The 63,680-nt window shown below is 38.8% G+C and overlaps 1 long non-coding RNA gene across 1 annotated transcript; it reads left to right on the top strand.

Annotated features, from left to right (window-relative positions):
* Positions 1-3,916: 3,916 nt before the first annotated feature.
* On the top strand, positions 3,917-41,007 carry LOC129205212 (uncharacterized). Its single transcript, XR_008576653.1, has 3 exons — positions 3,917-3,984; positions 6,248-7,010; positions 40,901-41,007. It is a non-coding gene; the product is annotated as an uncharacterized LOC129205212 (long non-coding RNA).
* The last annotated feature ends 22,673 nt before the right edge of the window (positions 41,008-63,680 follow it).

The raw sequence follows: 63,680 nt of genomic DNA, 5'->3' as shown, positions 1-63,680 counted from the left end.
AAATTTCCACATAATTTTTAAAGAAAGGCTTCTGCCGTACTCCTGAGGCTCAATAGGAAATGACTGTGCTCAAGTAAAGGTAATCAGACATTTTTGCCTGGAAACTCCTCTCATTGCCTCCATGATGGGTTTTAGCCTTTTCTGCCACAGCGTTCTGCCTCCCTTCAGCAGCTGAGGGATGGATCAGGATATTCTCTGTAGGTAGTGCCTCTGATTTCAATTAGACCATCTGAAACTGTGTATAGATTTTGCATGACAGAGTATTTGTTTAAAAAAGTTGTCGTATAAATGTATATTTAAAAAAGGCCCCAGTTGCAAACCCTTAACAGCTGATAGATCCTATAAATAGTAAAGGAGGGGAAGTGAAGCCAAGATGACTGTCTATGATGAATCTTCCACTTAACATTACACCTCTCTCGTTTCCAACTAGAAACACAGAGGCCACCAATAGCTTCCTAACCCATCATTTATCTTAGCTTTGTAGGTGTCCACCTGGAAAACAACATTTTAACCCCTGCTTCTCCTGTTCTGGTGCTCCAGGACGTCGGTGCCTGAGTGACCTTTTCCAGATTTGCAGCGCAAAGGTGTTAGTGGCTGGTGGTATGTGTCTTTGCTTGATGTTTTCTTTTGTTTTAATTGATTCCCACCCAATATCTACAACTGGCAGAGGAGCCTGCCTTTCCCTCTGCACAAGGTCATCTCCAGTGACTGCCCCACATTAAGCTGCTCTCCAAATAGTAAAATTGCATGTTTACAATTTACCAGCTATCTGCAAAGCCTCTATTAACCTGTAGAAACAGGCGGAGATATTTTGCAAATAGAAGAGGGAATTTTATGCCACTGGTCTTGACCAAGAACTATGATTTTATTTAAATTAGTGCCCATCCTCTGTCTGTCTCCCAACTTCTCTCCTGTTCTTTGTTCAGACTGCATCTCCTTTATAGCTGGTTCTTATGCCTGAAAACAACGCTGGCAAAGTGTATCATGTTAGCTGCACCACTAAATAAAACAAACTTTAATATTTTATGGTTTTAGTCAAAGTTTAGTGGTTGAAATGTCAACCTTGTAGCTCGTTAAGCTCTTCAAGGGTTCAGAGTTATAGTAAAAAGATGATGACTTTCTTCTTGATTAAAAATGAACTATTTCAGCCTTGGAAACTGGTCCTTAATTAAAGTATATCATATTAGATGTTCACTGTGATGAACTGATAATAATTGGAAATTATTATTTTATTACCTTACATATTAATAAAATGGCATAGTATTTGTGAGTGGGAAAACAAAAAGAACCTTAAAATTCTGTCTTGGTGATAGGCTCTTTAATGTGTATAAGCACAGACTTTTGTGTCTATTGTGCCTTAATGCTTTTATTATCTTGAATGTCATATAGAAACAGAAAATTATTTTCCATCACATTTTAAATATTATTCTGTAATAAACCTTGACTGTGCCATTAAATCTTCAGGAGCTATTAACTGCTTTTACAGTAACAGAATTTACATTTGGGCATACTGTAGCTGTTAGCTCAAGTACAGGACATTTGGGGGTTAGTCTTAACTCCATAATGAAAGAAATTTATCTTTTTTTCTCAGTATTAGATATTTTCCAGCCTGCAAATGAAGTGACAGTGTGGAGTTGTATCAGTGCAATGCGTACAGGTGTGGTAGGACTGCGAGTGTTTCACCAGTTACTCATTCCAAAGCAATTTTGAGGGCTGTTAAAAAGAATTTGGTGTCTGAGCTTGTGGGTCAGGTTCGTATGAAAGCAAGAAGACTTACACCAATATGGAGATGTGTTATACAGTCAAGTTGGAGAATATTGTTCTGTAACATTTTGAAAGTAGGTATGCACGCAGAAGCAGCTACTTCTTTAACAGTGAGAACCCGGACCTGAGTGTGGAGTAGAACTACCTATCTACTCAAATAGCGCAGGGATATGGAATTTATTCAGCTAAATGAGGTTTCCGAATCAGGGGACTTTTCAGTGCAAATGATGCACGTCGAGGGAGATGACCCAATTTTGCGTAGTAAGAGGTTTGGATAATACAAATCCAGATAAACAAGTCCCCAGTGCACTATATATTGTATTTAAATACAAACCTGTGTCTCAACCACATTTTTTAAATAACTGCTGCTTGTACTAATTACCAAAATGACAAGGTTTCTGTATAGGAAAAAAAGCATTTCCTTCTATGCTCCCTTCTGTGTTCTGTTGTGAAGTCATTGTGATCAAAACTTACAAGATTACAGGTGGTTTTGGGAGTGAGAGTGAAGTCCTGAACCCTATATCCTAATTTCATTGCAGAATAAAGAACAAAGTAAAACCTGGTCTAGGAGAGACAAGTTGTTGCTCATAAAACTTTCCATAATTAGCAAACACAACAGGGATAAAGGAAACTGGGCACAGTAAATTGCTTTTTGTTTAAACTTTCTCTTTATTCAAGGTTGCCCCTGCATGGTATCCATTGTTCCAGGGTGAATTTTCATTAGTGATGCCAAGAGATTTCAACAGAAGTAAATGGTAACTTTTAGTGTCTCTCAAGCTCAAACCAATTTCTCAGTCTTCTGAATTTAGTCAAAATAATCCCTTTCAGGGGCTCCCTGTGGCTTGGGGCGGGGGGGCAATCTGATCCCTGACCTATGAGTCATTATGATTTCTCTGATGGCAAGCCTGCTGAAACATACTCAGAAGCCAAAAACTGAACTCACAGGTAGTAATGTCAGATGCAGTGTTGTGCTTGTATAAACTTATGTAGGTAAAATCATCTGAAAAGTGATGTATTTCAACTTGAGTTCTGTTATCTAAAAAGGATTTTTTTCCTATTTGAAAGAAGTTGGCTTCTTATTTTTTTTTCTATTTTCCTTTTATAGCAGAGTAAGGAGAAAGCTTGCATCTGTGATGCAAGATAGTCATGGTATATAGTAAACAGCTGCTGAAGCTGCACAGCGTTTTAGTAAATCTGTGTTCCAGCCAAGGGATATTTGAAGTAGAATCTTGGTCACGGTGGCCTTAGGAAAAAACGAGTGTCAGATGCAATTAGGCTATTTTCCATTTAGTATAGAATTATTACCTCACTTTTACTGCAGCTTAATATTCCAAGCATCCTTGGTGACTGCACATTGTATGTGGGGGGTGGGATAAAGCTAATAGAGGAGTACAAATGGGAATACACTGACCCTGTTCAGCCTTTCCCAAAGCACTTCTCATGCTTGGGAGTTTGATCAAGGACAGCTCTGCAGGACCTTTCCTTCCGCCTGTCACCTCAAGCTGGACCATGCCACTTCAGAGAGATAAACTGGTCTTCTGAGATTCTCTCATCTGCACACAGGTGTAGGGTTTTCCCTGGGGACAGAAAGGGTGGAGAAGCAGGGAGCTGGATGGTTTGGTTGTGCAGAATCTGACACAGAGCACTCCATAACACTAATACTGTGTCTGTACCAAAAGTCACGTGTGTTGGGTGTTGATCACAGAAATACCATCCAAAGCCAACACCATTTCTCTTATTTTCCAACTTGTCAGAACCTAGTGCTGTCTATTCTGCAGTGTCCCCAATGTCCTAACTGAGTTGCTCCCCTATGACTTTTGAATAGTGTTGAAATCCAGTATTTTGGTTTGGAAACTGAATAGCTGAAAATTTAAAGAATATTGAACTCTACTCATCTGTCAGCTTTTACATAATTCCAACTTTTATATAAGTTGACATTATATATATTAAATAAAACTCCAGAGTGCCTGTATGATCTAAATGACATTAAATTATACTTCTTTTGTATTGATGAAAGGAATCTCAGCATTTGTTTTATGTATGTTTATTACCCATTCAGATGCTATTGAGTGTTTTGTAGCTTAGGAATGGCTGTATTAAGCTCAGTTGGGCATGCTGTGTTTTCTGTTTCATAGTATGTGTCAGCAAATGGAGTAAATCTCAAACTGACTTCATTATGAACAAGACTCACAACTTGGCATTTATCTGCTTGTTACTCAGGTAAGCTTACTGCAGAATTTGTGGTCTAGTTGCTATTTTTAATGTGCTTCCTTGTTTTTTTAGTAAGACACTTTCATCAAATTTGAGCGCTCATTCAGATTATATATTGATGGGTTTAGGTACTAATGATAAAGAGTGTGCTTTGATCTCCTCATTTGAATAGTCACAAGTCTTTTAATACTTGGAGTTCTAATCACTGGTCAATCGTGGCATAGTTGGTAATTGATGATTAAGAATGCAGACAATTCTACATTAAAATTCATTTCTACATACATACTTTTAAAATAATCCCTGTAAACTATTGGGTTTGTCATTACTTGCAAAGAGACCCAGAGTGATTGTAGGGTAACTTATTTGTGCACTCTGTTCTCTTCATACAGAAAATCTCCAAGCAATAGAGGCAAATCTTACGACAGCTGTAGTTATTTAAGAGTGAAGGGTTTCTTACATAAAACATACATTTTGTTTGTTTGTTTTAAATGCTGAGCGGCTTTATGTGGTTTATTTGTGGATTTTTTTTTTACTAGCTAAAAATGTAAGCTACTACATAAATATTTGTTCAGGCTTAGTTTCAGAGTGACAGAGCAATGTTTCATGTACAGTACTTTATTGATGGATCAATTTGATTGAAGTCTATAGGGAAACTCTGACGATGGAAGGAATTATTTCAATGCTAGCATCATTTCCAAGGGGATTTCAAGCATCTTTTCAGCCATAATTATATAACATGGCATATACATAACAGTTAACGATGGAGACATGTTATCTTTCCGTTTTGGTATTCTCGATGGTATTTCTGCCCTCTTGTAAGATGTTCAGGAATGTGTGAAATTTCCAGATTCTTTTTTGAACAGATCTAGAAGTCTGGGAAATCCATGTGTGTTTCAGTGTAATGAGTAAAAGTTTAATCTCTGACACGAGCTTTCTGCTTCATTTATCACTTTCACATTTCAGTCTCCCATACACAGTGGATCTGTGTCTGATATTTAAAAACAAAACATCTCACTGGGAGACATAAATGGAATAAATGAAATGTCTTGTTATTGCTCTGTACAAACTATGCTTGTGACAGGCTGTAGATAACTCACTCTCTTTAGCTGTTCCCTTAAAGAGTGCTTCATAAATGTGGAAACTGCAAAACAAGGGAAAGGGTAATCTTTTCTGGTGTGAAGCTAGTGTGCAGGGATCCAGCATTTCAAGTGTTCTCTGCCTAGTTCTGCTACAAATTATTATCTGATTTTGCTCAAATAATTGCAACTATATTTAATTTCATATGAATAGTTGAGACTGTTATATGAATATAATAATTTGACAGTCCAACTGTGACAATCTGTGCTTGAAGAACTCTGAAATTATGGAGTAAAAGCTGTTACGTAAATTCAAGGATGATTTATTAATGGACCTTTTCAGTGTAAATTTGAGGCAGGTGTATGTGCCCAGCTACATTAAGCAATTCATGGGCAGCCATAGTGACTTGATTACTGTTATGGATGAGGTTGATAGTAACACCTCAGACTACTGTACCACATAACCAACATATGTGGACTCAACTCTGCCTCCATCTTCTTTAATTATTCATTCCATTCAAAAAATTACTTTGCGTGTGAAGCAATATTTAAATATATCTTTTTCTGCTTAGCATTGTAACATGACTGCTTCTTTCACTGCAGATATTAAGGAAATCAAAAAAGCACTGACTGCATAGAATTTGAAATAAAATATTCTAAAAACTTCAGGCATTTCAGTATGTCGCATATGCCAAGATACCTGATGGAGTGATCTAGCCTGTTAAAATGATGAATATAGCTCTGAGTTAACAGGTTTACAACTTCTTGGAATAGTCCAGGGATGAATAACTTAAGAAAAAAATGAATATGAAAGAATGGTAGTACTGAAAGATCTCTAGGTCACAAAGCAGGTAGGAGGGTTCCTTACATGTATACTTCCTATTTATGAGTGTGTTAATTATCTGAGAGGAGGAGTTGCATGCTTGAGTCCATGCACTCTGAATTTTTTTTTTCTCATGCAGCAGTCAATTTTAAAGATCAACTGTCTGTCCTGCCTCAAAGTAGGTAGCAAGGTATGAGCCGATTTTTGTGTGTAACCTCAACTCTCCTACCAGGTCATCGCATTCCTGATAGTTGCATCTTTCCTGGGGTAATTTGACTGGGAATTGCTACCAACAAGATAAACTAGTGCTGGATAATCTTGTAGCAATTATGAAAGTCTCTTCTGACATCAGATACTTTTTTCTTTCCCACAGGTAAATGCACCTTTAATACATGATCCTGTTTACAGGATCTGTAACACTCCTTCTGGGTTCTGCTCGCAGAATGAAAAGGTGGAAAAGCACCCACAAAGCAGCCATTGCATAAACAGCCCATTTCGCCCTTCAGAGCTCTCCTGCCGCTTTGATGGAAAGTGCGATGGATGCACAAAGCCTGCAGAAAGAAATAATAAGTTCTTGGCTTGCTGAGAAGGAGACTCTAACCTCAGAGTCCCAGGAGAGGTTTTTGAGTCAACTCCATTATCCTTGTAAGGCTCTAACAGTAGCAAGGGGTGTTGATCCTTTCATTCTGCAGCTTTAATGTGGTTACTATCAAGAGCTCTGCAAATACTTGACACAAAACTGACCTTTTGGCTTGGAAAAGCCTGGAGGTTCTGGACTTTCTTGATTGTGGAAGAAATGTAAAAGAAAAGTCAGCATTGGTTTGATAGATTGGTCTGTCACTCCAGCCTTTTAAAGATCACCTTGGAGAAACAGTCAAATTAACTGGTCTGGAAGAAACAAGTGCTAAAACTGTAAGGAGAAGACTTTTACATAAACTTTTTTTTTAAAAGATCTTTATGACATAAAACCTGCAGGTGATCTGAAGTAGCAGGAAACAATTGGAAGAGAAGGCTATTGTAAAGTGAGAGTTTCTGAACCTGCCCAGCATGAATTCCTTTCCTGCAGCCTCATGTGGGATCTGTCTCTCCTTCAATCTTACTCCTTGCTGTTTCAGAAGATTCTGTTCCAGAGACAGGTAAGCTTGCTTTTCTTTACTCTTAATCTGCAGCAGTTCATGAGAACTTAAGTGTGTTGGTTGTTAGCAGTGAGGTTTGGTTTTGTTTTTCCCCTAGTATTTGGAGTTACGCCTTTATAAAAATTGTGGTTAGTCTGCAACTTTTCAGAAGTTTATGGATATCCTGATTGATACTTCCTTGAGATGTTACAGCCAAGCAAAATAATCACAAACAGTACATACTGAATGTGCAGGGTATTTCCACTCTGGGAATTAAAAAAAACTTTTGAGTTCATATACGGTAGGCACTGCAATGTAACCACCTAGTGGAGTCATTGCAAGGCTCGATTAATGGTACAGATTTTTAGACCAGAATTTGTTACTTCTGTATCTTGCACACTGTTCTGTGGTGGAAATGTTTCACAGGCCATAAAGCTGTCCCTTCTGCCAGCTGCAATTTTTGAAAAATCATAGCATGCTGGAGGCTTGACTCTGCTCTTGCTGGAGGATGTCCCCCACGTTTCAGATCTGTTTAGATGTAGATCCATTGAAATTGTCTATAATGAAGGCTCTGTTAAAAGTAGGATGTATCTGGACTCTTTATCTGTTTGGTATGAACCTCAACACAAAGTAAATATAGTATCTAAGCAAAAATCAGCTAAATTACTTGGTGGCTCTTTGATAGCTTGGCTAAGAAAAAATAATCCTTCACTAAATACATGTAGGCAGATGCCAAAGATCTCGTCTGACATTTGGAGGATTAAACAACAGGTGATATGGAAATAGTCTTACCCTTCCTTCCCTTTCAAAAATAGATATTTTGACTGGGGCAGATCTACTACTTGTATCACTAAATGTGATGTGCTGTGCCTCAGTGAGAGGGATGCTTTATTTAAAGTAGTGTTTCATAAAAAAGATTAATTTCTCAGAGGCAAAAAGCAAAGCTTCCTGAAAGAACTGTGATGTTGATCCAATTCCATTACTTTCAAGTTTTTGATGCCTGCTGAAGCGTAATGTTGCCTCAGAAGCAAAATGGACTTTTTCACAGATTCTAAAGAAGTTGTGACATTTCTCAGATTCATAATAGTTTCTCAGAAGTTGAAGCATTAACTCTTTTATGCTATCATACTGAAAAACCCCTTTGTTCACCATACCAATTATCTTTTTAGGGTCGATCAGTCGTTACAGTTCATGTGTACCACAAACTCCCAATTCCTACGAATATGTTTAGTTTTGCTATGTTCTGTCTGTACAAAAGCTTCAGCTCAGCCTTTCCTAGTTTTAATTATTGTCTTTTGTTCAAACTAATGGATTTTTCAGTAGCATAGCTGATATTAATGCAATTAAAACACTTAAGTACAGAGGAGCTGATATTCCAGAAAATGAGTAAGCTGAGAAGTGAGGCTGGTATTTTACTCTTCTAGTAATAGAGATATACTATTTCATTGCAGGTTCAGTAGTAATTATTTATACTGATGAATAGAGAAATGGGGCAAAATGTTCTGCCCCAGGCTTTTACTGTAACTTGTTTGAAGCTGAGCAAAATAACTAAGGTTTCTTTTTCATGAAGAGGAATGCAGATGATGTGACAAAATGTGACGGGGGAATAAGGTTGTGACAAGATCCTATCTGTGAGGAAACCAGCAGAAATCAGGGTAGGATGTTCCCAGAGGGCCAACCAGTGCAGCTCTGCTGGCGTCCGAAGGCACGAGTCTGTGCGGGAAGTGTGATGATCTGGCCCTAGGCTACTGAAATACATTTTTAAAAGAATGATCCTCATTTTGCTCTTTCATGAGAAAGTCATTCTTCTACAGAAATATCTATTGTTTTGATGTCATTTTGAGTCATGCTGGTATTCAGTACCCAAAAGAGCCTGTTGTAATGAACAGGTGATGCTTTTATGTGCTTCCAGGGAAAACTTAATGAGTGGAAGAATACTGTGGAGGAGGAAGAGTGTTGCTCCTTACCAAAGCAAGTCAGGTGTTGCTGCTTTGGCATTGGGAAGGGATGTTACATGGGGCCACAGGCTGAGGCACAGAGGTACCTGAGCTACTGGAGCTCTGCACTGTGGAAGTGGAAAACCTGTGTGCAGCTACATTAAGAACTCTCCGCAGACTTCACTAGTTTTGGTGTGGATTTCGATGGCTCTACTAATGCTGGTGTCTGAACTTTGATGCGCTGCTTTGTGGATGCAGCAGATCACTGCCAACGTTGAGGTCAGACTGGAAGATTTCAAATCTGTATTTCCTCTGGCAGAGTGCAAAACAGCGACCGCTGCATGCTTTAGGTTGTCAGCTGTTGCTCTGTGTGAACTCTGCAGGCATTTATGCGTGTACCCCACAATGTCCTTCGCAGCAAGTGTTACTGATACCAGTAGTCCTAATGAGAGGAACAAAGTACTGCTATGGATCAGATGCTGTCTAAAAACTCAGAAATGAGGAAAATGTAGATAGCTCATCCAAAGTCAATATTGTGTATCAGCTAAACTGTGTGTCAGCAAAGCTTTACTCTCAATATTTTTTCCAAAATATGAATAAAATTGAAAAAAATGTATGATAATGCATGATGACTTGAAGCCAAGAGGAGACTGAGTAATTCCAGTTTTAGGTGAAGAGACAATACAATATCAAGTCAAATTGAGAAATGTTAAGAGATTAACAGAAAGGGTAATGACTTGTGGTTTTTAGAATGACTACGTTTTGAAATGGTTATGTTTCTGTGGTTTTTTTTGGAGCAACTGGATTCTGAGACAAAGCAGATGAAAGATGAGTATACATTTAGAATAGTGAAAAAAGGAAATTTCCCAGTAATGCTGTATTGCATCTTCCGGTATATCCTTGAAGAATGCAATACTCTGGTCTCAAGAGCATGTAGTGACATGGAGAAAACTCATGAGAAGACAGGAAAGTTCAAGAAAAACAACTGAGAAACAAGATGATAGATATGTGAAAGAAAGTGTTCTTTATAGAAAGTAAAGTAGGAATTAGTAGTCAAATTTCAGTAACATCAATAGCTCATAAGGCAGACAGCACTCCCAATAATCCCCCAAACAACCGAGCAACAAATTCTCCAGAAATACACTTTATACAGCTTGTAACATGGTAATGCTAACAGTCATGCTATAATTAAATACTACAATAAAGGAGGGATTATTAGAAGAGTAAACATTTTCATGCTTCACATATAAGCCTAAGTGCTGGGGTTTTAGATGAAATATTCCTTGAACAAGCTATTCCCAATTATCTATTGCAAGGTTTCCGAAGGGAAATATTCTGTTAGGTGACAAGGAGGGTTTGTGCCATGCTCATGTTATGCTGCCCTAGCTAGTTACAGCTTGGTCATTAAATGAGGCAGAATCTGTCAAGAGTCTGTGACTCCAAATGTCACTGAACACCCTGCTGTCTTTGCTCCTCTCTGAAGCACTTTGTGTTGCCTCTAGGATGCTCGTCTAGGTATAACACTGCTGACAGATTATAGCAACTCCTATGATCCTTGTTTTGTTTCTTTTGATCTCTCCTAACAAAGTACAGTTTGTTCAAAACAACTGAAGGAAGCAGAAGCTGTTAATTTTCTCAAAATTATTTTTGTGCAAACCTATACACTGGCTTTGGTGGCTGCTTGTGGAAATAAGCTTTAAAGTTTGATATACCTCAAGAACTGTTTTGAAACTTGATTTATTTCTAATTAAAATGAAATCTCAACCCATGTGAGGTTTTTGATAATTTCAACCTTTGTTGCAAGAGCAGTTCTAAACAAGTAAAGTTCTTTTATCTCGGGGACTAGCTCCTATTGTACTGTTTGATATTATGGTTGCTAAATTCACCCCACACAGTCTCATTGACTTCAGTGGGAATTTTCCTTGAACAAGGAATTAAATAGTCTTCAGAATTAGTTCCCCCATGAATTCAGAATATTAGATATCAGCTCAAGTTATGTTGCATACTGTCAATTTTCCACCTGTTAAAATTCTTGGAGCAGATGCAATAAAATTTCTTCAAGCTTGATAAAAAAAGTTACATGTAGTTTGAATTATCTGCAGAAGTCTAGGAGTTTGGTTGGATTTTGTGAAGACTGCCTTGAGGTTCTCTTACAGGAAAGGAATTTTCTGTACTAAGCTCCATATTTCACCCCTGTCAATTCTGTGTTACTTTGGTGTTATGCATTTAAATAAAAAGAAATAACTTTTTTTTGGTAAATGATTAGTAAATAATAAAGGCAAGAGCATAACAAAAAAAGAACACAGCTCAGCATGGGTCTTTGAACTTCAAAGATGACCCACAATGCGTTATTTACATGTTTGTGTGTGGTGAGAGAGAGAAAATGTAACTAGTATATGGGAAATTGAGGATGGGATTGTCATTAGTTGTACAAAACTGCAAGAATACATCTTACAATGAGTATGTTCCTTTATATGAAGGCAAGCTCTGGCACTTGAAACATTTTTAATCTTCCTTGTCTTTTCTACATGTGCTGATCTGTCAGTGTAAATGTATGCCTAAAGCTAGCAGAGGGACATTGTAAAAGACTTAAGCGCCCACTGGACTTTTTTCTTTTATTTTTCTAACTCACAGATGAAGTGATTGATGGGAAGTAATTTTCATTAACCTTGATCCTGCCTGTGAAGGCTGCTTCCAAGTACTTTTTCCATTTTTTTAAATCAAATACTTTTGACAAGATGTGGATGATTTTGATATTGATTCATACTCTTTATCTATAAAAAAAATTCATAAAGATTTAGTTTTGAGACTATAGTAGCAAATAGGCTAGAGGTCCACGTGTATCTGTCTTAGATGCATAAACTTCATGGATTCTGGTGATTAAGTCAAGGAAAGAGAAGAGTCTTCTGCACTGAAGATAATAAACTTAACATTTTCTAGCTGAATGCTTTATGTATAGTATACCCTTGTGAACTCACATTCTTTTAACCAACTGGAAATATATCTTTGGGGTATATTTGGTTTCCAGCAATCATCAGTTCTATGATTTTTTTAGTTTTTTAAACTGTATGGCGCAATATATGCGGATGTTATGCACAAGAAATAAATCCTGTACTCTGAAAGCACATTGTAAAAGCATCATCTTTAAAATGCTTTAAGTAATTTCTCTGGATGGATTAAATAACTTTTTTCCTATTCTTTTATCTTGGCTACCATTTGAAACTGCTACAGGTAAACTTCTCCTTCAGAACTGGGTGAAGGTCAGGGGCGAGATCTTTAGGTAGAATAGATCAGTGCAGTCTGTCTCATTTTGCAGGAAAACCTTGCCTTGGCCCTGCTGATGATCTTGCTCTCAGAACATTTTCCTCATAAAGAAATGCACTTCAGCCTGTCTCTCCTAACAGTCTTGTTCCCCTGAGATGCGCGTGGAGTCCAGTAGGTCTATAGCCTGGCTTCCAGCACGCTAACAGCTTTTTGTTTTTTTTGTATCCATCCCTCCTCACTGGGCAATATGTTTTTATTCTTTGCCTAAACCAGATGTAGATCACATTCTTGTTTTAGCAAGTAGAAGCAGAAGGTATTAACACAGAAGCGAGGCTGAAGTTTCACCTGTGGGATTCCTCTATTGGGCAGTGTGGTAGTAGAAGCAGTGTTTGTTTTCACTTGCAAAATCTCTAGAAGATACTTTGGCAGTAAATAATACACCACTACCTAATTTTATTGTAAAGTAAGCACACCAGATAGTGACTTCTTTTAGTACTTCATTGGTCAAGCTGCTATAGACTCTGGTGTGAGTTTGTTCAAGTGATGCTGAATACAAATGTGAAAACCTGGTTTTTGGCATATTATGTCTAATACAATTGTGAGGGGAAAATACTTTCTTACTGGAATAGGGAGGGCACTGAAGATAGTGCATCACAAAAATGACTTTACTGTTACAAAACATGTGACAAGCTAGGTGATGTGTGCAAACAGGTGAGGAAAGTGTACTACACTGATACTCAAAAACCCCCTTTCTTTTAGGATAGACGGAGGATTTTCCTTTTCCTCTGTAGTATGACCTGATACAATTTATCATTTCAAGCTCTCCTGTGCACATTTGGGGAACAGATAATGCCACCATGGAAGCTAAGATTTTGGATGACGCCATGTGATCTCAGCAGCTGGCACATAATGAAAAATACTAATTATTGTGGAAACTTTCAGTTAGCAATTTTGCAGGGCAATTTCTGGCCATTTGGGATGTTGCTTGCCCAGGACCTTACTGTCCATATACGATGTTTTTCTTGATGGACAAAAGGCTGAAGACAAAGATGAAATGTCAAGATCTGTGGTGTCTAGTGTCTAGCTTGCTGTTTCCAAATACTGTAGAGTGACTGTCATGACTTTTTTTAATGAATAATGTTATTGCTTAAGCTCAACAATGCCAAGTCCTCAATGCCAATTAATTGATTCTGGAGTGAAATACCAAATTCAGCATAACTTAAAGATGTGTGTGTGTAAAAATGGATTGCTGATATTTATCAAGGAAGGTTGTTTTTTGACACACTTATTTTTACTATTGTTCTGTAAACCTGCTCCAAGGAAGATATTTATGTGACAGATTCATGATGAGTGTGCTCCAGGTGGGTCCACTTTCTGATTGAATGTGAACTAGGAAAGAATTGTCCCTTCATTTATGCAATCACGTAGGCTTATTCCCTGACAGAGAAAGCAAAAGACATAGTCCTTGCCTCAGAGCATTTTTTTGTAATAAAATGACTCTGTGGAAAAGTTGTGAATCATTGACCTAAGAAGTAATGAAGTAACCTATTTGAAAAGGTTATGGGACCAGCTAAATTGGAACTGCATGCTATTCCAATGCAAATATTGAAGCTTGGTATAATCTCAGAGCACTGTGATGGATGCATGACATTATTTCTGAATGAGTGCTGGTGTTTTTTGAACAAATCGAGTAGAAATGCATTTATGTGCTTCTTGGAGTTAGAGGCTGCTAGCAAATGTTCAAAACAAGTGAGAGGTAGCGTGGTTCTGTCCTTGTGCGACTATGGCACCTCCTAATAACATTCAATTAAACCTACTGCTTGTTGGAGGTATCCAAGTTCGTTTTCCACAGACTGTCAGGCTTTGACAGTGAGATCACAAAAACAGTACAGATATTAAAAGAGCATCATAGACATGGTTTAACAAGCACTGACGCTTATCATTTGGTCAAAGTTCCTAGTGCTACAGAAGCAAGCCTGTATTCGATAGTTAAGGCTTAAGCAATTGATACACAATTCGTGTGTGTTTTAGGAGCTGTTGAGTGTATTTTGAAAAAATAATTTTCCAATTACATAGTGCTTAAGATGACTGTATTTTATGAATCTTCCTGTCATAGACATTTTTCTTGTACATTCTGAAGTAGCTATCAGAAAATAGACAAAGAAAACCTTTAAGCCAGAACACTTAATACATGTATATAGTTACTTTTCATTTTCCATGCTCTTTCCCCTAGAGAAAGCCCTGAGGAGGACAAGAGAGAAATCATCTAGATGACAGAAGTCTTACAATCTGCCCAGAAATGTGTATTTTCCTGGGCTTCATGTTGTGGTGTTCACTAAGTGAAACTCAAGAGGGACGTGCAGTTCTGATACTGTACTTCCCGATCCATTTGACTCCGGCTATTACATCCTGAGCTGATCAAGAGCAGTTGGGCTGTAAAGGATATACTGGCCAGAATAAGGGAAGGCAGGGCATTCTTACTGCAGCTGAGAATGGGTCTAACAGCAGTGCAGCATCTTGCTTTGCAGAGGGCTGATCTCGGTTTGCTGGGCTGCCAGAGACAGCCCGATGAGGCTGTGGGCGTAGGCGAGAAATTCAGCTTGCTCTCACGTGGCCTTGTTAGGCTGCTGCGTGGAGCACTGCTAGATAGCTGTGTTCTGTCAAGCAGAACCAGTAAGAATATTAAGAGGAAAGGAGTTGACCTTTACTTAGTGGTAGGGAACAGGTGATTTAAAAAGAATGATCAGAAAAATATAGGTGTCTGCCACTGTCTCCTTCCTGCCTCCTCCCCCCCTTTCTTTATTTTTGTCGTAATGGGCTTTTCTGTTTCCTTTTTTTTTTTCCCCTGTCTCTTCTCCAAAGATGTCTCTGGTTTGTTATTCTTGCAAAAAATGCATCTCCTGCAAAACCATTCGTAACTGCTATTTTTTTCCCCAGCGCTGGTGTGATGCATCACAAGGGAAAGTGTTAGTGAATGTATTGCTGGTTATTGAGTACTTCTAAATTGTGGCTCTGTGTGTTGTTGACCTGCACAGTAGTGCTTAAATTGTACAAATTATGGCATGGCTAGGAAGCTGAAGATGTCATAGTGCCAGGTGTTCAGAAAGCTCCTGATCTTTGTAAGAACTTGGTGGGCTATTCCAGAAGAATAGCATAATGAGTCATCTGTTCTGATTTAATATGAGCTTATTGTAAACAAGTGGCAAATAATGTGAACAGATGAGCCTGGCCACTTCTAGTTTATAATATGAGGAAGTGCATGCTGGTGCTTGCAATATCATCATGGTGTTGGTGACAATGGTTGAGAACTTCAGGCCATGTCCTTTTCATGTTCTCTGCAGAAACTTCCATTCACCTGGATTTATGGAAAACTGGATTTAACTGTTGAAGTATGGGCTTATTTTAGGTGAGGCATGACTGGGCTGGGGTTGCAGTCATCTGCTGCCTTCTGCTGTGGTGGCCCCATGATGCTCACCGCCCCCCAGCCTCTGTCTACACAGGCAGGCACACAGCCCAGGGCCACCATGCCATGTGGGCCTCTGCTCCAGAGAGCAGGGGGTGGGGAGGAGGTGGTGGCAGAGGGCTCTGTTAGTACTGTCACCATTGCGGGCACCTGTGTGTTAACCACCTCAGTGGCATCCTGAGTGCTGCTACTTCTCCGTGGCTGTATAGGGAAAGGTGGCTGCAGACCTCTAACAGAGGAAGCAGGAATTAAATGGTACTGATTTAAAATAATTATTTTGCAGTTTTAGACAGCCTTGATATGTGATCTCATTTGTAGTCTACCAGTAAAGCAGAGAACATTGCTCACCTTTTTTTCAGAAGAGGTTTGGCTACAAAGAGGTTGTGACTTACTAATACATTGGATTTTGCTAAGCAAGGGAAGACTTGAAGCTCAGCCAGGTTAGCCTAAACCAGTCCTATCAAACTCCTGCATCCTAGTTATACCCTGTGAATGGGTCACTTCAGCAGAAACAGTTTTGTTTGGCTAAAAGCAGTGTCTTTCTGTAACATAAAGACCCGGAGTTCTTCCATTTTAAAAGCCTTTAAAAGCACCAAGAAAGTGTTACATTAGTGTTTTGGGCTGTAGAACTTTCTTTGTGCTCTCTCTGTTCTTTATGATGCTCTTGTATTTGGAGCAGACAGGGAATAGGTAACTGTGATCTTTTCTCTGGTCAATGCCACTAATGCTGACTATAAGGGTACCAGTGAAATGTTTCTTTAGTCTTTGCTCTGATTCCATCTCCTCTTTGTTTTCCTTTGTACACTTGGGGACAAAATGCTAAAACCCCCCAGTTTTCTAAAACATCTGATCTTTTGTACAGAACCAGTTACTGTTACAATACAACTTTTATTAGGTGGAAAACCCCAAGTTAGAACTTTTTAGTATGAGAAGCAAGTGACTTAGCAGTGAGAGCTAGGTATCTTCTAAAATGCCTTGGGTCTGTCTTTGAAGATATCCTTGAGAGAAGAGAAGATATATCTATTAAAAAATCCACCACAATTTAAAAATAAATAAATAAAAACTGTAAGATGAATGAGTGTGTGGTGCTGGTGGGGACAGCTGCTCTTTCTCTGTATGTGTGTATATAAATTGGGGTAGAAAGTGAGTCTGGACTGTGGCAAATCAAGATTAAATAAAGTGCCCTTCTTGTTATTTCCAATAGAAGAAAATTTCATTACTCTATTGATTTACAGTGATTAGTGTTTTCTTTCTCTATTTTTTCTTTTTTTGTGAGGATGCATTGTGGAAGATGGCACATTCACAGAAGAGTGGGCATTCACAGCTGCTTATTGATTCTACCCAGGGCTGAAAGATGATTGAGTGCTGTGACTTTTTGTCCCTCGTGTTTTGTCCTTGTGCTCTGGTGGAAAAACAATTAAAAGTATTCTCCTTACCAATAACATCTTTGGATGTTCTCTCAGCCTCAAAATATACTGCTAGGGATGGAGATGGAAATGCCAATGACCACCTGACAGCCCAGCCTAAAATTAATGCTCATCTTTTTGTGAGATAACAGCTATAAACAGTATAATCTGGTTCTTTAGAACAAGACCGAAGTATTAATTTTATCTGTAAAACTAGACACGTAGTAATAAAGAATTATTAACGAAGAAAAGATTTAACGGTTTGGTTGTACTGTAGTTGGTTTATGGTAACCAAACGGGTAGAAACATGTGTGATTAGCTGATCAATGAGAGGCTGTTGCTTTGTTTTATATTATCCTGTCACTGTGATAATGACATTCGGGATGTAATCGGTTCTTTATTTTGCTTGATACTATACATATTTGAACCCATAAATAGGATTTAGCTTTGCTAAATATAGATTGGGATTATGGAGCAGTGCTAGCACTGATTTTATGTATTGCTTCAGCATTTTGGTGAACAGGAATAGCTTTGCTTCACACAAGTGTGTTTCTTCTCTCACTAGTGAAAAATGTGGACAAATGAAAACATAACTAGTAGGCTGATGAGGGAAATAAAGGAGATGCTGGAAAAAATTGTGGAATTTGAATTGTTGTCAAAATAGTGGATTTGAAATGGATCTGAACAGCTATTGTAATTCAGTTGCACTGGGCTGCATGGCTTCTGGTTACAGCTGCCACCACTGCTGGGTGGCAGACACCTGGGTTTTCTATCTGCTTCCACCTCTGGCTCCAAGCATACTCTTCTCCCTTTATGGCTATTTTTGTCCCTGGTATATGTGGACTCAGAGCGTTAAGCACTACCCTCTCATTGGCAATATACCTTGTACAATGACAAGGGGAAGCTCCCATGGTTGGTGGCCATGTTATTGTCCATGCTGCTCCTTGGTCACTGGGAGGTATTCTTTAGGAGCGACAATCTGTGGCATCTCACAGGCATTGCATTTGAACTTGTCTTGTGGTAGGTGTGTAAACTTTTCAGAGGGAAGAAAAAAACTTAATAGTGAAACCTTATTCTTCTCATCTTTTTTCTAGCCCAAAAGTAAACAGCAGCCAGAGCCCAAATAATTGGGAAGTAGCATGTATATGCGCTGCATACTACAACTCTGTAACAACTTGAATGATCTTTCCTTGTAGGAGTCAGACAGTGAAGGCTATTTGTTTTTCAGGAGAATCTAGAGTCCTGGAAAAACTCTTCTATGTGTCCTGAACTTGTGCAAGAAAAAATTCTTGATCTCCTCCCTCTGCTGACAGTAGGTTAGATGTCTGTCTTGGACCTTTTAAAAATCTCTGTGTGAAGGCAGAGAGCAGAAATTCTGTGGGTATATTGTTGTGCAGGTTATTCCAGGCACAGAAAATCTTCCTTCAGACAGGTTCTTTGTACCTGCATCTGAAGGACCGTGAACAAACTGATGCAAGGAGATGAGCACACAGGGGTGGAGGTGCGTGTGGCCTGTCACTAGCCCAGTGGTGTACGCCACGTGGAATGTAGGCAATCCTAGCATTTGGGCTTCTTTGTTTTATGGTAAGAAAAGCAGGGCCTGCTGTTCTAGTTTGAGGAAGCAAAAGTATTTGTCATTTTCCTTACGTGTGTTTTGTGTGGTTGTGGTTTTTCTCTATCCCCTATTAGATTTGTTTGCCCTGACACTAATGTTTTGACTCTGGCAGATAGGTGTTTGGAGATCAGGCTTACTTGAGCACTGATGCTGACAGTTCTGTTGCAGTAAAACTGTGCTAGTGCCCTTGTCATAAATCACAGCCGCTAATTTGGAGACTTAAATTACAGGTATGCCTTATGACTTGCCCTGTACAATTAAAGTGCAATATAAATACCTGCCATGGATTTTAATAAGGAGCATAGTCAAAGTACTGCTAGCTATTTTCTGGCTGCTGTTTGGTTGTTAAATTTTTTACTGCTATTAAATATAGTGAGCAACATGGTTACTGTCAGTTAGAAGGAACACCAGCATCGCCACCAGCACAGCTGTTTAGCTGGAAGTGTACCATTGTCTCCCCCGAGGAAGGGGATATTTATGAGGAGGTAAAGCATACTGTAGATAGGAGTAATATTCCTCTGGCTGACACCACCTAGAACAATTGCAATAGCAGCAAAACTCAGTGCTAAATAAAATTTCAGTAAGCTAAAAAGTTCTGCCTAGAAAATTGCTATAAAGATCTTGCACTAAGCTAATGCTCAAACTTTTTGCCGCATGTTTCACTGCAAGTGATGCTGCTGACCGCCCTGTGGGTGGGGGTAAATGGCCAAGGGGAGATATGTGAGTGAAGCAGGAGATAGTAGACTTAAGCATTTCATTAAAGAGAAAAGATATCAGGGTTTCTAGGCATAGAACATTGAAGTTAACAATCAGGAACACACTCACAGCTAGAAAAATTCAATGGCAAAACCAAAGTCTGATACTAGTTAGAAGAGGGGCTGCTACCTATTGATCACTTGTGAAAACCAGTACTGAAGGTGTTGGCTTTAGATATATTGACTTGGGACAGTCTTAGCCAATGCCAGTTTACCTGAATTTTCTAACACACCATCTTTCTAGTGGTTTGGATGATGAGTCTAAGATAAATACTACTTGCTACTGGAATTACTCCATGTGGACAGGAATAGAAAGATTCTGCTAACACTTTCTTTCCACAGAGGTTACACCTCCTATTTAGACTGCATTGTTAAGGCTGTGGGAAACCTCTGACTTTTGTTGTGTAACTATTACAGTCATATATAAAAAACATGACATTTTTTGATACATTGAAGAATATCTCCAGTTGAACAAGGGTGTAAGGGGTTGTTTGTACAGGAAGTTTTGTTCTCCAAACCTCTTATCTGTGTGAATTTGCCTCTAGTGGAGACTTGCGTGTTTTGTCCTCAAGACAGTACTGGGGAATTGTCTAATTTTCCTTTCCAGTTGAAAGAATTCTCTCCATCCTTCTGTCTGTGCTCTTTTCTGTAATGTTACGTGCCCTTTCATATCTGAGTTGACTGGAAAACAATGTTGTTTGTTCCTCTGTCGCATTGCTGTTGATGCAATACCATCATGCTGTGAGGCAGGTATGTTGAGTACTGCGATGTTTCTTCTCTGGGCCTTGGAGAAGAAACACACACCAGCTTTCTCCTGGGCAGCTCTTCCCAGCCTCAAAATCCTCCTTCCTCCCCTTTTCAGTTCTGAAGTGACCTGTTTTCTGACTCCATCCATACAGAGATGTCTGTATTTCATCAGCTTTAACTGGATGGCCCAATTACTCATTATTAGTGGCTTTCTTCGTAAAGGATGTAATGTAAGAAAGGGAAGAACTGCCTCCTGTTATTATTGAAAACCAGTGAACAGCATCACTGAAGTACAGAAAGCTGCACCATGTTTGTAATAATGTAGTTTTCATCCTTTTGAAATCTGATTCCAGCAACTTCTTGTTTCTCTGGCATTTAATGTCTTAAATAGCAAACATGCTAACAAACAGATTATTTCTATTTGAATAAATCATTCAAATTTCAAGACTTTGGGGAGGTCTTTGCATCATCAGACCTATGCATCTAATACAGATGCTCTGAATTGTTCCATTGACTTCTCACCATTCATTACATAAAGAATTTAGCCTCCTACATTCCAAGATGTAACATAGAGCTACCTAAGCAAGGAGAGTCTAACACTGGGGTTGGTGAAACTCCCATTCAGAATTGTAAATGGATGCAGTTGAGTATTTAATGGGAAAATAGTCATGTTATTAAGGAAGAAAAAAAATATTCTTTTATCCCTAGAAACTGGCAGTCTTAAACTGAAGTGGCATATTAGGGGAAAAATACTAAACTACTGTGTTAATGTCTCATCATTCCTTACACTTCAGAGAAAAGTTGTAGAAATAAAACTTTGGTCAATATGTTGCTAATGCATTTGTATTCTATGCCTCAGATCACGCATAGTGTCTTATGGAAAATTATTTAGTTATTTGCTATGAGTGAGTTTTACAAAAGATACACATTGATAATCTGTCTTAATATTGAAGTTTTTGCTTTTTTAAAATCTATGCACCATATGTGGTGCTGTTGAGGCTTTAAGTTTTTACCTCCTTGCTGATTTGATTTATTACTAACTTTTATCTGAAGGATATAAATGAGGGTAGAATTGCTTGAAGCCTTCATCTAAACAGCACATTTCTTTGATATAGGATAATGAAGAAGCAGAACGTTTTCCCATGGTGCCTGCTTATCTAAAGTCCTGTTTAACTCAGTGGAGATGCATGATTTTTTTTATACATGCACACACTCCTGTGATTCTGCAAGATGCCATGAAAAATTACAAGAATCCTTATCTAAAAAAAAAAAAATTAAAAAAAAAAAAATTGTGTCAGAGCAGATCATATGCAAAGAGCTTTTTGGTTTTTTTGCATCATGGGCCAGCATGCATTACCTACAATACACTGATAATGCAAATGTCTTTACTTCCAATGCCAGCTAAGATACATACATTCAGGTATTGTAATCAATGGTATCTTGCTTAACTTTGATCTCTCACGCCTTGTAGTGTGTGACAGTTTTCTGCCATGATAATCTCAAATTTTAATTATAAAGAATAAATCCAGAAGTAATGTCAGGTAACTGATCTATGGTTCAGTTTTCCAATGGAATAGCTTTCCCTGCAGATGGAATCAAGCGAATATTTCAGTGTTGTGCATAACTTTCCAGAGATCTGAAAAATACTGTTTCATTTTATTGGGATGTACCCTCAGTGAGACTTCATATTACATGAATGAAGCAAGATGGGCATAGAGATGCTCGGATGGCCTGAGGGAGGCAAAAGACAAATTCTTATGAAGGTCTAACTGAAGAAAATCACTAAAAAGATTGGTTTTAATATTTTGGTTTCTCAATGGAAGTTTGGTTCTGCAACCAACTTTATTTTGTCCCATTTCACATATTAGATTTTTCACAGGGTAATGGGAAATGAAGGAAAGATTTCTTAGTGAACAGAAACTTGAGCAGCAGCAAAATCTAGAAAAGTTTGACTGTTGTCTAACCCAAGAGGATAAACCTTAGGCGGTAAAGGATGTAGGGATAAGGTTGTTTAACAAATATCAGTGCTTCTTCTCCCACATAATGACATAATACTGATATCTTTCAGATTGTTACAAGATTTTAAAAAAAAAAAAAAAGGAAAATACTTCCATTTTCTGACTAGCAAATTCTGACTGATTTGGAGTAAAATTGTGGAGTCGGGGAAAAACCTTCATAGAATCACAGAATGGTTTGGGTTGGAAGGGACCTCAAAGATCATTTAGTTCCAACCCCCCCTGCCATGGGCAGGGACACCCTCCACTAGACCACGTTGTTCAAAGCCCCATCCAACCTGGCCTTGAACACTTCCAGGGATGGGCATCTGAGCATCCTACCTTTGAATACCAAGCTGCTGTCGTTCAAGCAGGTATTCTTGACATTGTGAGAGTGATTTGTGTAAATGATCTAACTTAATGTTAAAGCCAGCTCATTACCCAGGTGCTCAGGGTATAGGTAATGCATGAATTTCAGATGCTGTGGATTGACTAACAGGTTAGTAGGACTGAAAGAGGAACACCAGCTTTTGAATTTCCAGAATTTGTAGTTCCCTGTGTGTGTTCATGTTGTGTAGGCATGGTAGCTGCAGAATGCTTTGGTCCTTCCAATAACTGTATTAAGATTTTTCTTTTGTTAAAAGTTGTCCGATGTATAGCATGTTTTCATGTGTGGTGCATTTTTTTCTAGCATAAATGGGTTTGAAATTCTAATGGTGAAGCTGGGTTTGGATGATGAATTCTGGTATTCAGCTGAGTCAGTCAGCTAAAGGCCCTCTGGGACCTTAGCTAATGTTGACACATTACTGTGGAGCTCTCTGGTAGACACAGCTTGAAGCAGCTTCAATTTGCATATCCTGCGACACAATACAGCATAATATACAAAACCTCAGCTTGGGCCTGGGTGTTATCTGTGTCCCAATGGCATGTGTGCAGGCCATCAGAAACAGTCTCAGCTGCTCAAAGGTCACGTATTAAATTTGTGTGGTTGTTGACTCCAGATCTGTAGCACGTTTGAAGTCTGACTGCACCTACCACTGCATGGTGGTAACTTTCTGTAATGCAGTAGCTAGAAATGTCCACTGAAACAAACATTCAGCAATTAACATTTTTCTGAGCCTGAAACAGTTCATTGAAAGGTCTCAAGCTTGACCAGTGTTCTCTAATCTAAGCTAGAGGTTGTTAGCTTCCCACTTGGGTTCCTAGTGGATTTGTCATGGAGCAAAGTTAATGCCAAACAGCAAAAGATTTTTGGTGTGAAACTTTGTAGTTTGGAAGCTCCTTTCACAATATATCAGCAAAGGGAGCTCACAATATGAAAGAAAAAATGCTTTTATAATCTGCAAACAGTGATCTTGGCATTTGAAACCGATGCAGTTTTAGTCTTAGCCTGGATGGAATTTATTCCTACTTCTGGTAAAAGAAAATGTATGTAATACACACTGCACAAGATTATAAAATACAAAGATTCACAGCCTCCCCCTTTGCTAGTTGAAAGAGCTCTTCTGTTGAACAGTATACCTTCTTGCAACTTGAAGGAATTTGTTTTCTCTAATTCTCCAGTAATTTTAAAAGTTTAATGCTACTAGACAGATGTCGTCATGTCTGACATGGGTGTCTTGATGGTGCTTCAAAATGGCATGCGAACACCTTAATTTGCAGCTACTGTTTGCAGTCTGGCAGGTGGAAATGAAGACTTACTGTCCTTTGGGTTTATATTTATCCTGCATCTGAACTATGTCATGGTGTTGACAGTCACTGCTGAGCTACCTTTTTCTTGCAGTAAACTCGTGGGACACTGGCCATCTTCTGCATTCATGGTTTCTCTTGCCATGTACATTCTTTGCACAGAAGGCCATTCATGCTGTTCTTTTACTTATATCTACATATGCCCACACTGTGTAAGCTTTATAGTATTTGAACATTTTTTCACTTTATAGATTTGTCCTTTCTTATTCACTGCTAGCAGACAGAATTTGGTCATGATACTGCTGACTTGTTCTTACATTTTGTGTGTTCTGACTGGTTGTCACAGGCAGGCAACACCATGTGATCTCTAAAACATTGACAGCAGGAGGGAAAAAAACCACATTTGCGAGATGGGGGTATTGATTCAGCCTATTGACACTTTAGCCTGTGGTTTATTTTGCTTTTTGATTGGTCACAGTGATATTATGGCCTTGCTACAATAGGTTTCTCTTCAGTGCAAAATATTTTTCCATAGCATCCCCCAAGCTCCCCTAAATGGTGGCAAAATAAGCATTCCTTTCTTGCTGGTCAGTGTGGCTCCTCTGCCTTCTGTGCTTCCATTATCTTGCTTTGCAGTTATTTTACCCAGGGGACCCTAAAGCACCTCCAGTTCTCACACACATTTGTATTGCATGTTTGTGTCAATGATTCTCTGTGGCTGACCACAAAGAAAAAGCTATAAAATCTATCTTTGTGTTGGGCACTGTGCTGATTTTCCACATGAAGGGATGCATCTGGGAAGCACAGCACCAAATCATACTGAATTATAACTAGCCTCTCCTTTTCTCCTTCAGCCCCCCCTCCCCAAATACAAGAGTATGTATCTTGAGCATCATTACTGGCATGTTCATTAACTACTTACAGCAGGCAGCTGCAGCTTTGGTGTGCATGGCCTGTGGCTATGGAAGGACTCTGCCGTTCCCTCGTTTACTCTGCTGTGTGTGCTGTTTCCAGAAGTTTGCCTTGCTGCGGGTCCTTGAGGTACTAGAGCTGTGTCCAGAGCACTGAGCACCAGACTGGGAGGTGTTGGGAGGGAAAGGTTCAGTTTTGGGTTCAGTTTGATTTGGGTGGCTCTTCTTTTTGTGGGGTGGTGGTGATGTTTGAAGTGCTATTCTCCTTCTTTGCAAGGGTGAAAATGGGTTCCTGAGTTCACCAAAGCATCCCCATGCCATGGCGATGACAGAGGCAGACATTCAGGTTTGCTTGTGCAAGTGTGTGTGTGTGTGTGTGTGTGTATATATATATTGTACTCCTCTTCTTCCTGCCCTTTGCTTCTCTTCTCTCCCAGTTTGGAGCTGGAGGCATTAGGAAAGTAGCCAGTAGATCAAGGGAAGTGATTATCCCCCTTCTGCTCATTTGGTTAGCATCCAGTTTTGGCCATCCCAGAAGGAAGCTGGTCAACTGGACCAAGGTCACCAAAGAAGTCAGGGCAGTGGTTGCCCTGGGAGGAGGGGCTGTGGGGCTGGGGCTTGAGCTTGTTCAGCCTGGGAAGGGGATGGCTCGGGGTGGGGGGGCAACAGCAGCGCCCAGCACCTGTGGGAGGTGACTGAGAGGTACAGCAAGGCTCTTTGAGCATGGTGGAAGAATAAGAGGCAAGGGGCATAAAAGGAAACGAATGGGAAAGATGCTTTCACTGTGAGAATGCAGTTCTCCATCTAAGGCCGTGTGACAGCTGATGAGCACAGCAGCCCATTTTAGTCCATTTCCCACTATATTCCTGTTGCTGTGTCTTGGTATACCGTGTGCCTCTTTCGCATGTAACATCGCTCCTTTTCAGTGTGTGATTTGCTACAAGTTGCACATCCTTTTCTAAAGAAAAAATGCCTGCATAGTTGATGATTCCCATGAGAGTCATACCTGGTACCTGTCCTTGCAGCTTCCTGCCCAACACTTAGAGGCAACTTCTGTGGTAGCTGCTTTTACCTTCTGTTGTGTTTTTGTTTTTCCACAATATAATTAAGGTGACTGATCTGCAACTCCTGTTTCTCTGCGTCTCTGCTTTTATAAGACATAAGCTGATTTTCACTTACCAGTAACTCATTTGTTTTTGTAATAAACTTTAACAATCCTGAAATTTATTCAAGCTTTTTCTTAAGAACCCAGATGAAGTTTATGAAGCCCAGCTGGTACAAAGAAATGTCACCAGTAATTTCTAGTAGCTTCCTCTGGCTGCCTTCTGGGGTATTTTATGCTTTTCCTGGTGATATTAATTGTACTAGCAACTCAGTCTTGTTAATGGAGGCTGACATAAATGGGGGTTTACGTTTTTTGGACTTCGAAATGTAATTTGCCGATGCTTTTGCTCTCCTTCGTGCAGCCGTCCTGCACTTGATTTGCTTTTCTTCATCTGGCTAATCTGCTTACAGATGAGACTTGTTTGTTGTGACCTGCATCTCATTTCATGGCTTAGCTTTTCTCACTAACGAGCATTGTTTCTGTTCTTCCTGCATGCTTTCTTCTTGTGTGAGATCAGTGAAGAAGGTCTTATTCAGGTGTGTGTGACCCAGCTAACAGAATGCAAATGGGTGGAGTGTATAGTGTCTGAAGCTGTATTTCTGCACTGTGTCTGCATGGGTTGAAAACTTGTAAGTACCGCCTTCAGCAGAAGAAAGGTGATTTCAAAGCTGTTAGATAATTAGGATGGAAATTCTAGATTATATTCTCACTGCAGTGGATATTTCATATGCTGAACATACTGATTCCAACTTGGGGCAATATGATTTAATTTCAGACAGATTTTGAAAAATACAAATACATAAATACTTACTTTCCTTTGCCTCCCATTTTATATATTTTTTATGGATTTAACAAGTATTATCAGATATCTGATTTCAGGGCAAAGCAAATTTTTATTTTGAATTAAAAATGCATGGAAATAAAGATTTCTTGCATCTGAACTTTTTTTTCTTAACAGCCATGGTTAAGCTTCTAAACCATTGCACAGTAATTAGGTTTATTGCAGTATGCCATGGTGTAGACTTATTTAAATTCCTAACATACGGATCTAATTTTGTATCTTGATGGCAGAGAGAGAAAGAGAATATGTAAAAAGGTGTTATACTTTTCACTGCTCTGTTATTGGAAGGTGATGAAATAAAAATCAAACCACCCTAAGTGCAAGGGTAAAGTGCATTCGATAATATTCCTTTTAGCCTCAACTGTTTTATACAGGGCTTTTTTCAATGTTATTGAAAGTGATGCATAGTAATTAAAATGTGATGATTTTTCCCTTCCAAATAAGCATATACATCCTATCAAAGAGAAATTGGATGATCTTAGGTAAATTAATTTTCTGCATTCAGACATGTTATCTTCTCCCTGATTCATACGTTGCTATAGCAACAATTGACTTCACAAGGCCTGACTCAGCTCCCAAAGAAATATGAAATGCCCTGGTTTATATTTTTCTGGTGTAAGTCATGGAGGTGACTGCAATAGCTGATCTTTATACTATGACTTTTTTTAACTTGAAAACAGTTTATTTTCCCTAAGTTGAATACATTCCCTTTCTTCTGTGTTTACACTTTTACAATATTTTTATTAGTGTGACTAATTGAGAGAGTTACAGAATGAAAAATACAAATGTGATTTTTAAAAGGATAATTATGCTTTTTAAAAATCTCTTAAGATATGTATTGACTCCTGTCAGTCTCCAGAAAAGACAGTAAATGGCAAAAACTTGGATGCCATTTACAAGTACACAGGAAAATATAAGTATGCAGGATAAATGCCCACATTCACTCCCCCTAAAAAGCAAATAGGTCACAATCCTGGGGCAAAGAACATGGAAATAAAATAAACAAATACCCTTGACTAAAGTAGTTAGAACTTACTGTGGTACATTCTTGGATTAAAAACATGTTAAAGGTTATCTAGTGTTATACTAAAAGCAGAAATTATGTTTCATATATGTATGTATGTGTTCTTTCAGTAATTTAAATAATATGCTAGTTTTACAAAACAAGGATTGTTTTCTTACTATAGAAAGTATCTGATGTATGCATCAATGTAAGTTCTGACCTTTAAATGTGAACAAAATACAATCTCAAGGAAAAACCTTTTGAAAGTCAAGAGTAAAATCCTGGTCCCGCTAAAATCTAATACTTTCATCTGGAATGCATACAATGAAATGATTTTCTTGCTCTTTAAAGATCTACAAGAAACTCTCACTGAAATATGTGAATAGTAACTTAAGATACCACAAACGCTGAAAAATTGCAAGGTAAAACATATATAGCAGAGTTTGATATTTTGTTTTCTTAACTCGTGTGTTTAGATTTTCCTTTTTTCTCCCCTCCACCCCCAATGACCATAGTAAATGAACAGGGAATCACATGACTGAGCTAGGTTCTTCATGGACTGTAGACTATTGTAATAGGATTTTCTTGTTAAAATATATTTAACCATTGAGTGATGCAGGAGTCAGGTGGAAATGTACCTCATTCTGCAGAACTGTGTGATGTCTCCAATTCTGTCTGTAGGGAAGAGTACACATCAGCAATGAAAAAAAAGAAATAGTGAAAAAAAATAATACTTTGTATAAGCTTTGGGAGCAGAGTACCTATGGTTCATTTTTGTGTGGTCTAATATTTTGAGTATTGCCTGTGTGTCAGGTACTTGTGCATGGTACACAGTCCACAATGGATTTTTGGTGTACAAAATAGATCCATAATGGTGTATTGCAGTGAGAAAAGTGCCTTTGCGCTATTGGGAGCTTGGACTCCTGGCCAGAGAGTTTGTCTCATTATAGCTCATCAGCGGGAGATCTTAGTTCTCATGACCCCTTAACACTAGCTTTCAAGACACCATGGACATTGTGTATGTCATCTCCCCTATGGGGTTTCCTATTGAGATCAAGTAGTACAGGGTTGTATTGATGTAAATCATTATGCCTTTGGATGTGGAAGCATGCCTTGGTGCTCCTTGATATGGTAAAGTCCCAATAAAATCATAGTTGCTATATCAGAAATCATCAGTGTTGTTACTGATGCTTATAGATGGCAAATGAGGGGAAAACAAAACATAATCTGGTCACAAAAAGGTCAAATACAAAAGCTCAAGCTTGCGATCATCTGCACATATACCTGGGTGGCAGGTACGTGGTCTGCCTGCATGCTTAGTTTCCAGTTACATTAATTTGAGCTGAAGCATATTAGCTTTTCTCTAGAGGCTTTTTCTGAAAATCCTCTGGGACTGTGCGTATTCATGTTCTCTCCCCAAAAGGCTGCATAGCCTTCAACTTTTCCCATTCAGTTACAGATGCCTCTCTGGATATGTGGATGTTGCTTTTACAGGTCAGGTACCATCTCCTGTTCTTGACTGACTTAACTTCTTGCTTTGCTTGGAAAAAGCACTTTTCCCTGGCTTGTGAATGACTTTCAAGTGTTAAGGGTCACTATCCACCCACCTTTATTTTATCAACCTGTAAATTGACGGGACTGTAAATGGATTTAATAAATGAAGTTTATTGCTGCCTCTTGACTGAGACCAGGCAATGATAATCAATCAGTTTGGGGTGACAAAATGCAGGATGCTATAACAAATGGCAAAGCTAACTTGTTCTGCATTTTCAGCAAAAGCGCTTGTAACTGTTAGTAAAACCAGACTAGGTTACTTGATACTTGTATGTCAGAGTTCACAGCAAATTGGATTATCTAGCAGGTATTTCAAGCTCCCACATCCCTTCACAGAAGAAAGGCTAAACCTGTAATTTGTGTACTGTTTATGAGACAATGACCTTGCATGGAGTTTTTAAGTATGCATTTAAGAGTTCCTTTTACAGCTTTTCACCAATTATTAACAGAAATAATTTAATTGAGTTTTAGAGTAGATTTTTTTCCATTATCTTATCATTATGAACTTATAATGGGTCTTCTAATTAGGCAGTGTTTCTAGTGGGAATATTTAACTAAATTAGAATTGGGACAAATATGTTGAACGTGCTCACTAGCTCTTACTAGAGGCTTATTGTGCATCCATAACCTGCTCAGTAAACAAAAGTAAGCAAGGAAATTTGGCTGAAATATGGGGTGTGGCTTTCATAAGCTTCTCCTGAGGTACTGACGTTGAGGTAATATGCTGGCTTTTGAAAGCTGAAACACTCCTGCTTTTTTTCTTCTTTAATTTCCTCTTCCATTTTAAGAAAATATGTCAATATTTTTCCAAGCAAAACTCCCAGAATTTTTTTGGCCATGAAAAGTTGTCATGGTGATGTTTTCTTCTAACTTGTGAAGGAAATGAGTACATGAGTGTTTGATTTCATGGGAATTCCAAGCTTTGAGTTTGGGTCAGAGGTCTTTTTACTTGATGTCATAGCTTTCCAAAAAAGCAGGTCAAGAAGATTTTTTAAAAAAAATAATAATTTTGGAATTTTTTGAAGTCTCTCTTTTAAAAATCCTAATCTGGGTTTATGTCTTTTCTACTTAATGTATTTTGCAACCTTGAGCAGTAAAGTTGTAGCTGGACTGAAAACAAATTATTTTAAACTTTCTTTTTAATTTGACAACATCTTGTGATATTCTTGGTATCTCATGCCCATCTGTGATGCTGCAGATGATTAAAAATTCTCTTTACTTACTCTGGAGAGTTCTGCCTCCAGGTAACCTTTGCCTTTTCCATTCACTTCTTACCTCTAATCTCCTATAACAAAATAGGATGGAACCCATATAGGCAAGAGCTTAATATACCCATAGAAGGACAAAATAAACCATCTTGAAGATGGTATCAAATTGCAGAGGTATCCAACTGTGGGACAGATATGGCCCCTGGAATAAATCTGTGGGTCTGTCCATCAGTTTTTCTCCTCCAGTGGCCCCTCAGGCTAATGGCAGAGAGTGGGTTTTGGAAGTAGGCAAGTTGTTCTGGTGTCTTAAACCTTTCTTCTTGCCACTTTCTTTCCTGTGGGCACTGTGGACGCTTCCTCCTCCTGCCCACAGCAGGCACATACTTGCCTTGTGAACCCAGCGCAGCCATCCCATGCAGCAGGGCATGTCCTTTTCTGTAACATCTAATTACAGGATTGGAGAGAGTTTCAATCTCTGTACCGTGGCCAGAAAATGCCTGTCATGTGATAGTAGTATCTGTAGGCTATATGTGCAAGTCCAGTGTGTGCATAAAAAAGGATGACGAAATAAAATTTTTTTTTATTGATTCTATGGGAGACTGTGTGGGCTGCTTTGGTGGAGGGATAATTTACTACCCATAAAGCATGTGCGTAAGGATGTCAGATTAAAACCACACAGGTAATCTTAATTGTGGAATTGTGGAATTTTTGAGTGACTAAATCTGCCAAGGCAATGTTCTGTTAGAGTAACATTTTGATGTTATATACAGATACTAATACATTTAGTTTTTATAAAGATTCATGGAATAATCAGTAGAAATCAAGAAATGCTCAGGGAGCTGAAGAATTGCTGCCAATAGTAGCTATTCCAATTGAGAATACAGGTGAAGTCATTGCATATGTTACCTATAATATAAATTAGTCAGCCCAGTAGTACGTACACACATGGATACACGTGCACAGTTTAGAAAATATGTGATTGGACAGAATGTTGATGTATTTTTTTCTCTAAGAGTATTCTGAATAATTTTATTTCCTTGGATAGTTTCTGTGACAACTTCTCACGCTTGTAAATCTGTGTTAGCTTGGCTATGTTTTTGCCTAAAGTATGCATGCATCAGAAATAATGTTCTGAGATGCTTCTGCTAACCTGTCAAAATTTGATTGCTATTTGTAATTAGGTGAGATTAACAGACTATAATTTACACATTGTTTTCTTACCTAAAAATCAAGTGCACAAACTGAAAAATAATGAGGGTCTCTTTTGGAGTAGGGAAATGTAGAAGCAAGGAAAACAAGGGGAACAGTACTTGCAATGCCTCTTCTGCATAGTGGTTAGCACTTATTTTTTTGATGAAAGGTTTGAGGTGGTGTCACTGCATTGATGATTCATTTTTCTTCAGCCAGCAATGCCCAGAGGGCCAGTCATCGTGCAGCAAGGTGCGAAAGGGCATGTAGCAGAACTGGGAAGGACCAGGCCTCCCAGGATGTTATAATAGTCCCATTTGCTTAGCAGTTATGTGTCCATTCATGGTTCATTAATTTCGATGGTACCTAGCCTGCTAGTTTCTTCTGTCAGCTTCCCCAGAAAAAGAAATGGTATTGTTCAGGGTATTGTATTATGAGCTGACTGTATATTCACAGTTTATTGAAACAATTCTGTGTGCCTCCCCCCAACACCACTGCCTTTTTTTTGTAGGGTATTTGTAAAGTATGAATTTCCCATCGCAAGTTTGTTTGTTTAAATCTAGTAATAGTTTATGGAGGTGTTCTGTGGTGGTTTTTTTTTCTGCTGGCATATTTGCAGGGAAAAAAAAGGAAGTTTCCATGCAGTAAATGCTGTTCTCAGTAGGAGTCATGAATAGGAATCATTAAAAAAGCTAAACTGGTGTTCATGTTCAAATATCACAGTTTAATTACCAGCCACAGGCTTTAGACAGGAAAAAGGACTGTTTAAGTCATCTTTGCTTCTGGCAATGGCAGACTTTCTGCTTATTGTACATTTTCTATGGCTTTGTCCAGTTTAATTATAAACCTCTAATTAGCAGTACAAGGTAAGTAAATTTTTCTAACAATGTATGTTTCTCAGTGGGATCTTAAATACATTGGAAAGTCAATTGGCATAGAAAAAATGCTATCATCTCCAGTAGTTATTATTTGCAGTGCCTTATAAATAACATTCACACATGGACTTGGACTTGAGAGGAATAGTTATGTTCTAGACTCAAGGGAGTAGTTAAGCTGGAGACCACAGCAGGACAGAGCGTGAGGGAAATAGTGATTTATACACGCAATTGGCATATTTTTGCCGCCTTGCACTTGTGTGTCGAGTAAAGTTGGACAATAGCAAAAGCAGATCCCTTTGAATCCCTGTAAAGCTGGAAGGTTTTACTGTGGGTAAACAGTGCAGCCCCACTGAAAAGTGAAGAGTGCAGCACTGTCATCTTGGAATTGACCCCCACTAAATTGAGTCCAAGCTGCATGAGGATAATTAAAGCAGTAAATATGCTTGAAACAGAAGTTGCTAGATAGAATGACTCAGTTCTGCCTGATGTCCCAAGGACCGTATCTAAAGGATGCCTGCCTGGGATGGTGTCTGTCTCCCTGCTGGGAGCCAGGCTGCACCCACCAGAGGTTCTGGTCTGGGGACTTCAACTCTGGCACTCCAGTTTGTGCTGTGGCAGCTCAGTTGATTGCAGCCAAGGTGACTCACTGGTGGTGGTGGTTGTTCCATTACTGGAGACTGCATGACTCCAGAAGCTGGCAAACTGAGCAATAAAGAAAGGTCAATAGCAAAACTGGTATCAGAATGCATGACAACAGTATCTTTTCTCTCTCTCGAATGTAAAATAAAATATGTATGAAATAGTCTTGGCCTCTATCTGAGAATGACTCTTTGATTTCATTCAGGTAGGACTCCTGTTTGTCATAAACCCATGAAAATACATTACCCACACTTCTATTATAAGTATGTAACAGTTCAGTGCTGCTAAAATAAAGTAGGTTTTTTGTGGTGTTTTTTTTTCCCCAAATGGTATCTCCGCTAGCTTTACTGACTTTTTTCTTCCTGCCTTTTTTCTTGTCTGCACAAATTTCTGTCTATGTCCTATCCTTGTATTCCTCTCCCCTTTCCCCCTTCTATTTAAAGAAGTGTTGCAAAACTGGGTATTAATGGTAGGTTAAGGATTTTTCCAGTTATGAATTCTAATAATAATAATAAGGTAGTACTGACCATGACCGAAGGACCATGTTAAAATCAACTAGTGGAAAAAAAAAAAGATGATTAGGTTAAGTATAGGCTTAATGTTGGTAGCTAATTATGCTTCGCCTTAGAATATGTGCTTCAATTGTACATGATATTTAGCATTTACACCAGCTGTGTGAATGCTGCATTATGTTGCTAAACTACCTATGCTGAAGTATGTCCAGTCTTCCTAATGATGCATTTTCCCAAAAAACTTTTAATCTCGCTATTTTTATTGTCTCGATATTACTGTCTTACCTCGTTTAATGCATGCAACAGTGGGGAAAAAAAAAGATAAAGGTCTCCTCAGGGAAGAAGGTCAAAATGTTCCCTCAACACCATGTAATGGACACTTTCTAACTTGGCATTAAGGAGCTAATTTGCATGAGCTTGTGGTAAACCCAGTACAGGTCATGAAAACATCTGTGCTTAGACTACAGCTTACATATCTCTCTCTCTCTTATGGAAGTTCTTGCAAATTTTCCATGCTCAAGATTTTTTTTTTTCTCTCATCCTTCATCCAGCTGATGGGTGTGGGTATGATCTTTTGAGATGACTTGAGGTATCTCTTTGTCAACTCCTTCCTCTTTTCTCAGAAAGGCCGCCCCCAGCAACTGAGCAGAAACTTCTTTGTTCTCCCATGTCTCCGTTAAAATGACTTTGACTTTCTTATTGCAAGTATTCAAATGGCTTTCCAAGGAAGTTCCTGAATACGCTTCTGAGTGCAGTAATAAACAGTAGTAAAGGAAGAATTGGCTCAAAACACAGGCTGAGTGAACACAGGTCTGTGCAAGTATTAGCACCTTCCTTTGGGGGCAGCAGTACAGTCCCTGTGGTGCAATACCTTGTTTTACTGTACTTTGACTTCTTTTGTTGCTGCCACTGTTTTGCAATTTCTGTGTTCTCCAAAGGAAGGGGAGTGAAAACTCCTAAGATGATTGTTTTAACTTTTCTTGGCCTGCATACGAATTGCTCAAACAAAAAAGGTTTTGGGGAAAAAAACTACATCACTTGAATCTTTTTTTAATGACATCATAATCAGTGTAAATACCAGGGGAAAAAATCTCTTTCATGGAGAGGTTCTAGGTTGGGCAGTTACAAAGGAGTGAGCTTTCCAGAACATCAGTGTTTCTCTGAATAAAGCTATATTTTTGTTTCTGAAGATAATTTTAGTGATTAAAATGTAATTAGTGACTAAATAGGTAAGAGTGAAACAGAAATCTCAGTGGCATGAGAGGTTTCTGACTCATGGAAGGGTGTTAATTCCATTTGAGAGTTTGGGGGGATGGGAGGAAAGCAATGGTAATTATCTAATTATTAGGCATCAGGGTCTGCTTTCCATAACTGCTTTTCAACTGATATGTTGCAGTTATTGGAGGTAGGGTTGCACACTGCAAAAACATGAGGGTAAACTTGCAAGTAGGGCAAGGCACAATTAAAAATGAAAATTGAGACCTGTAACATTAATTAGAAAATCATTAACTACCACTTATGATAATATGCCTTCATGTCTCTCCTTCCTCCTCCTGGCCCTCCCTCTCTCAAAAAAATAAAAATTCTAATTTATCACTTCATGAAGGAAAGTGCAATTATATTATGCTTCCATGCAATTTCATAATGACTTGGGGATTGAAACTCCTGTTTCATTTAATCCTTAAGAAGTCCAAAATGTTCATGTGGCTGAGGGGAGTAAGAAAGCAAGGTGGTGAGGAGTGGATAGAAGGAAATGTTTCAGGAGAGGTTTTAGATAAAGAAGCAAACACCATGAGTCTCTGTCAATATAAAGATTAGATTGGGATTAGATTGTTTTTTTCAGTAAGCGTGATTTAAATGCAGTTAATTTAATTTGAGAAAGGCTGAAAGACAGGCCTCAGAATATACAGTTGGTTGTCTTGAATTCAGTGAAAATGCATTCTACAGAAGGTACATGGAAATTTGGGTGTTTGCAAGAAATTTTTAATGGGAAATACAAGAGGGGAGATTTATTATCAGGAACTACAAATCAAAGTAATTTGATTCATCCACAGCTGGCATGCACACTACCTATTATTTCTGATAATATGTTCTTTCATTTCATGGACAATGTGAATATTTAGTAACAAAGAAAGCTTTCAGGATTTCAAGACGCTTCATTAACAGCAGTGAAGGTAGAACTGAGTAAAAAATCACCTCATTTGTTGTTTTTCATTTGGTTGGCAAAAAGGCAAACAAACCACTATTCCTGCTTAGAATAACAACAAACTTTTCTCATTCTCAGAATTGTTGATAATTAAGAAAATAAATGTTCTGAGGTTGATTGTGATTTTGTGTGTGTTGCCGTGATTGGGGTTTTAAAATATTTTGACTTCTAAAGTGTGGGTTTTGGTGGTGTGGGGTTTTTTGGGGTTTTTTGTTGTTTTTTTTTCAAATGGGAAGGAGTTGCACATCTCCTTTTGTGTGGGAACTTTCTGCTTAGAATTGTGGTGTCTGGTGGGGTGTTTTTTGATTGTTCTTTATTTTTTGTGAGAATCATGGTGAGATTTGAAAATCTTCTCTATCTCTAGGTGAATAATTATCAGGTACAGGATATTTCTCCCCATCCTCCCCCTTCCCCCTGTCATGACCAGTTGCCACCAACAAAAGTAGATTTAGGGAATATATAGTTTGCCTGAGGCAGTTATATGGCATTTTGGCACTCCATAAAGGATTTCGATCCCCTCTAAGAGGCCTGTGTTAGAGCTCGTAGGGAACACTAAGGTGATGACATGATCTTCATGTGGCTGAAGAGAATGTAAAGATGATGACTTTCTACTCTTTTCTCATGGATGCTTCTGCTGATCCAATCTAAGCTGGCTTTGGCACCTTGCTATTCTGTCTGACATAATCAGAGATTTCCTCTAATGTGTGTGAGTAATTACCTTTATTCTGGGCCGTGAGAATGGCTGATGAATTATTCTGCTCCCCGAGATGCTCCTTCATCTTGCTGAGCAAACGCAGTGACCAGAGATCCAGCTTTGGCAATGTGCCAGCAGAAGATCTCCAACCATAAGAAAATTTACCTGAGTTGGCAAAACTGGCTTTGTGCTAGTGTCAAGCACCATGCTTCAGTCATGTGAAGCTGCTCAGATGCTACAGGAAAGGTCAGATGAGCACCTGATCTGGTCTGTGTATGTCAGGTATATTCTGTCAATTAGCCTTGGTAGACTTCAGTCCCTCTTCACACTGCCTCACCCCTGAATCTGCTGTGGATGTATTTGGGAACTAGGAGGCTGTCTACTTGGCAGAAAGGAGTTGGTGCAAGACTAAAATCAGTTAGAGGACTCCAGCCCTTAGTGCTGTTATGTAAAACTAACTCAATGTCTGTTGTAGTGTGGGCTCACTGAAAAGATGGCTATTAACGCTCCAAGACTGTAGTACCATGTCTATTGAGAGCTGCTCTTTTCATATGTAATTGCACTACGTAGCACAGATGTTAGGAGTCTTCTGTGTAATCAGATGATCTGATGAACATCTTAATCTTCCTTAAGGTACTTCAAAGTTGTAACTTACATGGCAATATGCGTTGCTACATGATGGGACCTAAGGTGCTGCAGTTCATCTTTATATTCATAATTCAGACTGCATGATGTGTTGCTTGGGTAAATGTAAACTTGAAAACGGGCACACTAGGTCCCCAGAAGATGCATCAAGGCAGTAAGTGCCACAGCCTTGGTGGTGTGCAGAGGGGTTGCATTCATCTCATCCTAGTTTGCTAAAGAAGAAAGTCTGATTTGTGTTTGGGGGGGATTAGGGTTTGGTAATGCCTATTCATGTCTATCAAGACTGGGGATGCCAGATGTTTTAGATGGATTAGGAAATTCTACCTTTGATACAGAAAAATCTTACTGTTGGAGCTTGTAACAGTTGTCTTTGGTAGCTGGTAGTTTGTAGTATTTCATTTAGATGGCAAATGTAGCCATTAATTGTCATTTCTATTAACACGTGATTTGTACAGACATAAGTCATTGTAATAATTCAAAGCTCTAATCATCATGATAATGGGGCCTAATTGCTAAGCTTCTTAAAAACTTTAAGACAAAATCTATGCTAATACCATCTGAAAGCTGGCAGCAGTTTATTATTTCCATTTTGATCGAACTCCTATTGGGGGGGAAGGTGTTCTAATTATGTGCTTGAAAAATGACCTTGGGACTGTAGATTCAGGCAGACAATAAGGACATTATCTTTTTTTTTTCTTTCCTCCTTCAGTAAGTAAAGAACAGTGAATTCTCACATACAATCTAATAGGTGAACACGCTCTTATTAAAAATAGATAATCAAGCTCTTGGAAAGGTTTAATTAAATTGTTTGTCTTTTTTCTTAAGGCTACTAAAATAAAAAGGGGGAAAACCCAACCTGCAAATAGTCTAAATTTTAATGATCTGCCTTCAGTGCTGATCTCAGTTCTTGGGATGCTCTGAAGATGTGTATCCTGTACATCTACTTCTGCGCAAGAGGTGTTTGTTAACTAGAGAAGGTCAACAATTGCATTTCCTTGCAGTGCAAAAGCTCAAATGTAAGAGTGACTTCACACGAGCACATCATCAGTCTCCAAGTATTCACCTGGAAAATGGGAGCACTCTGCTGTATAAAGGCCTTTTCTTAGCAGACTTTCATTTTGACAGAAAGATTGCTTTCTATGCATACATTAGAACAGAAAAATCACACAGCAATGCTTTGTCCAGTCCACAAGGTAATCTGTCTTACTATGAGACAGTAAATCTGGTTGAGCTGAAGAAACAGTGCTTTTAACACCTCTTTTGTGTTAGCTAGACAGTACTCTAAAATTGCTTCTGGTTTTCTTGCAAATACCACTTAACACTGTTTTTTCTGACTAGCACCAGGATCTTTGCTGTACTTGTTATGTATGATGCTGTGAGCTGGTGGCTGTCATTCAGTGAATCACTTATGCCCTGAATAGTATATGCATTTCTAGATAATTCATGCCCATCACAGATTTCATTTTTTTTTCCTTTATTTTTGTCTCTCTGCTCCCCCCCCCCCACTACTGGAGGTCTTCTCAGAGGGCATGTGCTACCTCTGGAAAAAACGGTCCTTCCCTACATTTGTCAGCTCTGCGTTATGGTCTGATCTGTACCATTTGTTCTCTTTCATGTAGCTTTTCAGAGTGTGTTCAGCTATCCCTCAGTTTTATTTTCAGCTTGCTTTTTGCTGCGGCCTGAAGAGTGTAACCAAGTAAATATTTCCCTACCTCATAAAAATGATCTTTTAATTAGTATTGGAATCTCTAGTAAACAGTTCGCTTCAACTCTGATGCTAGGAAAGCTGTCCTGATATATACAGTTGCTTGTTTTCTGCAAGGTTTCATATATACTATTAAGAATTTATCTCAAGCTTTTTACAGGTATTGCCAGTAACATTGATCCAAATTACTTTCTTGTGTGTTTTATGGAAATACATTAAAAAAATAGAGGCAATCTTCTGCAGCAGGTTGTAGCCAATATGCTGGGCTTAATAAGCAAAGTTATGTTTGTCTGGGGGACTTTTTCACAAAACATAATTGAGGATGACAGCTTGGTTATGAGAAGCTTGATGTATACATCAGTTTAAAAGCTTGTCACCTACTTGATGCATTAATTCAAGTCCTTTGTGCAAGCCAAAGTTCCTATTCTAGGCAAAGCATATGGTCTGTCACTTAGCACATGACATGTTTTTAGATCACTGTGTCTGCAAGCGTACCGTCCCTGAATGTGAATGCACGGGCTTGCCCTGTAAAAGCTAGCACCAATTTATTATCCGTTCAAATAGTTCTACTGTATTGTTGGGACTATTTATAGCTTAAATATGAGGAAAGATGTTCAGGGTTTAGCCCACAGCTCTCCTTTACTATCCTTTGAATTTTCCCTGTGAGAAATGACTTCTATTCATCCACCAGCTGAAATAATATTCATAGGAGCATAAACATATACACTCGTATTTCTCTATAATAGTCATGTTGACAAGTCTCATAAGTTCATAGACAATTCACTTTGCTTACTTGGTACTGAACTTGATTTTATAAAGATTGCTTAATTCATCAGGGTTAACTAGACTTTAGCCAGATAAAGATGAACTGAAATAAAAACCAAACTGAAATCAAGCTTTAGGGAAAGAGCTGTTCGTTTACACTTTTGATCAGCAACTGAGAGTAGCTGCAGAGAAGTAGAAGTTGTGATCAGGGTCATACATGTAGGACTGATTTACTCTTCAGTGCATCAGAATAAGGTTCAAAGTCCACTCATAAATTATGCAAAAAATTAGTAATTGCAGCATACTTGTACTCTGAAATTTCATGCAGAAGCCAAAGCATATGCACATTAGATTAAGTGCCTTTGTACAGAATTAGGTAGATTGTAGACTTAATGGAAAATATTAAAATCTCCATTCTAAACTCGACATCAAGTAGCATGCAACTCCATGAATGAACCAGACTATTTACAAATGTACTGAACTTGCAACCAAAATTCCCATCCCAACGGAAGTGCAGCAGTTGGAAAAAGGACATCTCTAAGTAAAATCCTGAGAGTGCAAAATACCATGGCTTTGAACGTTCATTTACATTCTGGATTGCTACTTAGTGCCATTAACCTTATTCCATTTCCTTTCTGTCTGCAGCTATTGATATGAACGTGCTTTCTTTGTTTTCATACACTGATTAGCAAATGTCAGCAACAGAATGTGAATATCTGCATTCATACATGTCCTGGAGCATTTGCTATTCATGTTTTGCTATTAGTTATTCAATTTATTTTTTTCAGTGGTTGTCACCATTCAGTTCGGAAGCAGAAAAGGTACTTTATGACTTGGGTGAAAAATTGCCCACAAGCCTGCTGAATGCTAAATCTTGGTATGCAAAGTTGTGAAAAACACATAGGATATGTTTTATCCAGTCCTGGGAACAAGTGTGTTCCTAGACTGCTTGAAGGGGCAAGCTGTGGGCAGCACTGATGGAGCTTTTCCACAGAACTGTGCCTCATTTCTATTTTTCTGGCTACTTTTGTGCCTCAAAGAAAACAGTCAAGCATGAAGTAAAGAAGAATTCAGTGTGGTGAGTGGTATTCACACCAGTGGCTGATAAATATCATACTGGTATCTGAATTTAGTTATCAGTACTGGTAAAGCTTCTGTATTCTTCCCTCTGCTTTTGTTCCTCAAAGCATGAAAGGAGAAGAAGCATCCCTCCGAGTCCGTGCAGGCACAAAAACCTCACCTGGGCATAGAACATGTGAAAATTGAGAAATACAGGACCGTAACAACGTGATGAAAGGTAAAGTGTGTCTAGTTGCTTTGGTATCTCTGAAAGAAGCCTTTGAAAGGTGGTGCAGAGCTGTGGCAGCGGTATTTAAAAATGGACTTGTAGGAAAATGCAGAATCATCCCTGAAAAGGTGTGCCAAGGCCAGGATTGAGGCACAAAATAAAAGTATTAGTTGTTTTTGCATGTGTGTTTACAGAGAGATTTGTGCATGGATTTCCTGAGTCTTGAAATACAGAGTTCTGCAGGCTGAGGGAGGTGAGCAGGGTAGGTAACTGGCGGCGACGTGGACGTCTCTGGTGAATGCATCTAATGTCTTCTGTTTCCTGGTAACAAAATCAGCAGCCTTGCTAGCTACGTTATTTACAGTGAGCAGTTCAACATATGTTCTGATTAATGTTCATTTTGTTTGAGGTTTTCTCTTATCTCTTTTTTAAACAACGTGCCAAATAAACCTCAGGTTAGTAGGTGTTAGTTTTGCAGGCTGTTGCACTGGGGAGAAATTCTGGAAGCTGTGGGAGATGACCATGTTGGTGACTTCAGAAGAAGAGGCAGTGAATGCAGGAATGAGGTAGTGAACTGAGCAATCAAAGGAAAACTAAATGATTCTCTTCTAGCTCTTAAAATAAAAAGGACCCTGCCTGGCTATGACTCAAACTGGCTTTTTAAGTCACTGAGTTATTGTTGACATTAGCAGGAACAGACTTAGTTCAGCACAATGCACTGCAGAAAACTGTTTTCCTGTCTCACTGTTTCTGCACTCGCATGGGACAGTTAGAACGTGACTTGTACTGTCAACAACTCTGCTCAGCTGAAGTGTAAAAAAAAAAAATATATATATATATTTCCAGTATTTAAAAATACATTTTAATCACTGATTCCTGTCAGTGTTCATTTCATTATCACCTGAGCTAGACATACTTATGAAGGCTACACTTACTACTTTATCTCAGGCAACAAATTCTTGCTCAAGGAGCAACTAAATGTAGGAGATGCTCATTGTGTGTCCTAATTTACAGTGACCGTTAATGTATTTAAGAGTGCAATGCATATGCTCTGGGGATGGGATTTGAGAATTTGAACCAGTTTCCCATGTTGCGTATCTTCATTGTTATAGACCATTTACTGCATGTGAATTGTGTTCTGTAGTAGTTGGAGACTGTTCTTTTGGGTTTGAACAGTGAATGGCAGCTATCACAAGCTCCCCAGCTACCTCTCTGAGGAGCTGAACGGGTACTTGAGCGGTGCGATGCTTCTTCCCAGACAAGGTTTTCCTTGTGAGCGTGTGTGCTATAATAAGATAAATGTAATTTGGAGTGAGAAAGAGGCAACCTTGTAGAAAAAGAGCCCAAGATTAGCTTTGTTTTCCCCTCAGTTAATTATATTCATAGTAAACATTATCTAGTATTGCTCATGAACGTGTTTTTTTTGAGCAGGGAGAGGGGAAAGCTTTTAAAATCTTTGGTGACAAATATATCTAGACATATTATTATCAGCTTAGAATAAATAATAAAAAATACTGTAGGAGAAATTCTGATCTGCCTTTGCAGTGGTGCAGTTCCACTGATTACAACAGGGTTTTGTGAGAGCGAAATCAATGTAAAATTAAAGCCCTTATGTTTATAAAGTACTCTTTGATCAAGGGCCTCTGCATTGAATAAGTCTTACAATATCTGGAAAATAAAATAAAAATTTCCTATTGAAAAGGTTATATAGAGCTGTTAACAATAATTTGCTCAAGGCTGCAGATCAGAGGAATCAAGAAACAATATTCAGTTCACTTTTTTGAAGTGCTCTGACTGAAATTGTCTCTAACATGCTTGACCAATACTGCTAGAGTACGGTAAAAATATGTGTGAGAAGAAAACCATTGTGAGAAAATCAGTGAGCCACTTTCATTATTGTATTTTGGTACAATAGTGCTAATATAGTGTAACCATTACTTTCAGGACGCTGTATCGTATTTACACCGTAGTAAAGAAAAATAGAAATTCAACACTCTGGCAAAGACTGAGTAAACAATAAACTGCTGTTCATCGCATCTTTTAAAACCAAAAAAACCCCATCCCCCAGCGGTGGCAGTTGCATCTTTGTGTGTATGGATATGTATATGTACTATTGATTGTACATCAGTACAGCTGCTGAACAGCTACGGTTTCCATCCTGCAGAATGGGTTTGACAATATTTTAAGACTTGCTTTTAACCTAGATAGGATAAAAAACTTTCCACAGAATAGAAAACATGTTGCTTCAAGCTAGCTTGATATAATTCCCTATCGTCCTCAGCTTTAGCAGGACCACTTGGTAGTTTTAATGCATCAGATGCTGCATTGCCATTCACTTTTATGGACTGAGATCTTCAGGCTAGTGTTATCTCCCATGGTTTGCTGTCGCTCCCATCGTATGACTTGGTGGTTCAGTCAGGTGCCAGACAGGGAATATATCCGTGCTAGTGGGGACCGTCTACAAAGCAGAATGAGATAAGGGTTACTTCAGGATTTCTAGCAGAGGTAGATTGATCTTGAGTAACTGGAAGATTGAATTTCATCTGGCATTTTATCTAGATGATGCACCCTGGGGACAAAAATATCTTAAATAAAATGACGAGCTTTGAACAGACTCATACTGCTCAAGAACAAGATACTGGTGTTGTCCTAAATGACAGGATTGACTCACTATCTTGCTTTAGTCAAAAAAAGTGAATTGAGGTTTGGAATTACTAGAAAAGGAATGGAGGACAAAACAGAGATCTTTACTAGGCCACTGTATAAATCCATGTTTCAGCTGCATCTTGAATACTGCCTGGAGTTCTGACTCTTCCATCTCAAACTGGACATTAGAGAATCATAAAAGGGTTAAAAAGAGTGTAAAAATGATCAGAAGAATGAAAAAAAGGCTTCCATAAGAAGAAAAATAAGATGGGAAGAGGGTATAGAGGCAAGTGTGATGCAATGAAAGCTTCAAGGAGTTATGAGGGGATCAAAGGGGGTAAATATCAAATAACTGTTTGGTTGTCCATACAAGAAACAATGGGCATCATTTAATGGATGGTTGGTTCTTCACACAACGTGTAATTGGATTGTGGAACTCCTTGCCACAGGATTTTTGGGTGATAAAAAGCTAAACAAACAAAACCCCAAAAGCAAACAAACAAAAATCCTACTGGACAGGTCAATGGAAAAAAAAAAATCCCTTGAGGGATTTTAAATAAGCTATCACTGCTGGACCCTGAAGACTATTTTGGGATGAGTTACTACATTTGCCCCGTCCTCATACAGTTCTCTTTGCATTCACTGTTGGTCATTCTGAGATAAATGCATATTTGCTCTGAGTATAACTATGCTTCTCATTAAGTATAACTATGCTTATTGCAGTCGTCTGAAACAAAATAGTTTTGTGGATGGACAAATTAAAATATTTCAATTGTGCACTGTTATGGAAAAATCCATGTTTTTAAATGGATAACTAAACTCAGAATGCTCTATATACAGCTTCACTTATGCATTGATCTCGGCCATATTAACATCTGTGTTCTGTAATCCTGGGATATATTGATGGGAGCAGGAGTGGAAGTGACTGATATTCCTTTGACCTATTGTCTCAAAGACAGATGCCATAAAAATGCAGGAGTGAGAAGGTAAGCAGCAGCATTTTCCCATATGTTGGTGCATGAGACTTTATGCTTTGTTTTGTTCTGAACACAAGGCTTACGGGGGCTTGTACAAGGACTTCGTCAACAAAGGCAATCTCTGGTCCTCATTCCAGAGAGAGGCAGTGATTTCTTTCTGTTCTAGGTAACAGACCTCTAGCTGCAGAGTGGCACGACTCTGCTTACGGGGTAAAGACTTGCCCACATTGTAGAGGACCCAAATAGTTATAGCATTTCTATCAAAGGATGCTTATCTCAACTTTACCTGGTGCTCCAGGGGGGAGAGGACAGGAGTGCCATTGTTCTCAGGCACACAAGCCAAGCAGGAATACCTTTGAAGATACTTTTTAAGAAAACAGCGTTAATATAAAATGGAGATGGTCTAGTGGAGGGTGTCCCTGGTTGGAACTAGATGATCTTTAAGGTCCCTTCCAACCCAAACCATTCTGTGATTCTATGAAAATGGATTTCTCTGAGGGTTAGGACTGATTTATTTTATACAGGAAGGATAGATATGTGAATGTTCATCTGAATAAATGACTAGATTATCTTTCTGTGTGTTCCCAGAGTGTGTATACTCTCTAGAAATTCTCTGCTAAATAAATTAAGCAGCAGCAATGTTTCAATGTGGAAAAAGGGAAATTAAACTGGCTATTGAACTTTTGCCACAGAAGGGAAATTACTTCTCCATAAACTAAACACATGTTTAAATAGAGCTACAGAAAAGGAAAGGGAACTTTTTCTTCCTCCAAAAAGTCTTTGACATTATACTACTTCCATTCTTATTTTTTGGATAAAACAGCTCTATTTGCAAATGTGTTCACACCAAGTGATACTAACACTTTTTTCCTGAGTAGTAACTTGACTGAAAATGAATTTCCAGAAGAATTGCAATTAATTCTCAATTCATTCTGGGTCAATTTGGCAACTAAATTCTTGTTAAATAATATTTTTTTATTTTTTTAAAAAAACCAAAACATAGTGTTTTGTCATTTAAAAACTTCCTTCCTTGTAGGTTTGAAACAAGGCTTGTGATGAAAAATCTCATTTACATCATCTTAAAGTTTTAATTTTATCTTGGACATTTTTTAGTTTATGTCAGAAACAAAGATATCTGCTGAGCCAAAGTGAATGTATGTGTGTAGTTTGGAGTTATACTTCAGCAGACCAAACTGTATTTATTGATTCTGTTGCTAAACAGAGAAAAAAAATCTCTTTTTCCTAGTTCTAATGTTACCGTTGCCACAAAATACTTGTGTTATTAGAACCACCAAACTAACACAAATGTTGCATGTTTTATCAAAATTTTTTATTAGCCAAGAGTTATATCCTAAAACATTGTGAATAATTTCAAGTATTGTTTGTTTCTTGGAAAATCCTAAGACTGCACAAGGCATTTGAGATCAGGAAAATGTTAAATCAACACAGTTCTTAAACGATGTAGTTGGTTCAACAGCATTACAGTGGTCTGGCACATCAATTGATGACAGTTGTGTCAAGAGAATAGGCAAATCAAGGGCAGGAATTAATTTCAGGAAAATAAATATATCTTAAATTGTGAGGGGAAAAAAGGAAATTACCATCCTTATCTGTCAACTAGCAATGTTTTCTAGTTCTGTTGCTCTGAGTCCTTGAAAAAATAAGTGCGTGACGGTAAATGTATAAAATGGGTGTGCTACATCTGTCTGTGCTTATAGTTCTCTGTCAAATTTTAGTGGTGGTTTTGTTTTATTTAGTATACAATTTTCTAGAATTCTGTGTGGTGGTGAAGGTATGTGATACTGAATTGCTTTTAATGCAAAGCTACATTTTTGTTAGACAATACTGCATATGATATTGTTATCAACTGTGTATTACAAACATCCATATGCATTGCAGAGATGTTCAGAGATGTTTTTGGTGGTTTTTTGTTAATGATTGAAACATGTCAACATGACCTTAGTTTGCAATTTGCACAGTTTAACAAGAGTTAAATCCTTACATGGACTATTTGAGCACTCTGTGTTGTAAACACAGCAATCTTATCTTTTGGCACTCTAGGTAGAAAACAGTTGCACTTTTGTAGCTTTTGGTTTAACACAGATTGCATTTTGGACAGCATGTGGTGTGTATACTGTCAAACATTCTGATCGTGGTGATATCTTGCTGACCTCTTGATTATGTCCTCTTATTTGTTCAACTTCAATTATCACATTATTAACATCAAAGGAGTGGCAAATACGTAGAGATATCCTGCTGTGCATGGTATCCAGATATGTAAATTCATAATTTTCAGTAAGAAAGATAGTATTTAGAAAACATTTTTATGGAAAGAAAAAAAAGCACCCTTTTAAAGGTCTTTGGATGAAAGCATGGTAAAGTTCCGATCAAGATAAATGCAAGGATAAATAAGGATATGGCAGGTGGCCAAGTGAAAGTAAGTTTATGGGTATATACCATAATTCAAATAAAGGGTGGTTCTTTGGTTGTGGAAGTCGATTTGATTTTATTTCTACAGGGAAGTTCAGAAACTAGTCTTGTAGCCATCATGTGTTTCTCAATCAGTCTTCCAAGAACATGCAGGAAATCTTTAACCTGACTGTGAAAAAGATGACAGTTCTGCCTCTTCTATGACATTGGTGGGTGATTTATATATACAGCAGAACTGACAATGACATATAAATTTACAGCACAAAACATTTACACCTGAGCTTTATCCTAAGTTTAACAATAGTATTGAAGCCTCACTTTTTAATGATGACAACCTGGACAAGTATAAAAAGATACAGCTAGAAAGTATTTCTAATCTGATGCTCCATCAAACACCACTGCATGAAAAAAGAAAAGAGGGGGAGGGAAGAGAGAGAGGCCTCAGCCATTCTCATTGCATCTCTCATTTCTCTTTGACCCAGCAGCTACTACTGTAAATTGTGGTATAGACCTAAGAAGCAGGTAATTTTTCTCGTCGTAATAAAACTCTGGAGAAAAAGGTCTGTTTATAAAAGCCAGTCATCACTAACCTGTGCATAAAACCAACTGTGAAGATAGCAAAAAGCATCTGAGAAGTATGCACAGAATAAGCTTGTTTTCATTAAAATGGTGATTTCATTACCACCAGTAATACTCACTAAGAACTTCTGACACTGATGTGCAGTGTTGACTCAGGATGAGGTATGTTGACGTAATGAAAAAGTTTTGTCAGAGTGTGAACTTGTTGCCCTGGACTGCTCCCACAGATCTGGCTTCCAAAGTTGGAGATGGGTAAATGAAAGATTAAGCATGATATTGATTTTGTTACTGATAATGCGGTTCAAAAGCACTGTGAAACTGAAACAAAGAGTTGGTGCCAAATTCAGCCTGGAATTAACTGATGAAAATGACTAATTTTTACCCAAACTCCATGCCAAGTTCTAAAGAAGGAAGAGTGGTTCTTTGCTGTGTCAAAGCTGTTAGAAAATAGATGGGAGAAGGACAGATTTTTAAGCTATATAGAAGTCGAATGGAAAAAATAGAAGTGGACACAATAGTGATGCTCCTCTTCATGTTGTTTAAGGGTGACTTTTAAAAATCCTTTTGGAACAGTATTACATTGTGGGCCGGTATTCAATTTGCAGCCCACTCTAAATACCACATTCTTTTTTTGGGTGGTACAGCTGACTAAGTTGTTATTCCTCACTTTGTTATTTTTATTCAATTTTCTCCCCATCCTCTTGTGTGGCATGAATTTTTTTTTTTAATTATTTTATTGCTGTCAGGCTATTTCTCTATCAAGATCACTTAGAATTCTGAACCAGTGGTCCAAGTGCTTGCAAAGATCTTGGTGACCTGCACAGAGTGTCTTTATTTTGCCATCAAGGTTATTAATGGAAATTTTGAATAGGAGCAAGCCTAGAACACATTCCTAGGTTGAAATAACTCCTCAATTTGACATAAAATTGTTGATACTCAGACTTGCACTGGTGGCTGTGCAGACAACTCTTAACGTCGTCACACAGCTGTGTTCTGTGGGGTCCTGGGGAGGGACAGCATCTATTGCTTCCAAAGAATTTGCAACAGGCAACATAAATCAGTAATTTTATGTAAAGTTTTACAGGGTGCTCATACATCTTCTGCAAAATACTTATTGATCCATAAGTGAGGAAAGCTTGAAAAATCATTGGCTATTTTGGTTTTACCTAGTTTGGTTATGTAATGTGATTTCTGCTGTCTTTAAAAAATGCATTAAAGTCAAGAAATAGTGCAGCTCTTTCTTTTCCCATTTTCTGTAGCCCTGTCAGAGAATGAATTTGAGCTGGATTGATAAAGATTGTTCTTGACAAATCTATCTCTATTTAATGTTGTATGATGTTTTAGATGCTTAACATACCGCTTCCTTACTAATTTCTTTGAGTATCTTTGTAGCTTCAGTCTTCTAGTCTCTTAATTCCCAAGGTTCCATCTAAAACTACATATTACATTTGCTCTTCATAGGCATGATGACTTTAACTGGCAAGTAAATATAGCTGTAACTATCTAATTTTCATACGTGTTTACAAGGAAATAACATAAATATGAAAAAGTAAACCAAAGAAGGAAAAAATAATAAAAAAATCAGTCAAAAAACAGTGTTCCTCTAAGTTAACTGACTCTTGATGTAGTATAACTAGGCTCAAAACAGCTCTGACATACTTCAAATGTTAACTAGTTAGTCTTGCTTTTTTGTTTCCCTTTCCTCGAAAAGGGGAATATAATATCAACTTTTTTTTAATTCTCTTCCTCATTTTCCTATTTTGAATCTGTATGTCGAAAGAAAGAACAACAACAATAACAGAGAGAAAACTAAATATTAGAGTGTGCTGAGGAAGTCTGTAGTGTTTCACATTAAGTTCTGTCCAGTAGACCATGGAGAATATAGATCTCAAAATTCCCAACTAGGGAGTCTGTGTTTCCACAACTTGTAGATGCTCTTTTGTATTTCTGTATTCTATTTCCACCTATTGCAGATGCTCTCCCACCTCTAGAGTAACGTCCAGCAAAAGTTTCTGATCTGTCTAATAAAAATTAAGTATAAAGACCTTGTTACCATATTTACACATTGATGTTAATAAACCTGTGTTCAGCTTGCACCAAGCCAGAAATCAAATCACAAGTGTTATTGTGATCTAACCAAATGTTACATCATGGACAAGTGGAAAAAAAGTAAATTGAGAAAGCTAAAACCATTTGAAAATTATTGTAATAAACAGCTGAAATATTTTTATGAACATAATTTTCATTTTAGTTTTGTAAGAGGCTATTACAGTCTGGAATAAAATGCTACTTCGGAAATTCCTGAGAAGAGCAGTTGTTAATGAAAGTGGTAAATGCTTTTCTCTGCCATCTTTCCAGCTATTGCTTTGAGGTCTGACATGGGTTTCTGAATAGTCACAAGCTTAGATATGTTGAAGTCCTATTTGATGTTTTTAATACTATATGGATATGTTTTTACTGTGCCCAGCTGGAGAGGTCTTATAGTGAAAGAACTTCTTCCTTCCCTTTTTAGTGAAAGGTGGTATACAGGTACCTCCCCCTCAGCAGCATTTCCAGTTCTGTCATGGCAGCTTGCAGCTGCTTTTTATTCGCAGCATGCTTCTGGTGTCATTACTTCTCAGTTTCTCTCTTCTGGTAACATCAGGGATCCTCCCGAGACGTGTCATCTCTATCACAGCAAGTCGATATTCATTTGCTTTCTTCAAGGTCCATAGCTCTGCCCCATACAACACCAGGGAGAGTCTCATTGTTGAAGCAGCTAAGCGGGAGTATAATACCCCAGTCAGTCGCTGGTGGGCTTGTGTTCCCAGAGTATGTAAGTCCTAAAGACAATAAATGGTAATTTACCCAACTGATTATCCACTGCTTTAAAACCCAATCAGCTGTTTACAATGAGCTCCTTTCAGTCATGCACTATGAATCTAATAAAAGCATACTGGAAAAGCAGCATCGCACTATGAGGGCTTGTCTCTCCATGTGAGTCCCTTTATGGCTCCCTCAGAAACAAGGATAAGCAAAGCAGTTTAAATAAGAGCAGGGAAATGGTAAATCCTGCCAACTATTTTTCTTTTCTTTTTAATCCACAAAGGTGAATAATGCAGAATAAAGTGCATTTCCTCCTAAACTTTTTTCACTTTATTCAGCGTGATTTATGTTAGTTTACCTGTTGGTCATTTTGAACTATGCTTACAAGAAGATTTTAATGTTGTTTATCCAGTTGCTTTTGTTGAGTTTGGTCCTTCCCTGGAACCTGTTCACAGCAGGATTTTCACTTCAGAGACAACTTGGTAGCAAAGAGTCTTTATAGAAAAGGAAAAGCACATAACCAAGGTTTACATGCTGTTCCCCCCCCCCCCCCCCCAGCAACTTCTTAAGACCTTAGGGAGCAGCGTTCAACGTTGCAGTGTTCAAGAAATGTTTCAGCAGCTAATGAGCAAAAGCTCACGAGGGCTCAGCTGCGTGAATTAATTCACCAGGTTGGCAGCTTCGATGAGGGGTCATTGATGGGGATTTTCTGTGTTCTTGAGGGGTATGGTTCATGGGCTACTGGCTGAAATTTGTATTCATTTTGACTAAAAACCCTAGGCTTTCAGTGGACTCTCTCACCTTGGTGAGTTTGATATGACTGCTGATAAAAGATAAGTGGCTTTCAAATTCTCCAGGATAGACCTGCTGGTCATTCATAGGTACAGTGCAACTGTTTCCCAGGGACTGTAGACAAAAGAGCTATTTTTGCTGAATAATAGTGTTGGAAAGTCTAAGTTTGAAGATATAGTTTTTATATGGAAACTGTAATGTAGGTGCTGACAGAAGGAGCAGATGTCTCTGGAGTTGTCCATACTTTTCACTAGCCCATTGTATATTCAAAGTGCTTGTGTAGTTCATCTTAAACCACACTAAGATGCACATATTAAGAAATAAAAGCTGTATGCAACAGATACATCTGGTTTCTATCCCTTTGTCATTGTAAACTTTCATTTATTTTAAGGTAATAATTTTATTTTTGTGTAATGTTGCATTTAAATTGGCAGAAGGATGTTAAAGACAGGACCTTTTCTTAATGATCAGGAGGTGTAGAGGTTTGTCATTAGCGGGGGATTTGTTGCACGGTCTTGGAACAACTCTCCAGAAGATGAGTTTCCTTTTGAATGTGCAGATACTCTCACAAAGTGGATGACTTCCCCCTAGACTCCATCCCAGAAAAGAGGGTGGCAGCTAGTCTGCAGCAGGAGACTTACAGCTTGGCTGAGAAATTGGTCTGGGAACTAAGATGTGTGACTTTTTTTTTTTTCTTTTTTTTTCTTTTTTTCTTATTTATTTTCCCCCAAGTGATTTTTACATTAGTGTGTGTACATTACATATAATGCATACATTGTGTGTGTATATGTATAAAAAATATATATATGTATATAATTCAACACAAAAAGCAGGTCAGATTATATTTGAAGGTTACTTTCCAAAAGGTATGCATAAATATGCTTGGTGTATACCTTTTATATGAAAACTAGCTATTTGTTTTCAGGTTTCCTTAAATCATAAATTCCTAAGGGCAAGCTGGAGTAGAAAGTATGCACTGGATTTGGTTGGTTTTAATTGTTTTGTGTTTTATTGAAATGGTGATGTAATCTTCTGGGCTAAATCAATATTAGGAAACATTTTCTTTTTCTTTCCTCTTTTACTTCCCTCCCCCTCCACCCCAAGAGAACACCGAGGAAAACTAATATTTTACTTTAGTCTGTAAGGTATGAAGATTATTAGCATTTTATGCCACTGAGGTCACATCAAGACTTCATTGGAAATGTAGAGGAAATTAACTTTACAATTTTATGGCAGGAAATCTAACATTCAACATAGCGGTGTGATTCATAAAACTCTCCCATTTGCGAAGTGGCCCCATCCTCATTTTCCAGATTCTCCTCTGTTGATACTTAGAGGCATGTACTGAGGTTTACTTAAGCTCATTGTGCCTCATGGAAGGACCTTATGTGTGTAAAGTATTAATGTACTCCTGTGCTGAGGTTATAATCCTGTTCTTAAGAGTAGTTGAGCCCTAGGGTGGGATTGAATACTGGTTCCTGAAGTAATTAGTAAAGGAGTATTTTGAAATCAGTGCTGGAGTACAGATTGGTTTGGGCCACCCAAGTGAATTTTAAGCTTTTGGTTCCAGCCAGTGAAAATCCTGTTTGGCCTTATTGGACTGATTTATTATTCCAAGCTCTGTATCCACCTATAAGTGGCTCTTGCAAATAAAGACAAGATTTAAATACTTAAGACTATTCCCTCTGGTTTCTGCTTAAGCAGAAAGAATGCAGTTTCTGGTTGACCTGCTGGGCTGCAAGACCCTGGTCTTGACAATATAAGGGAATCTGGTAGGGCGTCTGAAGGCCGCTGGCAACACTTGAGACTCTTCACTTCAAATGGGTGTTTTCATCATCAGCTTTAGAGAAAACCTTTCCTCCTTCAGATGCTGCCTTCAGAGGTTAAACCTGCAGACCTACATCCCAATCTGAGTGGAAAGATGGTTGTAATTCGATAACTGTCTGCCTGGCAAGAAGAATAAGGTCATTACCCATTACTGGCAGTGCTAAAAGAGCAGCTGGAATTTACACCTATTGTGAATTTTTGTTGATTGTTGAATGGCCGACTGGCGGGATATTTCATTCTAGGGTTCTCCCTAGGTGTTTTGCTGAGCAGTGGCATTGAATGTGTACTGGGTTTATAAGCCAGATAATACCATGTTAGTGTCTTCTGAAATGGGTATTTATTTTAAGACTTTTGATTATTTTCATAGTATCATAAACCAATAATCTTTGTGATACAAAACACTATTTTCAGTAAACTGCTGAAAGAATTGGTACTCTTTTCAAATTGATGCCTACTAGCAGCAATAACCTGAACAGACTCAATATCAGAGTTTTGGGATGTTTCTTGAACCTGGCTTGTTGGCAGGTTCTGGAAGGAAATGAAGCAATAAAATCTTACTGAATGTAAGCACTGAGGAGAAGGCCACACAGCCTTGAATTTTGGTTCTACCTGACTGCAAGGGAGGTTGTTCCAGAATAATTAATGTCCATCATGTTAGAGGTGGGAATCACGGTATCAGCAGACCACTTGAAACAATCTTGCTGCATGCCTAAAGGCCAATGTGTGTGAAATGCCTAACCTGCAGAAAACCTTCTCCAGTTCTGACTCTGATTGCTGAGGTAGGTGCTATTTTTCGAGAGACTGGTGGTCAGTGGTGCAAATATAACCTTTTGAATTTTCCTTTATTTCCCTCTCTCCTTTTTCTTTTAAGTTTCATGAACTTCTAGTCCTTTTCACAGTTAGTTTTAAGGTATGAAAGTGAGTATTAAGCCTGCAGGTGTTTAAGGTACCATAGACTTAAGAGTGTAAGAAACAGAAATTCCCTGGAATTAAGTCTTCGCAAGGTACGCTTTATATATTTGGAAATCTGGTTAAAAGGTACTCAGTGTAATTTCTGATTAAAAAAAAAAGGGTACCCTTCAGCTTGGTACAAAGGATCATGGTAGAAATAGAATGGGGAGAAGGTGACAAAGATGTGGATGAATTAAGAGTGGAAGTCAAAGCAGGGAGTGTTACAGATGAGGTTATGTTTTCCAAAAAAGGGATATTTTAATATTTAATGTTGGTCAAAATAGATTGTACTGATAAAACTCCCTAGTCACTAATCACATCTGAAGTGGCAAAAGGTTTTCAGTTTTTCAAATCTTCCTTCATTAGTAAAAGCACAGCTATATTGCTTTCTAGTTTATTTTCACTTTCTATTAGTACATATGGTGGAAATGGGACCTGATTTTTGATCGTACCACTAAGGAGACAAGGGTGGCTCACCCACCTTGGGGCAGCAGTCACCAGCTGGTCAGCTTCAGAAACCTAAGCGGTTTCCAGGCTGAACGGGTGTTACTTGTGGGGGCAGGTGGAGCAGGGGAATGTTTCCAAGGGTGCTCAGATTTCCTTAGTGCATTGCAGCTTCTGCTGACATCACTCACAATAAGGAGCAGCCCTGAGATGCTTGCTGTTGTCAGAAGTACTGTCTGCATAATCTACTTATGACTTGTGTGATTAAGGAACATATGTCTAATAAACATGGTTATAAACAAACATGTCATCAGTATTCCTTCCTCCCGAGCCTGCCTCAGAAGAGATCGTGATGTGTCAGGTTGGATATAACTAGTTGACTTCGGTGCAGAATGACAGAAGAGCAGATGTGCTTGTGCCCAGATTCAGCACACTCTTGGTTAAAAACACACACCTGCAACCTGGAAAGCCCAGGCAACAGTTCAAGGACCTGCATCATCCGTAAAGCCAGTAGGGATTATAGGCATCCATAACTGTGTTTAGTCAGAAGTAAACTAGTACATCAAAAGGAAAAAGAGAGGACATTTAGAAAGGAAAGTCTGAAAAGGATCTCATCCTTGTTGTAGGCTGTTTCTGTACTCCGAAAACTTTTCTCCTGGAGAGAACAACACAGTGCTGTGAAGTGCAATTGCCCACGGTGAGGCTGGCCTTCGAAGACAGTTGTACATACTCTGTCTGGCATAGAGGTAGATCCGAACAAGAGGGAGGGAGGGAGCAGCTCGTCAGGAAGAGGATGACACAGTATACTGCTGTATATCACTGCACTGTGCATCAGCCCGTGACAGTCACCAGAACTGCAGCTACAGGGATAACTCGTGTGTTGGTCCCCCCAGGACTCTGGCATTTCCCAGGGGGCATTTTTGCCACTGCAAGCAGCTGTTCGTAGGGCTGAGCCCCGTCCTCCTGAAGGGAGAAAGTTCAAGTCTCAGCCTCCAGTCTGACACCTGCAAATTATATTTTAAATGTTGTTTTCTGTAAACCAAAAGTTATGGTTTTTTATTAGAATACTCTTTTCTAAATAAGTTTTTAGAAGCAGACAGAAGTATTTATTGAGTAGTATGCACAAGAGACAGTACAATGTAAGGGCATATTCCAAACCCCACTGAAATCAATTATAAAACTCCCGTTGACTTCAGTAGGCCTTGGACCAGGTATTAATGGAAGGTTACATTAGGCAGAGCACCTGCTTAGACATAATAGTTAATGTCTAAGCAGGTGCTCTGCCTTCTTTCTAGCTGGTATTTAAGTTCTGGAGAGCATGTCTTTTGTTGACAAAAGCTTTGTTCTTTAAGAGGCTGGTTCATTTTAAAGTTTGGATGTTGCACTTGTCAAATATAGATAACAATGATTATTGCTGTTGAGATATATTATTATACTGTCCTACATAGAACTACATAATCAGCCCCTTTCTAAATTGGCATGTTTATTGGCAGTAATGATAATGGATTGGCACAGTGCAGAGATGCTATTGAGAAGAATATTGGGTACACTGGCTTAAAAATCTGGATCTGACAAATATTGGCAGGGGAGAAGAAGAGTACCCTGAATTGTAATGTTCACTTTTAGACCAAAGGGAGCAAAAGATTATTGCAACTCACCTGCTGCCATGTATGAAAGCGGATCTCTTGTGATTTCTTGTATGCTTCCTACAGTACTGCAAAGAACATATACATTGGACCAGAGTTATTTTCAGCTGCCCTGTTCCTAATTTAAGCTAACCTGATTGCCTCTGGTCCTTGACATGGGACAGCTGGAGCTTGCATCATACAGCCTCGAGCTTTCCTGAGCGAGGGGGACAGTATAACATGCTTCAGCGTACTGTAACAGCACTTGTTTGACTTTTTTTGTGCAGGTGCCCACCTGGAAGAGCTGTGCAGCTCAGCACATGGTGCAGTTCTGCTCCTTTGCCTACTGGCATGAAAAGGGCTGGTAAAAATCTGTATGGGTGTCCCTGTGCCCCCCACCCCCCGCCCTTTTCTGTTTGACTTACATTCTCTGGGGCTCTGCAGAGAGTGCACTACTGGAAGCACAGTGCTTCACCTTGTAGCCTCCAAGGCTAAACCAATAGTTTCGTACATTTTTTGAGTGCATTCCCAAATGTAAATATCAGGTGGTACCTCCTCTAGGCTCCACCCAGTTGTACAAAATACAGTACTTAGGAGCTGTGTAATGGACAGCTGCCAGAAAGTGGACACTGATACCTGTCTGAGGAGCTCTCTGCTGAAAACAGAGGGCTTTGTGCATTGCTGCTCGCTCCCCCCTCTGGTCCGTTACAATGCTTGCAGAATGCTGTGCTCACACAGACATAAGTACTTTAGGCTTAAAGAGGATTACTTTAAGATTAAATGCAATGACTCCTTCCTGCTACTTCCAAAACAGATCTGGGGGGAAAAAAAGTTGTTTAAAATGCTACCTTCCCCTCGCACGCTCACTGCTGAGGGCCTGCGACCTAATGGTTTGCCTTGGCAGGGTTTCCCCTCCCCTGCCGTTTCTCCCCCTGCAGCTGCTCATTTTGGAGCCTGCACGGCTGCACGCGTTGTTAAAAACCACAGCTGCTCTGCATCCATTGTAAGCTCCAGCTATTGATTTAGATCCTCCAATTTTTATGTGTTGAAAGAGAAAATGATTGTTTAAAAAGGCATTTGTGCAGTACCTGGAGTCAGCCAGGGCCTTGAGGCAGAACGGCCTCAGCTTCTCTCCATGGCAGATGTGCCAAAGTGCTCAAAGTGGCTCCCAGTCTCTGCTCCTTGTTTCATTATAACAAGCACAAACTAATAAGCTAGAACAAGAGAAATAGTTTTAGAGAGAATACATAAATCTGTCGGGTCAGGCAGATTTAAATAAAAAGGTCTGAAAATAAATCTTTCCCCATCTCCAATGGGTCCTTGAAGGGTTGGACCTTTCTTCTGACTTTGCTCTCGACTAGAGTTCCTGAGAAAAGCTGGTGTCTGGCTTTGTGGGTTGAAATACACACACCCTACCCCCCTTCCCCCCGGAGCTGCAGGCACCTCTCCTTATCGTCATCTCTTTTGGGCCTCCTGTGGCTACGTTCCTCTAAGCACATACCCTGGTCCTCTCGGAGATGTACAAATCCATATTTGCACTGCAAGCTCTGTGTTTGGCAGTGTCTCTTTCCTACCTGGCACGCGTTACAGTCACAAGCTTGCTGTGCTTGGATGTGCTCAGCTGCTGCAGGGGAACAGCCTGCTCCCCATCGCTGAAAGGATCTTGTCAGTCTCTGGGTGCAGCCTCGCCCTTTCTAGCAGAGTATGGTAGATGTAGCATTCATACAAGCAGCAGGGGAAGCACAATAAATTGTGTTACTGCCCATCACATCACCTTACATGGGCTCTTTAGCACTTGAACATTTCTTTAAAAACCTGGAGGAATTTTTTTAACGTTAATGTCACCTCTTGTGCATCATGCCTTTCAGCCTTCTTGTCAAGCAGTTAAACACTGCAGACTTCACAGAGCTTTTCAGAGGTTGCTATACTTTGTTGATATTCTGGTAGTAAGTGAGGAAGATATGGAATATAAAATCAAGAGGGCTCAGGATCTTTTTTGAGGAGTCCTGATTCTTGGGAACTGTTTTGGATGTGCCCCGCAGAAAAGCAGTATTCACCCAGGATGATTGGAGTGACATTTTCTGGGAGCTCTCCCAGGGTTTATTGTGGTTGCTTTATTTAATTTGCTCGTACCATTATAGCCCTGCACCCATGAAAGTCCCATCATGATTTGCCCGCTATCTTTAGAGGTACGGAGTAGGACATGAATGGCTGGCAGAGAGGAATGTTAACGTGCTGTCTCAACAGCTGCAACACTGGATTTTCTATGATAATCCAACACAGAAATATTTTTCCATGTAGGTAACTGGGAGGTCAAAGCAGTAATACAGTTCTCTCTCTGTGCTTTTTCCCCAACGCACACTCCTACCCCCAAGAGTTAGAAAGTTATGTTCTAGAAAGCATATCTGAGCAATCAGGGAATGAAGTAAGTGCACTCTAAATCATGGTGCTTGAGGTTTTTAAGTTAAAATCCAGGAATTTGGGGCTCGGGGCTGTGCTACAGATTTCCCATGTAATCTTAAGTGAGGTTATTTAACAAAACTCTCTTTTGCAAATGGAAAATGCTGTGCTCGCAGAGACAGCTGGGAGTAGTTTTTTCAGTTGAAATCTATCCGACTGTGCCATTAAAAATCAATTTCAGTTGAAATCTATCTGACTGATGAATAGAGGTGCAGCATTTTCAATATATTTGAAAATTCCAGTTGCATACAGTAAATACCAATGCTACAAAGAAATGGAAATATATGCTGTTATAATACCAGAAATGGTATTTTGAAATGAATATTGCCAAATCAACTTTACTGTGAGTTTTATTATAGTAGGTTAAATTATGAGTGTGGCAATAAACTGCAAAATAGATTTGATTTGTTTTAAATCTGCAAGCAGAATGAAAGAAGTGCCAATTTATAACAAAATAAGTGTTCAAGGTGTACCTTTTTTAATTAAGGAAACTATTTGCCACAATTATTTGTACTGTTTAGAGGTAGAATAAGAGGTCTCTATCTAAAGATACAGATAAGTCTGCATATACTGAGTTTAGTTCTAATGTGTATATTGCCTCCCACAGAAATGCAGGTAGAGTATTGCATTTACTCCAAGGATGGGGTGAGACACAGATCAGAAGCAGATTTCACCCCTGGATTAAGGTAGGGAGTGAGGAAAGGACCTGACATCTCCAACTACCCATTTCTCTGTGCTGAATGTAACTATTTTGTCCTTCAGGAGAGTTGCTAACTTGTCATGGGATGCATGTTGTGCATTAGCAGCCACATAATTTGGATGACCTAGATGTGCCCATGACGCAATTCATGTTGCATCCACGCTGGAATCCTGTTGTGCCTAATAGCTGGGAATTTATGGTGTGCAGGTTTAGCAGCTGAGGTTGTGTGTGCAGTATAGGATTCAGGGTGCGCCTTTGTACAAAGCGTGTTTCGTATGCATTGCTGAATGCACAGCTGACTCTTGCACTGTGGAAATTATGGTGCAGGCACATTTTGGGGAATTTATGGCATGACAAAGGAAACTTGTCTCATGTTTGGCAGTTTGGCACTTCAGTGTTAGTACTGAAGGGCCAGCTTTTTGGATTTGGGGTGGAACACGTGTTTTATAATTTATTGTGCTCTCAAGTTCTACATATGATCTGTCATATATTCTATGCCAGTGCACTCACTTGGCAGTCTCTGTTTTGAGCTGTAGCACAATATTAGTGAAATGTAGTCAAAGTCTCCTTAGGGAGGCTGTTTGTATATCACTGCATGTACAAACAACACTATTGGTAACTGTAAAAAGGAATTCAAGAAAGCTAAATGAGGTTGTATTTTAGAAGATGATATCTCGTGTGTAGTTAGAGCACTATATTCAGTTCCCTCCATGTTTACCCCATGGATTGCTCCTTACTTGGACAAAGGAAGACTCACTAATAGTTCCCTTCACCCCTAGCTTTCCCAATGAAGGAAATTCATTAGGAAAATCTGGTTCTTTGCAGAAGGGAAATTCTACTGTTATAAAGATTTATCCTAGCAATGTGAAAAAACATCATACATGAATTAAAGATGCATCCAGCTCTGAACAGGAGAACATTTACTGCTCAGAGATTTCCAGTATGGTTTCTTTAGATATGCATTCTCACTGAATGTAGCTTTCATGGGATTTATTTTATTTTTGTGTAGCCCGTTGTTTCACTGTAACCCTGCAGCTGAGGTGTTACAATGATTAAGGTTAGCTGCTTGACCCACAAGTGACTTCCGGAAAAGCCTGTAAATCTGTGACTGCCTGTTTCTGCAACTTGAAGACAAAGTGCCTTCTAACTGTGTCCCAGAGAAGCCCCTTTGCAATATGGAGAAAACTACTGAAACCAGGGCTTGACTATCGTTCACTTGTGGATTTTCCCTAGACTCAAGAAACAGTGTGGAGTATGGGTGCTTCAAAAATAATTAGTGTGTATTCAGTTAATGACTTGTCACTCTGGATTTATTTTGGAAAAAGAAATAGAAAAACCCCTTTCTTGTACAACTTCTGTAGTCAATCAAGAGTTATAAGGAAGCACATTAGAGCTAATGTTATTACAAGATAGGTAGTTGCTTAGTTTTTAGTTAGGAAAGGTATGTTGAATGCACAAGTATAACTACAACCTTTTTTCTTTTTTTTTTTTTTTTTTATAGACCAGCAATTGCTGGAAAAGAAATGTTACTAACACACAGGACCCTTACTTATAAACATAGTTTTCCAGTGATGCCAATGCAAATACAAAGCAGTATACAGCTTTACCTGGCTCTTTTTGTTGTCTCTAATTATGAATCTTCAACTGGCACGACAATAAGTGTCCTGGGAAGAGTAATGAGAAGGCTAATGGGCATTTTGTCATTTTTGCTTATGTTTTATTTGGGGCAGAAATTCTTACAAGCAAATGGAACTTGAAAGCTTAGTTTATAACTTAATAGTTACTTGGGTGAGTCAAAGACTTCACTTGATAGAAAGTCTTGTGTTAGTATTGTGGGCAGACATTAACTTCTGGAGATGTTTTGAGAGGTCTCTGCTGGATGTTCCTGGGAGAAAGACGTTGGGAGGATGTGAGAAACACAAACTAAACAGTACAAAGAAGCAACTGAAAGATAAGCTGATCGAGATGCACACACTACTAGTGCAACAGGCTTTTTTCCAAATGACGATAAAGATGTCAGAAAATTGCAGATTCTAGAAAAATATACAGGCTTGTGTCTATGATGCTGGCTAATAGCCAAATGCTTGGAATAGTGTGTTAGATACAGGAATTTCCATGCATCTTCTCTTCCCCCCATCCCCTTCCATCCCCCTTTCAATAAATTGCTGAAGAGGCTATCTTTTAACTGTAGTGTGTCTGTGAGAAACAGGCACTTTCCACTGTGGGGGGAAAAAAGAATTATTTCACTGCCTCTGGAAAGCCGATACTATGCAGCTGAAGTCTAAGTTGTCTTAATGGGTTTTATACTGCTAGATAGCAGGCATTCTGCTCTATGACAACTCTACTTTTGAAACTCGCTGAACATACCTAATGGAAATGGATGTAAAGTGTAGTGATTGTTAAACTGTGACGCTGAGAGACAGCACCCTTGAGGGAAAATCCTCCAAATGAACTGCAACTGCAGAATAGTTGCAGGATAAGGAAATTTGTCATATAACCACTAGGATACTGTATTGCTCCTGACTGGCAGAAGGACAGATAAAAACAGTCTGTAGCTATCTACGGTCAGAAGCAGAATTTCCCAGTTTAGGAGTGAATCTAAAGTACTTTTTTGTGTGTTTTCTATCTTTGTTAATATCTTCTTATATTGATGTGCAAAGAAGCCTATTAAAAGTTCAAGTTAAATACCCACAGTCTCCCCTCTCTCCTTCCTCTCCCCCCCCCCGCCCCCGCTTTAAAAGACGACGACATTGTCTTCCCTTCATTTACCTGCTGTTTGAAAACTTCAGCAAGGGTATCATAGATTATTCCTGACCTTGTCACAATGTTGTCCTTCACCTTCCGATGCATTATTTAAGGTGTGATAGGGTGAAAATTTGAGCAATCTAAAGCCCTAAAAAGGAACATTTTTGAGTATCCATGTTTATGCTAAGCTTAGTTGGGTGCCGAGCTGGGCTTATGCACTTGAGCTGTACTGCTCAAAGTTTGGCTTCATAGGGAGATGAGGACTGTGTGCTTTGTTCAGCGGCTCCGTTTGGAGTGGAGCAGGAACTTCACCAGCCCCAAAATTAACAACTCATAAATTGGCATGTTACATGTGTCATCTTATGGCATGCTCTAAATGGGGAAATCTGCATGAAAACAGGTATGTATTTCAGTAGGTTTACTTGTGAACTCTGGTATGAAGACCCTTTTGTTAAAAACCTTCCCTTTAGACACTAGATATTCTGAAATCTGTAAAACTGAAGTTGGATTTAGGTGTGTCTGTTCTGTATGGAGTTATAATTCATGATGTTACTGGGAAGATTGAGGAGGATGATGTCTGGGGTATTTCGTGAATCTTTTTAGAGTTTTGCAGTCATAGTAGTGTTCAAAGAGGACTTGCGTGACACTGAGTTCAGGGCTGCTGTCTCTAAGATACCACTGTGATAAATAACTAAATAAGACATTTTGGTGAGTAGAGTCCTTTGTAATGCAGTCCCTTTAGAAAATGATAGATCAGACTCCTAACTGATATTCTCCAGTATTGTTCCATGGCTTGAATATAAATATATGCAGAGATATATAAATATGTATTTCATACCTTCTGAGATTTTTCTCTGTATTTCTCAGAGGTTCTTCACTGAAGTGCATCATGGTGAGCTGAGAGCATTTCTGTAGAGCAGGTTGTTGGCTGAAAGGATCTTTGTGCTCTTTAGATTGTGATAATTATAGAACAGTCCTCTTTCTTTTACATTTTGGTGTGGCGTGGTTTTTTTTCCCATTTCAGAAGAGGTCTAAGAAATTAAGTTCTTTGTCTCAAATTGAAACTATCCTAGATGAAATCTCAACACTTACTTTTATATGCTCTACATACTTTAATATGTTTCTGACTATGAAATAAAATGCATCTTCTCAACAAAATAGCTTCTTTTTTTACTGCTGTTTCACTCTGCAAAGCATCTTCTGCAATATGTTTAACTTCCCAGTAGCAATTCAGCTCAGTTAATATACTACAAGTGTAGAACTTGTATTAAATCTGTGAAATGACTGCTCACCCAAAAATGATCTCACTAAAGAAACTCTGCTAAAATCTGTTAACATATCCTAATAAAAGGATGTAATGGCTTTAGAAAGTTTTAAAGAATTGCTATGGAACTGTAAAGCATTTAGCAGAATTTATTTTATTGCACCTCTTAGGTGAGCAAGGAATGAGGACAGTTGCTTTCAATTTGTTGCTGTGACAGGCACAGCTTGAGGAGAGTCTTTCTTCTGAAGTTGGTGGTACACCAGCTGAACTAAAATTTTGCTAGACCTCTTTCACAGTGTAACTGTTCCCTCCAGGGCTGCCGTCATTATCCTGTCACATCCCCGGCAGCGTGTGCCTCTGCCTCTTGCTCTCCCATGCTACCAGGTAGGCAGGAGAAATTAAGTACAGGCTTGCTTTCATTGTGATGTTCCCCA

This window comes from Grus americana, chromosome 3 (assembly GCF_028858705.1).
Source record: "Grus americana isolate bGruAme1 chromosome 3, bGruAme1.mat, whole genome shotgun sequence".
Lineage (NCBI taxonomy): Eukaryota > Metazoa > Chordata > Aves > Gruiformes > Gruidae > Grus > Grus americana.
This window is presented reverse-complemented; position numbering and strand designations above follow the sequence as displayed.